Genomic DNA, 60,948 nt, shown 5'->3' with positions numbered 1-60,948 from the left:
TGACCTATGAATTTCAATTACAGAAAACCTTGGATGGCCCAGTTCCATGTCAACCCACCTCAATGGCCGTGGCGTAGACAGATGGGCCCTACCTCACTTTCATATCAGAGACAGAGACAGCAGGCATCACATCTAACCGTCTTGTGAAACTTGGACGCTAACAGAGGTAGGCACGTTCATCCATAACCTTCTACGGGGAACAGTCAAGGTTTGGTCCCATAAGCCAGAGAGCAGTCCCTAGTCTACAGTATATACTTAATTAAATGACTTGCAGATTTAGTCAAGAGCATGTCCAAATTCAAATCAGTAATAATTAAACCTCTGGAGTACTAAAAGTGAGAAAGGATTAGAGAAATTGCGGGAATTCATTGAGATTCATCATCCTTTTTAATCAAGAGGACTGTGAATAAGGGCAAGCGCCTGCTTCCCCTGCTCTTATTGGGTGTCAGGTCCAGGGGGGACTAATGACAGAGAGCCCTGTGTTGGGTTTGTGAGTGCTCCCCTGAGGGTATGTATGAGACGGGGATTGTTCGTCTGACAGGGCTCTGGGCAGTGGAAGCGGAGAGCGTGACAGACGCTCCAGGAGACCAGATCCCAGCTCTATTTTTACCGTCCCTTTTATTACTGCCACAATGAAAATGCCATGCGTAGAGATCCCTGAAATATTGCAACAGGAGAGAGGCGCTCCCGAGGCACTTTCTGGTCGAGATGCAGGCTTGGCCTCCGTGTTAAAGTGCTCGAGCCCTGCGTCGCAGCTTTTATGAGACGGCTGTATTAATACCTCAAGGGCAATCACACATTTTTATACACTTTCACCATTGTATCTCAGAGTTTTTATAGAAATCCTAAGCTATTATGGAGACAGTGCTGTATGTTCAAACAGACCTTGCCACCATGACTCACAAAGTTGTTCCAAAAGAGAAATGGAATTGCAACTTTGATGGCAAGGACCATTTGGGAAATTACAAAAGGTAAAATACATCGTAAAATGTGTGCGCTCAAATTTCATATTGAGCCTCACCTACGATGTTACACTCAAGGCAATTTACACAGAATACGTTTTATGTAACCTTTTTATGTCTGACTACCAATAACAGCTGGCAGTCATGCCTACAGCCTTGCCAAAGTCAAAACCATTTGTATGAGATTCTACTGAGCAATGATCTCACTGGGAGACAGTCGTGACTCATTGTACAGGCGTACCTGTCCTCCACCCCTGGAGGAACAAGGAAGTCAGACGTAGTAATTCCAGGGAAAATCCAGAAGCAGTTATGCCACAGATGAGGTAACGTAAATGTTGCACTTGGCACAAGGTGAGTCACTCCCACAGCCTGTCTGGGGAGAAAAGTACACTCAGCTGTTCAGGCTCAGCTGTGGCACTTGCCCTCTCCTCTAAGCTCATGCTGAGGCAAACACCAATGACCAACATCAGGGAGGAAAAGGTGACAGATACAGCAACTAAGATCCCAGGTGTAAGGAAGAATTCAACTCCTCTGACAGACTCCATCAGTTTCATTCACAAGGGTTTGCAGTTGATAAACATCTCATATTATGAAAAAAAAATCAGCATAACTCTGAACTTCTACATGACCAAATGAATTGTGTCAAACCCACATTAATCAGGCATGACAATGAGTAACAGGAGACTGCTGGAGATGCCTTAGGACAACCCGCTTCCCTTTCTCACCTCATGGTCATGATGACCACACAAGTGCTGTAGACCCAGACAAGGGCTCCTTTATCCGACATGTGAGCTGTGACCCCTGTGAACTTGGACTGAAGCAGAGCTATTCACTATTACTGAGAACGGACAAAACAGAACACTGGAATGCTCCCATTAAGGGGGCGTCCTCAGTCCATAGCACAGCGACACTGTTAAGCCCTCAAAATACCACGGCCACCCCCTTCCCTTTTCCTTAACCTCCCTCCATGCCCCCTACCAAGGCCAGAAAAGAAGCCTTCTCTTGTCATTTCTGGCAGTATTTCAAACACTGATAAGATCAGAAGATTCTTAGACATCTTGGGTAAGATTACACTATTTAGAAGTTCTTTAAGCCCGATAAAATAATGCAGTTTATTCACTGAAAACATTTTTACATGATATGCCCCCCCTCCTCCTGTTTGATATGAAAGCTTGTATTTTTGGAAAGACTTCAGACACTACACACTGAAGAGAAGATAATCTACTGGCATACAAAGGAAGGTGGAATAACAGGCTTTGGTATACCAATGACATACAGTTAAATGCAAAATTGTTGGGACACCATTTTGTTTTGGCTCTGTACTCTGTAAATTGGAATTGAAATAAAGCAATGAATATATGCAGACTGTCAGCTTTAATTTACATCCATATCAGGTGATCCATGTTTTAGGAATTACATTTATACATACTGACCCATTTTAGGGGAGCAATTGAAGACAATTGACTTCTCAGCTGTTTCTTGGCCAACTGTATGTTTTTGCATCATTAATTCATGCACAAGAAAGCTAACAAATAAAAGATCTAGTGTTGGAATATATATTTGGAGTCTGCTGCTGTTGTCTCACAACGCAAGGACCAAATAATTCAGGTATAGCAGGCCATCATTAAGCTGAAAAATCTGAATAGATTGACCAGAGGCATAGCAAAAACATTAAGTGTTTCAAAATCAACATTTTGGTATATTGCTAGGAAGCAATAATACGCTGGTGAGCAATAGCAAACAACCTGCTAGACCAGGGAAGACCACTGTAGTGGATGACCGAAGAATGCTTTCAACTGTGAAGAAAAAAAACCCCTTTTAAACTGTCAGACAGATCAAGAACTCTCTCCTGGATGTATGCATAAATGTGTCAAAGACTATCATAGAGAGAAGTCTACACTTGCATAACTTCAGAGGGTTCAGCGCAACCCACTAGCCTCAAGAACAGAACAGCCAGGTTAGTGTTTGCTAAACAGTACCCCCCCCCCCCCCCCCCCCACTCATCTGAGAAACATGGCAGCGGAAGTGTTATGGCTTGGGCATGTATGGCTGCCTCTGGAACTGGCTCAGTTGTATTTATTGATGATGTGACTGCTGATGACATTGTACAGTAACATCTAATCAGATCCAACCAAATGCCTCAACACTCATTGGAGAGTGCACCAGGACAGCGACTCCAAACATACTGCTAACGCAACAAAGGAGTTTTTTAGGGCCAAAAAGTGGAATGTTTTGGACTCTTCTGAACCAACTGTGTCTCATTTGACAAAGACAAGACTGAAGGCAAAATTCCCCAGAAACAAGCAGGACCTGAAGACAGCTGCATTACAGGCCTGGCAGAGCATCACTAGGGAAGATGCCCAGCGTCTGGTGATGCATATGGGTCATAGACTTCAGGCAGCCATCACATACAAAGGATTTGCAACCAACCACTAAATATAATGACTTCTGCTCTCATAAAATGGGAACAATCTGCACCTTAACTTAACATTCATTGTTGTATTTCAAATGCAATGTGCTGGAGTACAGAGCCAAAACAAAAACTATTACTGTCCCAAAACATTTGCTTTTAACTGTACATTATATTCCTGATGCAAACCAACCCTTTATTTTTATATTAGCTGATTACATACCTTGATTTATAGGCACTAAGAATTCCTTGTAGCAATGCAGTTTGAATTGATTGTCCAGAAAGATCACAAATATACTGCATACGACTCACAGACATCGACTTGCTGCAGAATGAGATCGCCCTCTAGCGACATTAATGTTGTATTACATCTTGTTTTGTTCCTAAGGACCTGACTGGTCTTCACAGATCATTGATGTGATGAAGAAGTACTAAGAATCTGATCAATTTGTGAAAAAATGTATTTGAATGAGCAACTGTAATGAAGCTTCTGCTGAAGTTATTTAATAAGATACAACAGCAAAGGCTGGAAAAGAGACAAAAGTCAATAGTGTACATTTAGACATGCTGCATTGCTCTTTAAAGAACAGTTATGAATATAGATAGCCTACTTAATTTCACAGATCCCAGTGAAAGAACTTTTATGCAAGTCCTTAATGGTAGGTCAATGCCTTACAGCACAGTTGTAATACAATGTCCGTCATCACAAAGGGAAAGAGAAATCATATCATGGAATGAACCAACAATTTACTATTTTGTGCTGTTAACTTGATAATCCTTTATGCTCAATTTCTGAGGTATTAGTCTTAGAAAGACCACTCATCAAAAGCCTGCAGGAAGAGATTTAATTTTTGACAGGATCCTTTTTCACATCAGTATGAACAGTTTTGGTACTTTATTGGTACTTTCTTATGTCTGTCAGAACCCTTCCACTTCCCATGAACTCAGATGATTTGTGTTTTTTCTGTAATGTATGAGACTGTGTCAATGCTACGTCTTACAGCTATAGGTTTCCAAATGGAAATGAAGATTTTGTTTGAATGTGGAACTTAAGACTACGTATTTCCTTTAAAAGACAACTTGTTTGAAGATGAAGGCCTCTTCCCAATGAATCAGTTTAATGATTGAAATGCTTTAATGTCACATAGGAACATGTCTTTTAGCATTGTTACAATTTCAGTCCAATTAAAATGAATTAAAAGCAGGTGTGTGATGAACAGGAGGCAATTTTGCAAGAAGCAGAGTTGAGGGCTTCTGTGAAAAACATGCAGTTTCTCTTTCTATTATTTGTAATTGTCTTCTTTTTTTTGGTAGTACTCCTACATACCTCTCAATGTTCTGTAAGGCAAACGAATGGGCATTGGGCAGCTTTGTCACAAAAGCCCACCCTGGTATTTATATTCTGAATAAGACTGACTTACACAGTATATGGGCACAATCCCACTTAACATATAATAGTAAACAAAAAGAGGATGCTTGCCAATTATTTTCTTACACTAAATTATCCATCTTTTCACAAGTGGCAAATTGGATAGCTATTTTAATCCAAATTAGTTTCAAAAATAATTTGTGTGTCCTTTATATAACAGCAAGGAGTCTGGAATTTAAGCAGGGACATTGTCAAAGAAGTAAAAAGGCAAATTTGTGTTGAACGCTTTATTGAGAGATATGCAAACATCAAGATGTATATCATTCCCATTTGATAAAAAAAAGATTCTATAAAATACAATGCATGAAAGGTTCATTTCTGCACTCAAGCCTCTTTATGTACCTTTAATATGGCCCTACCATTTGTATTTGTTGAGGTTTGTGGCTTGTTCTCTTTACAAATCACATTTACATTCAAATCTGCAAGTACAATTCTCTTTGTAACATCACAAGATACAAGTTCTGTAGTGCTGCTCCCTCCCTCCCAAAAACAAAAGGGTTGAAGGGCATCTCAGTACTTGCATTCCATCAACCTGATTTGTTTTATTCCCGTTTGTATTCACAGATAGAGAATGCATAATTTAATCTGACATAAAATGAAGAAAAATATGATTGTCTTCAAAAGATGAATAAGAGGAAAATGTAAAAAGGAAAATACAAAAACCCTCTGTGGTGGATGCATCTATGCATAAGGACTGCTTGATTGCAACAACACAAAGTTAACAGTGTAAACAGTGCATCCAATATTCATCATTCTCTATGCATTTCACACTCAAAAGACACCCACACTGTTAACATCCTGGCATATACACAAAACATCCAAACTCTGTTAAAAATGAAGCTCACACTCTGTACCTCAATCAGGTTTGCTGACCGAGACATACTTTCTTGTTCAAAAAAGTTGACAAATGCAAAATAATGCAGCACAAATACATTATACTTCACAGCCTGGATCATAATGTGAAGAAATGTGTCCCTTCTTCAAAATATGGCAGTTAATTTTAGGAAGTATGCATGGTTTTTAACCTACAATACTGAAATTATGACCTGCCTTTCATGCAATTTAAAACCATACATACAGCATATATACCACCACCATCAATATAAATTTTCATCACACTAACCTACAGACTTGACTGTCAATTACCTAGGAAACCTCATAGGAGGCTTCCATGAACAGCTAACTTTCATAAATGCTGCCTAATTATATTTCAAACCTTTTTGTTGACTTAGCTACATTTGCAATCACCAGGGAAAGGGCAGGAAGGTCAGGCTTATAAAATTATAAACAGCACCTGGCCCTGACATTAATGAAGGCAGTGGGAGGGGAAATTACTAACATTATCCACGAGGTTAATATTGAAGAGACTTATTAGATCTGGGGTCGAGATGAAATCAAATCTTTGATTCAGGTACTACAACAGCGGCCAGCTTCTTTTTCCACCAAGGTGAATTTTCAATGATAATTCACAACATCCAAAGTTGCCCATCTTGGGTCAAGGGTTTCATCTCTTTACAAAGTCTCTCCACTGTGAGTGTCAGTTATAACTCTCTTGCTCACAGTTAGGAAATGGGAAATATTGCAACATTCAGTGCAGGAAACATTTATAAAAAATAAAATAAGCTCACACTGCATACCATCCAGCAGTCTCCCTCAGCTGATTCCTTCACAGCAAACACAAGGCATCTCCTGACATTTGCTCTGTCAGTAAGCTCTGTAAACAGGGCTGGCCATTACAGCAGGAATACCTGGCTCTGGAGTGCAAACAAAATTACATTTTTGCACCTGCACTGGAAATAAAATCCCTAACAGGTATAAAGTAAGTTCAGGACTCGACTCCCGACCCAAGTGTGTACTCTTCTATAATTCACCTGACATTTACTGTTGGGAGTGTCAAACAGCAGGCCATAAGTAAGAAAGACAAGGTTACAAGTTCCATTTTGGCACTTACTGCATCTCGGAACATAAAAATCAGTGGAAACATGCAAGGGTGCTCAAAAGGCATGACAGACTTTTGTACATTAATAATTCAACCAGTAACTGTAATTGATATACCTGATTTATACCTGCAGTCAGGTGTGGGCAATGGGTTTCAGTCTTCTGAATACAAAGGTCAAAACACAGCACATGCACCTGAGTGTCAAGTACAAACTGTCACTGTCAGTCATCAGTGCTTTAAAAGCCATCATTAGCTTGTGCACCTCCAAAGAAATATTATGTCAACACTGCTTTTCCATTCATTGTTTACCTCAGTAAACACACTTTAAAAAATGAGTCCCACACATTATGAGTGCTTAAGGCCTGCAGTTGCATGTTGTTGCGACGGAATTTTGAAGGAATAAAGGCTTATATTGAGTTTCTTGAACCTTGTATCTCGCAAAATGTAACCGGACACTACAGATCTTCAAGCTAACAAAGCGGCATGTAAAATTAGCATCGAACGCTATCACATTAAAGGAACCTGTATGATGAAACACAGTGCTTCTTGCAGCTCAATGTACAGTGTACAGGGAAAATGCTACATTCAGTGTTTTAGTGTCTATACACAGTGGAAAAACCATTACTGGTTATTATAAAATGCATTGTTTAAAGTGTATTCACCGGTAGAATGGAATTTTGTATTGAAGGACTGTGCACAGCACCTGTCTCAAAAGCAGTAAAACTGCACCGTAAATAAACACCTGCCATAGCATTGATCTCAAATAGGCAAACGCCCTGAAGCAAAGCTGACATTTGCTCTACACACACACACACACACACACACATCTTGACCACATGAACACACCCAAGCGTCTCTCTTTCAGCCACGACTTCAACCCCTTTCAACTAAAGCGCATTAAACCAGTTTAACCTGATCAGCAGCTTCCAGATACCAAGCAAGTCCTTCCATTCACATAAAAGCAGGCTTTTCTGTTCCTAAGAAAATGCCCACCTGCCCCAGCCAATTTCCCTGAAAACTTTCACAGTGAAAAGCTCGTGGTTCAGGGCATGTCAGATACCCATTCAGAATATTACCCAGAACCAAGCATGACCTTTCTTGTGTGTACACACACAGTATTTTTCAATTAAATATTTATTGTCTATTTCTCCAATTCCATGGAGACACCTTCCAAAATTATGTGTTCATCCAATAACAGGAGCGGTTCACTGTAAATTTATTAATTCAGCACACTTTATAGAGATATTCTAGAGTGCGGCAAAAAGAAAACTCACTCCGTGCATTTTTTCTAATTGCAGGATGAAAATCCAACAAAAGTGTAAACGAAACACAAAGATTCCATTCAAATTCTGACACAACAGTGTGCCTAAAAAATGTGCAGTCTAAATTCGAAAATAATCCACACAACAGCACTGTTCTCAAAAAGACTATTACCACAGGACACTGTAGTTTAATATTCTGCTCTAAGGTTGTTCTGTGTACTTGGGTTTATAAGGAAAAAAATCAACACAATCCTCACCACAAATTCACAAGATGTAAGATGTTGCATTCTCAAAGCTATGACTATTCGATTTATCAACAGCTCAGTAAAAGTTGAATTTGAAAATCACTTCCAAGTCACACAAACAAAACAAAAAACTGTAACCCTGAAACACCTCAACCAGGAGTTAAGCTGACTGACCCTTACCTTTGGAGATTATCTGGCATTGAGAGATTTTCAAAAGCACAAAAACGAAAATTGTATATTTTAATGTTCCATTATAGGTTATTAAAAACTTGCTGTCCTGCAATAAATACAGGACCTGCTACATCAAAGCTTAGTCACGCATATATATACTGCAGAGAACTCCTAAAGCCGGGGAAATAAAATACAAGGCCATTAACCAAGAGCAATCCTGATTCATTTCCCAACAGAAACTTTGAAGATTTTACTGATTTGAATGAGAGGATATATTAGGTTTTCACTTGCCAAATCGTGATCTGGATTTCCTACTGAATGTTCATCATTGAACTACAGTTGTTTTACTGAAAAAAGATGATTAATATCTGACATTGTCAATAATGCTCCCAGTCTCCTGCGTGTAACGCTTCCGAAAAGGAAAATGTTGCATTGCATATACGGTAATTATTTTGAGCTACTATCATATATAAAGTACACTTCCTCATACTCTCCAGAGGCTTGCATGGATAATTCCCTGGGGGGAAGGAAGCACAGAAACCCTCTTTATTTATTACTTAAAGAGGTATACCAGCCCCTCCCTGTACTCTGCCTGAAGGCATACTGGACTAGAAGAGATAAGAACATTTAATGACAGGAGCCTACTGTACACCACAGGCAGAAGAAATGATTCTTTATATTAAATTATTTGTTACAACAACCATTTGCTGCAATATAATTAAATTTACATTTTTAAAAATTACAATAAACCCAATATTCCACCTATCATCAGATTGAGAAAAACAATGTTCAGGACAGGGAAAAATCCTAATTTAAAGACAAGGTTCTCCCCATTTTCTGCATTTCTAGAACGTTTTTACTAGTCTTGAGTAGGATATTGGGCCAGCACTGAAATATGTTGCTTTGCCTGAGGATCATAAAATCCAAATATACGTATATGTGTAATAGTTGTGCAGTATTCTTCTCAGACCAGGCCAAATCCAAACATAACAGTAAAACAAAATTCAACTTCGGGTAACTGCTATTATAAAATAGTCATGATCTGTCATAATATGATTGGTATACCAATGACAATAAACTCAATATTCCACCTATCATAACCTGCCAAGTGTACTGTGGCAAAAGTCTAATGGACTCAAGAAGGATGACATCTGCAGTGACGTCTATTCAGGGTGTATGTTGGCAGCACCACTGACATCCCTGGTATCATTTCAGAGGCCAAAGCAATTCTATGCTCTGGACTTTGGAAAGCACTATAAAAACCTTCCACTCTTTCCACAGAAGTATCACTTGTGCTTTGAAACCATGTTACTCCAAAAAATATTTAAGGTCGTCTCAATGTCTTTTTCATACAATTTTCTCCAATTTTTGTCATCTCATACCACATAAAAACAATTCACATGTTGGTTGTAAGGTCATTACAATTTCCAAAGAAGTAGAACGTATGAAAGTTCTATGAAATCCTTCTTCAGCTTCGTGATCAAATTACTTACAATAAATAAAGAGGTGTAGTTCAGAATAAGGTAAAATGCACATCTGATAGTAGCACAGCTTCGAAGTTGACCATCTAGAAACAACATATCTGCAGTTGAAAGGTAAATCATAAGACGTCAATCAGAAACTGTGTGCTTTTATCAAATACATCAACAGCATTCCATCACAGATATGTGTAATTAAGGAAAAGAAAAACCAGTGTGCAACTATTTACTGATGCCAAAAACAATAGCATCAGCATTTCCACCGACAACAACTTGTGAGTGACAGACAGGAGCCGGGTGTCTCGAAATAGATTCTGAGAGGCATCTTGAAACACTGTCACAAGCAAGAGGCTAAGCTACATCAGGTCAGTCCCTTTAACATGTCTGCATCTGCAAGCTTCTGGATCTGTTAGACACCCAAAGGGATGGAACATCAAGCGCTCAGTTCCACTGAAGTCAGGACGATGTAGCCTACTTCTCACAGGGTCATCACATCCTCATGTTCATATTGTGCAGCCCACCTCTCTGGGCCTGATCTACACTACATCTGAGGAAAAACTAGACTACCAGCCTGATATCCCTTCATCAAACAACTCTCCATTGCGCTCTTGCCGTACCTTGTACATACCTGCCTGCAACCGGAATCCCTTCTGTATTTTGTCAGTCATTAACGTTAAGGTGGTACAGCCCAGACACAAATCAGGCGTGCAGAACAAGAGACATATTACAATTCTCCACAAGTCTAAAAAGGTTCAAATGCTTTTAATGACAGCCACCAACATGCTTGAATCTAGAAAAAAAAAAGAAACTCTGAAAATATGAGCTAGAGTACCAAAGTCACATCACCATTTGTAAAACAAGTCACGATCAGATCTTGGTACACATGGAATACTTTTGAATTATTCAACAAAATGACAGCGCACAATAGGCCGGAAAACGCTTCCAATTGCTTGCATACCAACTACTGAAAAGACAAGTGTGCAGAGGGAGTCCAGCACCACAGCCATATGAATATTAATTTCCTATACAGCCTGAAGGTGTTTGCTTTTACAAGCCACCCACAAAAATGAGACAGAGGATCATGAGAATCCCACCCAAGTAAAAGGGGTTTCCTGCTATAAAACTTTGCGAGAAACAGATCCGAACTGAAAAAAATATGGATTTAAAGATTCTCCCCATTTTCAGCATTTCTAGAAAGCTTTTTTTTTGTTTGTTTTACTATTGGTGGGCAGGATATTGGGTCATACAAGGCCAGCATTGAAATATGCTGCATTTTCTGAGGATCATAAAATCCCCATATACATGGGTAACAGTTGTGCAGTATCCTAGCCAGGCCAAACCCAAACATAGCTGTAAAAAATACAAGGAAGAGTCGACTTCTGGTAATTGCTGTTATAAAATAGCTTCTGTTACATAATTCTATATTACAATAATGCAATATGATTGACAGGTACCACAGAATAATGAAAGGTGAATTAGCTGAAATCAAACTTGTGCTCTCAGTATTTCAGCAAGCAAGAAGTTACACATAAATGGTGCTCTGACATGGTACCTTTGGAATTCAAGTTTTCAGCTAATTATTTCATAGAAAATATGTAAAACGTACGGATGAGACAAAAGTCATTTCATGCATTTTTCTTTTTTAGAAAGTCCTCTCTAATCAAGATTCTAAAAATGACCCTGAACATGTGTAATTTAAGGAGATTAGAAAAGTGGTACTAGGGGAAAGATTGTATCAGTAATACTGAAGTTTTTAAGAATCTACACTGGGACACCAACACACCTGGAGCCACACCAGTGCCACTCCTACCAAAAAGTAAACTCAACTGAGAAGAATAGTTTTGTTGGATTTGTTACTCAATGGGTCAGCTCTGGTGAAGCAAAACATATACTCCAATTCTCCATAACGAGCACTGAGACTCTCATTATTTAGCAGCCACTAGTTTGCATTAGCGTCTATGCAGTCAGTGTGGACACACAATGATGTACATTTTCATAACAGTGATAAACTAATAAAAGGATAAGAAAGTTGGACTTTGGTACCAATTCCTGTCTCATAACAGAAAAAGAAACTTAATTATCCTTTTGATAAAAGGCACCTCCCCTTTGTAAATCTTCTCTCACTATGTGATTTTATAATGTTATGCTCTTCAGAGGGATACTGCCAGTAATATTAGTATTTTTGTATAATCTAATCAAACCCAAAAAATTTTGATATACATTCAAGGCCAATAAATAATAATAGGTATTGGAACTATATAACCTATAGCTCTGCTACACAAAAGGCAAACTACAGCACTCTTTAAGGAAAACCCTTCCATGGCACTGTGTAAAGCAGATATTTTCAATGTGCATACCATGGTAGGAGGTTAATTGCATGTGTCACACAACTAATTTGACAGTAATGTTGACTTCATTTTCTCATAATGGCTGATCAGTGCGAATTGGATGATTGAAAACTGAAGAACATTTGCAACATGGTCTGCATAAGAGAAGGTTTAGGTTGCTCAGAGGGCCTTGCCCGATTGTGTGTGCAGCTTTATTGTACTGTTTGGTACAAGTACCCCCTCTTGTAGGCACTCAATGGGTAAAAAGTGGCCACAACAAACTTCCCATCAAATGTTCGTCCCGTCAGCAATCTCTGGGCTTCTTTGGAGTCACCAGCATTTGCATACTCAACAAAAACCTGGAATAAAGATATTTACGCCACATTAGGATTATTGTACGTGATCTAATGAAACACATTCACATTCATCTTTCAAACAAGACCTATTAATCTTCTCTGAGAATGTTTATCTGTAGAAAAAGTAAATATGGAGCTACACTTTATTGGGAAACCAGTCTTACCTGGCCTTTGCCTGGATTTTCCTTTGGGATCAAAAGAGAAATAACGGCCCCATATTTCTGACATTCCTCCTTCATGTCCTCCACAATGTCTGTGAAAATGAGGGGGGAGTGTAATTACTGAGGCGTTCCTGGGCCTGTTTTACCGATTATCAATTCATCTGCTGGACTGCAATTTAAATGGTCAAGTAGGCTCCTGGTCAAAATAACCCACACTGCCTCCTGTGTCAACATCAGACCTTGGTCAAATACATATTTGTTTTGAATTCAAATACTTTTCTATGCTTTACTGATCTTGTCTGGTGTATTGGAATCAATGAAATACTCTCAAAAAGTGCAAACCCCACCTTCTGGTCATACTGGCAGGCTCAATTACACCAGGCAAGATCAATAGAGCACAGAAAAGTATTTGCATCCAAAACAAATACATATTTGACCCAGGTCTGGTCAACATCCACTTGACGCACTGCTGACACTGTGCTGACATAAAGCAACCCAAGATCACAAACACTTTCTTGCGAGATGAAAAACAAAAGACAGACCGGCTGGATAGAACAGCAGATTTTTAGCTATGCTCCTTTTCATGCATTATTCCATTAGCAGAGAGAAAACATTCACAGGGTCCCACCTTCATACTCCTCTTCATTGTAGAGGTGGCTGTCGTCAATGATATTAAGTAGTCTGAGGACAGGTGTGGGAAGCATGACCAAATCTTCAATATGAGGAGCTGGAAACAAAACAAAAGCCTTCAAGTGCAATACGTTACACAGCAAGATACATTATTGCTACAGTTGTGTCACAGCTAAGATGCTATTCATATTTTTTAGATGGTCTGCACCTAAGGCATTTTTTGCAGGATAGTCTGCTGGGATTTATATTTGTTTCGCGAGTATCCGCACACGTACCAAAAGGAATACTGAAGAAGGGGCTAGATAGGGCCTTCTCTGCTGTGCTTCTGTGTTTGGGGTCATTGTGAAGCATGCTGAAAAAACAACGTTCAAACAATAAAGGAACACAACTTAATAAAGTAATAAAGTTGCATGCGACAAACATCTTACATGGTTCACAAAGTAACCGCATCATTTCAAAACACGCCTGGTCATGAAAAAAGAAAGTAATCTTCAAAGTGAAAACTAACGATTTTTAAATATTTGCATGGTTTTCAACAGTTAGAGATTCTTACCTTTTAATAAGGTCTCTAAGGTGATAGACTGGGATGGCAGGACAAACCACAATTTTACTGGCGAAGATGTGGTCTATTATTGTAGAATTATTATCCTATAAAAACAAAAAAAATCTTAGCATAAACCTGACACTTGAAAAACAGTTATGTGTTTATGTGGAGAATTCTGTCTTTGGTAATTTAAAGAAAAATCTCTGCACAATTTACACCACGTGCCAATTAGTAGGTTTCTCAGACATTGCATTAGCGTAGAAATGTTCAATACTGAACTACTGAATCAATTCTTTGGCAGCCTATTTTGGAAGCCCGGGCACCCTCGTCACAGGCCTCCAAAATCTTTTTAATACTAAAGCAGCTGAATAAGGACGGTGCTATACCCATTTAAAACATCCTTCATCACACACAAAAACAGTCAGCACCAATCAAACACAAACACTAAAATTTAAATTCTATTTCAAGAACTCCAGAAAATGAACTATCGCTTTAGAGCTGAAATGTGCACTTGATAAAACAGTGCCACTGCTGATGCAGTCCTTCAGCAATGGCTCCACACTCCTACGGTGTGCACTAACCTTCCATTCCTGAGATCGGACAGTGTCTTTCAGCTTGATTCCTGAGAACATCTCCAATAAGATGATTCCGAGACTCCACAGGTCGATGGCGGATGTGCAGCCGGCATCTCCTTCCAGCCCGGCCTGGGCCAGCGAGTTCTGCACGTCCGCCTCTGGGGCCCGGTAGCCATCCGTCTGTATGTACTTCACATCCTGCAAACAATAACCCGGCGAGCAGTGAGAGGGCCTGCAGCCTAAATCTGATACCGCACTCACATTACAGAGCTGAGACCGGCTCAGATGATGAAATCCCCACATTGCAGATCTGAATATTTATGAAGGCCCTGCAGGCCCACAAAGCTCTTACCACCTATGGAATGGAACTCAGAGCCTTCTAAAGTGGCAGAAATATGTACTGATGTGGTAGAATGGGTGAAATGCTTCAACTCAAACTGTGCAATATGAGGAGTATTAAATATAGGACTACAAAAACAAGGGAGGACAGAATGTAAGATATGCATATAAGCCACTGAATGCGATTTATCAAAGTTGGAAACGAATGCTGTATACTTGATGTTACCCGTAATTAAATGCCTGGACAAAGCAGGTGTAAAACTCATTTAAGCACCTTCACACAGAACTGCCATTGGTGTTGGGAGGAAAAACTGTTACTGTCTTAGCATGCAACAGTGACAGGAAAGAGTGTTATCAAACACCTGTGGCAATTTTTGACATCCCTGAGGAAACAATAATAACATATCAGCTACCAGATCTTAAAGAAGGCTGATTACTGAATACTCTGAATACAAAGGCTTCTATTTCTTCTTCAGAAACTTCATACTTCCTTGTACGTCTCATGTTAAATGAGTTTCCTCAGAAAAAAAAGTCCCTTATAGTAGTACAACTCTTCAAATGAAGTTGTGGCCTGCATTTCAGTTCATTTACTCCAATTGGTGAAGAACATGCAATCGGGAAAACTGCTGCCATTTACTGCTTAGAAATCTGCCTCTTCGAGGGAAACCTCAAGTCAATTTACAGTCTGATGTAGTTGACAACTTGGAAAAGCCAGTCCTTTTAAATATGTAATTTCAAGGTTAGCTAAAAAGTTTTGACGAAAAGCATTGTGGGTTTGACATCGAAATGAATGTTCTTTCAACATCTGGTTAGTCATCTGGATTACTCTTAACATCCCTGGGGAGTAAGTCACTGTAGCCAGTTTAGGCTTTTGCTCTTTGAAACACACTCTCACTCTGCATGTTCAATTTCACTGTCCATTGTTTTTACCGACACAAACACCATTCTGGGAACATGTGGATAACAAAGGCAGAACTCTCTGGAAACAGAGTTCACTTCTTCCTCATGCCACAGAATCAGCTGCAAATGCTTAAAGAACCTCTTTTTCAGAACCTGGCAACGACTCCGAACCTGTTCCGAGTAGCTGTAGTGTGAAGTGAGTAAAAGACCATAGCAATTCAGACAACAGAATTAAAGTGATGAGAAGGGGCTTATAATAATAATTTGTGCTTTAACACTAGTGAAAGCTAAAGCACTGAAATTATAGTCAAGTACTCCTTAGCTGAACACGGCCCACATCTGACTAACTAAGCAAGCAACTGACCTGATTTCCCTCTTTGTAGCTGAGGCCGAAGTCGATGAGTTTGAAGCACTCATCATCAGCACTCCACAAGATGTTTCGGGGTTTGAGGTCGGCGTGAACGTAGCCCTCTCGGTGCAGGAAGGACAGGGCCTCCAGGACGTCCCGTGCACAGTGCTGGATGACCCACATCGAGTGGCCCTGGCTACTAGCCCTCACCAGCAGCTCCGACACGCTAATGTCCAGCAGCTCCAGCAGAAGGCAGCGGGTTGACACGCCTTGACAGTTGTGATTGGTAAAGACTCCATACAACGTAACTATGAAAAAGAGGCAGTCCCAGCAGTTTCAAAAGCAATTAATACCCTCATAAAACATGAACTGTTTATACAGAGGATTTTGACAAAGGTTTGTAATAGTCCTATGCTACCATTCAAATGCTTAGCCATTCAGTATCTTCAGCTTAACCTGATGCTAATACTGACAGAATAAATAATAAAGTCAAATACTCAAGGGACTGTGCAAAAACAAAATTAGCGTTTTGTACAATGGTGTAATTTGAAGTAGCCATTTTGTTTTACAAATGTGTAGCTGGGGAACTGATGTAGGCCTACTGTACCTCTTCGGTTGATTTCTCTTATAAAATGTTGAAGAAATCTTAAATATCATAACTTATTCTGAACCATTGTATCGAGCAAACAAAATTCTATCATGACAGTCTCAGGAGATTATTATATTACTTGTCATATAACAAAAACAATGAACCCCATGACAAATAGTATGACAAACAGTAAAGGCTTATGGGTAGGACTGCAGTGGACAGTGACAGTTACATGTACCACTAGATATCAATATTTCCATCAGATATGGGTGTAAGACATTTTTTACTAGTACCCTTTGTCTCTCTCATCAGGAGCAGGATTAACTGGGGTCTTGGGGTCAATTTTAAATAGCTAGATTTTTCATCATATCGCATTACATTCCATTACAGGCATTTAGCAGACACTCTTATCCAGAGCAACTTACACAACGTTTTACATGGCATTCACATTTCATCCATTTATACAGTTGGATATATACTAAAGCAATGCAGGTCAAGTACCTTGCTCAAGGGTACAACAGTAGTGCCCTAGTTGGGAATCAAACCTGTGACTTTTAGGTTACAAGACCAGTCCCTCATTATACTACACTGCTGCAAGAACCAGTCTCCTCACATAATTTAGCTATGTACACACTCGGTATTAGATACACCTGCTCGTTAACACAATTAGCCTGCTCCTCCAAACAGTGAATTATGTGGTTGCAGCTCAATATATAAAGCATGCAGACATGGTGAAGAGGTTTGGTTGTTATTTGACCAAACATTACAATGGGCAAGACATGCCATCTAAGTTATCACTGTTGGTGCCAGACATAGTGGTAATAACACTCAGAAATAGCTGCCCTCCTGGGGTTTTCATATCCAATTTCTAGTTTACAGAGAATGGTGTGATAAACAAAAACATCCAATGAGCAGCAGTTCTGTGAATGAAAACATCTTGTTAATGAGAAAGGTCAGAGGACAATGGGCAGAATTGTTCAAGCTTAAAAAAAGGCCACAAATGCTCAAGTAACAGCTGTGTACAACAGTGATGTGCAGAAGAATTTCTATGAATGCATAACGCATGGAACCTTGAAGCAGATTACTGCAGGCTACAGCAACAGAAGACCACACCGGGTTCCACTCCTGTCAGCTAAGAACAGGAAGATGAGACTACAGTTGCCATGTGATCACCAGACCTGGATGATTTAAGATTAGAAAAATGTCCGCTGGACTAAATAATCTTGATTTCTGCTGCAACATGTCGATGGTAGGGTCACAATTTTGCATGTGGATACATACTGACTTGCCTCAATAGTACAGGCTGGAGGTGCTGGTAGTATACTGGTGTGGCAAACATTTTCTTGCCACACAAGGTGCTGGTTTCCAGCACCTTGTTGAATCCATGCACGAAGAAATCAGGCTGTTCTGGAGGCAAAAGGAGGTCCTATCCGGTACTAAATTGGTGAACTTCATAACGTGGCCAGTGAGTGCACTAAGACAGCAAAGTTAGTTATTGACTCTTGGTTGTGGTGACTAGCTGGCTACTTTGCTAATGTAAGCTACTTATCGTCACACTGATATCAAGTTAGCTCGTGAACCAGTAATAATAACAGATACCTTAGTAGCATTCTTGTTTCATCCGTTAAGAATGAAGACGGCTATCAGTAATAGAGGTCAGTAAAAATATGGTCCCGTTAAATGACGTCAGCTAGCTATAACTTAGCAAGGATGCTTACCGATATTCTTGTGCCCTTGAATGTCTTCAAGAACGGATCTCTCTTTGTGATACCCGTAATCTCCACCCTGCGAGTCCACCTGAAATTCCTTCACCGCGGCTGTACTAGCCCGTCCAGAACTGACACGATAAACGGAGGCCGAGACACCTTGACCAAGCCGTGCCTGCACATTCCATATCTCTCCGAATATTTCAAATAGCACAGGTTTCATTGACTGGTCTACATTCGCCGAGGCTGCCATTGCTATACTGACATCTGAGAACAGTAGTGAATTGCTCGTCTCAGAACTGCACTGCAGCAAGCCACTAAGCATAACGACTGTGGTCACTTACGACCACCTAAAATAGCCAGTTTTAGCCAGTTACCTAGTTAACGCGCAACCTCCCATTTCAGGAAAACAATGGCAAAATGTAGTAGTTCCGCAATGCAGTAATACATGGTATATCTAATTTCGAACTAACTAGTTAGTAACTAGCTTGCAGTCAGCTATAGCTCGCTGACCTGCTAACTAGCGTTGATAGCTAGCACAGTTACAGCTTCAGCCTGTCTTTACTTTAGATCAACTCATCATCACAGCCAGAATTAGCTAGCCATCTAGCTACACTGGTAGTTATTTGTATCACTTTAAAACAGCCGATAATCGAACACAGTTACATTACTCTATCTGAGTCCAGTAACTTTGGCTGTTCTGATCTTTTCTTCTGATCAATCTTTGAATTCATTCACCTAGTCGTATCAACAAAAACAACTGGTAAAAACAAACTTGAGAAGTTGTTTAGGCGGCCATTTTCTCTGAAATCATACCATCGAGTTGTATACCCCAGGCAGTTTTTTTTTGAGCTGTGTTGGAGGACTGTCTCTCTTGCAAAGAGACCATGGTAGCCTACACGAGACTATAGACCGTCGTATGAGGAGGCAGGTATCACCGAAAAAGTATGTTTTAGGCATTTAGGGAACATTTGACTATCCATCAATCACTATTTTTGATAGATACAAGGGAGGCAGGAATCATAGCTTTCTAGTCCTCGTTGTTAAAAGTTTAAGTCTAATCTTGTTAAAAATATGCGCAAGAAGAAGAGTGCGCAAAATACGTATGGCAACTAGCTAATCAACATCCAAAAAACAGCCGTTTTCGTTATCCACTGGAATTCACTGTATGTACAGCTGCAATAGTTGAGTGCAGATGACGTAAGTACAGCCAACTCATTTAATTTTATGTTTACCTAACCTTTATTTACAAGAATACCCCTATTGAGATCGAAATCTCTTTTGCAAGGGGGACCTAAACCACAAAGTTAGTCTACCCAACAAGACAGTTTACAGTCCAGGTATGTCAAATGGGGAATGAGGCAGTAGTATAACAGTCATACAATTAAATATTTCGTTGTTTTATGATATAGTATAGATTAGGTATATAACTATAATATGCAAACCAAATATTTTCATTACATTCTTATTATATTATGCCCTGATTGGTTCCTCTGAAAAAGTTGTATTTGAAAGATTGCAGACTAATGCAGTAATTCTCAGGGGAAAGGGGCTGGGCTCCAAGACTCACTCCACGTTGTTTCCAGGAAACCTCAATACATGATGAGACAAGGAAGTGAATATTTCACTGTCGTATAAAGTTACTTTATAGTGTAGAGTGAATGCTGTTTGGTTTTATTCAGTCTGGTTTAAAACTTAAATTTAGCTGGTTGCCAGCTTTAGCTAGGCATATGGCTACCAGTATAACCTGATAAGTTCACTGTTAATACTGTGTTGGACGTGTTTCCCGCAATGTCCAATACATCATATACATGTACTCCATAATGTAGTCCTATCTCGAATAATTTTCTATATTTGCATATGTGATGCGGCTTTAAAAAAAAGGCGTCTCCCTTCATCCGGAGCGCCACGTAAAAGTGACTGACGCTGGAGGTTGATCTGGGGGCGGGGCGCCTGGGTTAAGACTAGAAAGTCTAGTCGGGGACGGATTAGTCCGAAGGCACGCGATTCAAGGTATGTGTAGTTATAATGTTTTTTTTTAACATTTACGTTAGTGTAGCAATATATGTATTTGCATTTAAACAGCACAACACACATTTCTTGTATTCATTGGTAACACGTTGCCGCAGACCCAAGCCGATCACATTGCTTTCTGGCTAACATTAGGTTAGCTTGCTGAGGTGACAAGGGATGTAACGTTGGCTAACCTGGCTATTTAGCAATGCAGCCTCCAGCTGGGTAGGTTGCTTATATATTGCTGTGGGGGGCAGAAACAGCTCGTTATAAAGCTTGCTAATTGTGTGAAAGGCGATACGATGTGTTTGAATCAATGTTGCTAACGTTAGCAAGCGTCCCTTCACTTTCTATAGTCAAACAGCAGGCTAGCTAGACGTCCCTGTCCCGGCGGGGATGGTTTGGCTCTATGTGTATGAATGGGGAATATGCACTATGACTTCTGTCTGACGCGTAGCCACATAACGCCTTTCGGGGTAATATCATGCTATATGGCAAACTGATTTGCTGCTTTGTTTGAAATGAGAATACAACGATTATTCCAGTGGCAGGTACCTAATGTCATTTCTGCTGCTGTTAGCCAGCTAGTTCAGCGCTCCCGCAGTGCTGATCATCGGAGCACAGTTTGGTGACATGGTGACAGCTACTATATAATAGCTATATAATCAGTGTATTATTAAATTGTTAAAATACAAAAACAGTTAGGCTAAATACTTTTGGCTGTCCAGCAACAGTTGTGAATGCTATGTGCACGCAGGTGTGTCTGGAATGTTTCAAGTATTCGTGTCTTGTTGCGAAATGTCAACCAATGTTATCTGGCGACCTGACTGATTTATTGGCTACCGGTTGTTTAAATCAATAACTTTGCACAGTTTTCGTTTTTTACAGATAAGATCCAACAGACAGGCTACCTGGAGGAAATGTTTTTATTTGTTGCGCTGGTTTACTATTCTCCAAGCAACCTACATTAATTTGCTGGTTTTAAACAATGCGTCCCTTACAAAGTGGATGCTGTCATAAAGGTTTTATTAATTCAGAGTTGTAATAGTTTATTGGCATAGGCCACCTAGGCACTGGTGCTCATCAGAAACAAAATCAGCAGTTCCCTTGTGTTTTTGCAGGTGCTGGTAAAAATACAGTTTGTTACGGGACCATGGACACTGGCAGATTGCTGGAGAGGTTGACCAAGGCTGGTCAGTCTCATCTCTTGCAGTTCTGGGATGAGCTGAGTCCAGAGCAGCAAGCTGAAATGAGCATGGAACTGGAAAGCATGGACTTTACGGAGATCAATGGCTTTTTTAAGAGTGCCATGGAGCTGTCCGGTCACGGCAATCAGGAGGCGGTGGACAGCAGGATGGAACCAGTGCCCAGAGAAGTGCTGGGCAGTGTCACCCGTGACCGAGAGCTGCTGAGGGATTGGGAGGAAGAAGGTTAGTTGTCTTTCAAGTAGCCTCATGAAAACTCCTTCTCTTCAAGACTTTTTTCAAATTTGAAAAAGCGTTAACATATTTGCCTGGAGAGGAACAACCTTTATTGAATTTTATTGTAAATAGTATAGCAGTATAGATGAGTGAATTGTACCTCCTTTTTTAAAAAAAGTGTGTGGAACAGTGTTTTCTCTAACAAAAAGAAATAAACATAGAAAAACATATCATATTTCAGGGTTGGTTTCAACAGTCCCCACGTATAAGTAATTGATTTCAGCAACTGTCAGAGTCTAGTGGCAGGGGGGTAAAAAGAACAAATCTTATGGGTAATAAAGAGGCTGAGGTGGCCCCTCTGACGCAGTAAAACAGAGGTTTGCCTGTGACAAAGACTTGACCTGCAGGATCTTGGGGTTTAAACGCTCTGCGTGCTGCAGGGTTCAGAAGCAGTGGCCCTTGGCGGGGGGCGAAAGGGCCAGGGTTTTAGCATCTGGTTCTGTTTAAGGATGACGCAAGCATGGTGATTTCAGTGATTCATTAGGGCCTCAAATACTTTGTCACTCCCTGGCCCTGGGACTGCTCTAGCAATCCCTCCCCCCCCCCTCCCCCAACATGGACTCAGTACATTTCAGTTTAGTGGATACACCCAATTCGTTTATACTAAGCCAACATAGTGATTCACCACCAACAGTTATAGTATGAACTGCTGCCATACATAGTTTTCAAGTGTTCAATTGACTCGAAGCTAGAACTGGACTATGGATCATTGGGTTATTATTCACTTGCATGCATTTTACCTGTATCAGTGTTGTCTGTCTCAGAGTGTCTTTTGAGCTGTAATAAAAAGCATAACCTGGTGTTGGGCCTGTAAAAGAAACTATAGGAAGCCCACTGGTGTAGTGTTTTTTTTTTTTTCATTTTGAAATGTTGAAATATTTAAATGTTCTCTGTTGTATACCTGTTCAGCACTTGAGTCTTATTCCAAAATAAATGTCAGTATGTTAGTTACTTGATATAAATCGCCAGAACAGAAATCTTAATGGATCTCAATGGCAGTTGTGAACAGTTATGTTGGAAGTGTATGGTGGCCTATTTTTCTGTGTAACCTGAAAAATAACTTTAATCTAGACCAGCTATTGCGCATATTCACTGGATGTTTCTCTCTAAAGTGAAGCAGGTATCAGTGTCTCTTCTTTAAACCTTGTTGTAATCACAAACTGAACAGTGTGCACCAGGTATATTAAAAATGCTTTGAATTGTTTGAAATTACATTTTTGGCTAACAGCATCTTTTCGAACGCATGTCATTTCAATGAGGTTATACCAAAGATGTCCAAAAAAATTGAAATGAAAATGCTAATGACCATCCCATTTGAGTGGAAGAAAATTTTGCTCACAATCCAAAACTGGGGTTGTGGTAATGAAATTATGCAAAAGCTTCACTGCCTCAGTTCAGGAAAATCAATGAGTGCTGTGTTCTAGGGGCTGATTAAAGGGAGCGTTCACCACACCGCAGTAGTGGCTACATGGTACTTCAGTAAACATGGAAGAGCTTATGCAACTGTAGCCATAGTGTGAACTGGCCATTTAAATCTGAAAAATTAGTTTGTCCTTTTTGATAAATAAATAGTAACATGTAAATGCACGGACATTTAGGATGTTAAAGTGTTTCATAAATTGTTGTCATTAAAATTCTTAAATAGTAAATGATTAACATTCCTCCTGTGCAAAGTTCTCATTCTGATAGTCCTCAGTTTTATCATGTCATCATTGTGAGACGCCTTTCCAGAGAAAATGAGATTCTGTTAACACATTGAAAACAAGCTGTTGCTTAGAAACTGTATGGTGTTTTCACAGGTGATGAAAATGAGATTCTATTAATACATTGAAACAAGCTGTTGCTTAGAAGCTCCATGTTGTTTTCACAGGTGATTTAAAGTACTGTTAATCCCCACATGTAATCCCCCCATGTTAAACATTCTACTGTATGCAGAATGTTATCTGCACCAAAGTGGTTAATGAACTTGATAAGACATTCAGTTTTTGTAAATTATGCGAGAGACCTGAATATTTCATGAGCTTTTGGATGGCTGACATTTAGAATCTAAATTTTCTCATGTAAAGTCAATTGAATTAATGCATTGTTACAACGCTAATGGCTGAAATAGGGTTGATGGTGAATATATCCACTTTATGAACATGTGCACGTTTTGTTCAAAACCTGTTTTCCACAGGACCGACTGCATTCTGCCCAGCTCCTCTCTGATTGGGGCACAGTTTCTCTCTCCGTGAAGCGGTTCTTCACTCGATTCCTTATTTCTTCCTTCAGGGCTCCTTCGTATCTCGCAGAACAAGGTGGCTGTTCTTCTTCTGGCTGGTGGCCAGGGGACCAGGCTGGGAGTTTCGTACCCCAAGGGAATGTACGATGTCGGCCTGCCATCCCACAAGGCGCTCTTTCAGATCCAGGCGGAGCGAATCGTGAAGCTGGAGCAGCTCGCTGCTGAGCAGCACAAGACGGAGTGCTGCATACCCTGGTGAGATGCCTGCTCTCTGAAAGGCCATACACTGCAGCCACTGCCTGTAAATCTCACCCTCCGCTCAAAATTATGGTACTCACAGCAACGACTTACCTTTTGTAAATTTATATCAATTAGGCGTAGACTTTTGACATTTCAGATCTGCGTATACTTAATTAGAAATGTTTTGGAGGACGGTGGTGTGGCTCGTCCTATTAAAATACTGTTTTTCAGTTTAGTGACGTGCCCCTAAGTGCAGCTGTGTTAACTGGCTTGCAGCCACACAGGGCAGCCTACAGTCTGCTGTAGCACCACCCAGAGGTGGAGGGTTTTAGTTGGGATTTCCCCGTCTCATTGTGCAAGAGCAACTCTTCAATTAGTCACAAACCTTCGGGCTGCTTGCAACAACTGACTGCACTGCACGGCTAAGCCAGTAGATGGCAGAGTGGGGGGCGAAAAATGTAGCTGGCAGACCACACTTTTGGAAAGAGTACGTGTTTGTCTGAATTACAAAGATAATAGAAGGTTTTGCAACAACGGGATGGGCCAGCTAGAGAGAGAATTTGGGTTTGTTAACCCCTTCAACCGGAATGTGTAGTTAAGAATCTTACTATGAGTAGTGAAGAGGCCAGTCTTAGAACCTTACCCCTTAGCCCATTTTCATAGAACTCATGTCATTGTGTCATTGCAGCTTTTAAAATGATGCAGATAAAGACTTCCCATTTATTGACTGAAGAAAATGGTCACTGTATAAATACATTGAGTGATGCTCATGCCGCCACGGTACAGCATCTGTATATAGAAGAGTGAAACACTGCTGTGGTTAATGCATATAAATTCAGGCTGGTGGCAGACCAGTGGCAGCTCATGTGATTTACATAAGAGGTAGAAATCCTCCCTCTGGACTGATAATTTACCTCACCCTCAACCTCCTAAAGATCATTAATCAAGCAAAATGCTAAAAAAACTCTGAGAGGAATGATGCCTCTCTGTTTCCAGCTTAGGAGCTGACCGCTGGGCAGTCAGAGAAAAGCTGCAGGGAATATTATCTGATAGCCAAACCATCAAGCCACAGATACTACGCTCCATGCTGTGTAGACATGGTAATTTTGAAAGCTGTGTGCAAAAGATTAAACTGTGAAATGCAGAACAGTGCTGCACTTTATTGAAAACACATTGTGTTCATGGAATGTCCATTAGGTACATAATGACCAGCGGCCGAACAATGGAGTCCACCAAAGATTACTTTTCCCAGCACAATTACTTCGGCCTGAGAAAGGAAAATGTCATATTCTTCCAACAAGGCATGCTGCCAGCCATGGACTACAATGGGAAGATTATCTTGGAGAGCAAAGGCAAACTTTCCATGGCACCAGGTATTTCCCCTGAGCTCTTTAGCATGTTGCTGTCTCGTGATCGACATTGATGTTTTTGTTATACTTTTGTGGGACCTAATAACACATTTCTGTTTTCAGATGGAAATGGGGGCCTGTACAGAGCACTGGGGACCCAAAAGATTGTGCAAGACATGGAGCGGAGAGGGATTGCGTACGTTCATGTCTACTGTGTCGACAACATCCTGGTGAAAGTTGCAGACCCCACCTTCATTGGCTTTTGCGTACAGAAAGGAGGGGACTGTGGAGCCAAGGTCAGTCACAGGCTGCAACCGCCCCCAAATTTTATGCATGAACTGTTGGATGTGCTTCCTACACCTAAACACTTGAGGGCGGTAGAGGCATTTAAAAAGTTTTGAAAGCACCACGAAGGATCCTTTTTTGCATAAACCTCAAAAATATTTTTTTGAACTGTGGAAGCCTTCTTGTTGCACCTCTATTTCATTCCCTGCTGTAAAGATAATTAGTAAAGTGCTTTCTCCTCCGTTTCCTCCTCCTTTCCCCCCTCATTCTTTTCCTCTTCCTTGTTCTCACAGAAATTTGAAACAAATGCTGTTTAGCACATTACTAGCGCTGAAACCACACAGTGCCCAGTAGTGAAGTATCTCGTTACGTGTGATTGTGCTTTTATGCTGACGTCCCGGTGAACTTGTATTTACCGTGTACACAGAAGGGTATGGACTTACATACCACAAAATGTGACTGGTATTTCTATGTATATGTATACCTGTTGCACTGTGTTGCTGTGTTTATTTTTATGTACAAACATTTGATGTGCTATATCTTTATGCAGTTCATTTTGTTTTTCATTTTTTAAAAAAAATACATTTGACAAATGTGTCTAAAGCAGGGTAGGATTTTGTCCTGTCTGCAGTGTTGTGACTGTAGGTCTCACTCCATGTAGCACAACTTACAAACGCGGCTATCACAGTGAGTGAGAGGGAAAATATTTAATTTGGTGGAAGTAGGATACACACGGGAAGATGGGGTTCACATCAGACTATATATGTAGAAATTGCTTTGCCTGAAACACACAGACCCACATACAGAGGACTCCCATGTTTTCACCCATTTCGTATTCGTGATAAATTCTGTTTATCATGAATGTCCCTGCGGAGGTTAGGTCGGGGGGAAGGGGGGGGGAAGAGAGGAGGGAGTGCAGCGTGGGTTTCATGACCCCAGTCGTTCTGGCAGCTGCAGTAATTCAGCACTGTGGGTGGGAGATGAACATGCCCAGCCCTGCCTCCTCTGCGGCTGTGCCAGGTTATATCGAGTTCGGGGTGAGGGGAAAGAGGGATAATGAATCTTCATCCACTCTGCGGGAGAAATTTCACTGATGGACGGTCCCTTCCAGGGTCTCTCCCATGAAGCTAAGAGCAATCAGAAGTGGAAATTGTCACATTCATTCTTCTTCTGTCACTTCATGACTCATTTTGCCCTTGAATACATGTTACACTGTTATAGTACTTTCATGTAATTGGAACAGGGATGTGAAGTTTCTCTCTGAAGGTACTTACTGTACTTATTAAGAAAATATCCTGATGCTACTTTTTTTTTAGCTCCAAGTGTACACAAAGTGGGGTATTGTGCAGTCAAACGGTCATGTGATTAGTCTCGGATGAATTTTTAAATTTCCTGTGGCTTAGAATCCGTGGCAATGGTCCGTACACACATAAATGCTGTACATGTTGGTAGCCAGCCTTCATATGTACTCGCATCACACGTCTTGTTGAGGAAGCATATTAGCAGTAAATTACTCCGAATGCATATTTGGGCATTGTACTGCCCAAATCACTCAGAAATCCACAAAGAGCAAAATAAGAAGCAAATGGATTCTCCATGATACTTGTAAATCTGTATGAAAAATGCTGAAGAGGATTGGGTGAAGGTTTGGAGCCATCAGCCCAGGGGAATGTAGAAAGCATGCAGTTCATGTGGCATCTTGCCTGACGCCTTGCTCTCAGTAACAGTCTGTCATGGAGAGTTAAGTTTGTCCTTTGTAACTGGCAGATGAGTAGAAAAGTGGTTATTCCCTGATGCCTGCAGTCAGTATGCGTTTAATTGACTGAGATGATGAGGACCTACTTAGTCCTAGCATGCCTGTCTGTGCCTTCAAGCAGTTCTCGTGTTGTTAACAGGTCGTGGAGAAGACCAACCCCACAGAGGCGGTGGGTGTGGTCTGTAAGGTTGACGGACGCTACCAGGTGGTGGAGTACAGCGAGATCACCCTGGCGACTGCTGAGAAACGCAGCGCGGATGGCCGTCTGATGTTCAACGCAGGAAACGTGGCCAACCATTTCTTCACACTGTCCTTCCTCAAAGACGTTGTCAAGTAAGCTGGAGTTGGGCGTGGAACGGGAGGCAGCACCGATCACGCTTCTTCTGCCAGATTGGTTACATTTAAATCTTAATGTCTCAACTTGGATTAATTAGGGAGCAATACTGAATCCCAATAAACCTGGACTGCGTCTTTAAATAAAAAGTGTAAAACCTATTTTAGTTGTGTAAGTATTACAATTAGGTTGTGTCAATTATATATAATCCTAGCAATAGAGATCCAAGTCAGGATCTCCAGTGAAGAACAGGAAGGAAGCCTGTCCCTTTATCCTTGTCGTCATGGTGAAACAGGGTGGACATGTTTTACATTTTATTCTTTCCGTCTGGCCGTTCTCTCCCTTCGCAGCACTTATGAGCCTCAGTTGCAGCACCATGTTGCACAGAAGAAAATCCCATATGTGAACATGCAAGGGCAGCTAATCAAACCGGACAAACCAAACGGGATCAAAATGGAAAAATTTGTCTTCGACATCTTTCAGTTTGCCAAGTGAGTGCAGTAATTTTCCGTACTGGTTTAACATATGTGGTGCTGGCAGCCTGCACTTCCCCTTTAACCCAAAAGGAGCCGTCGTGACCAAGCTGCGGGCAGCCTGGGCCTCCAGCCTAGATCCAGACATTAGTGAGGGTGATCCCGGCTGTGGTAGTAAGGCCACCATTTTACAGCTCTGTTAAGCTGGGAAGGTCCTCAGTTCAGCTTTGATGGGCCAAAGACCTGACACTTTTCAAGCATATTCTTGCATGCTGTTGATTGCAGGACATTTTTTGCGATGGGACACATAGAAATGATTGTTGGAACTGAAATTTAGTAAAGCAATTCCGCAAAGTGAAATGCTTACATGATGAATATATTTGTGGACACAATATTTAAACCACAATGCTGTTATGCTTCTACTTGCATTAGTTTTATCATTGCGGTTATATAAAACATAGAATCTGGAGTTAAGTTAAAGGAATTGATCGTAATGAATTGCTTTGGATTGGGTTGCTTGACTGGATTCTTACAAAATTTAAACAGTTGGTTGCGGTTCTGATATTCTTTCTATAAATAAATAAGTTGGAATAAATAATACGTTGGAATTGATTGTATTTTCAAAAGTAGTCAGTTACAACACAGGCATTTGTGCCAGAGTGGCGCCCTTGATTGTTCTGGATTGATTGACAGCCTGTCTTTTTGTCGTGCTCTCCCTGTCAGAAACTTTGTTGTGTATGAGGTGCTGAGGGAGGACGAGTTCTCGCCGCTGAAGAATGCCGACAGCCAGGACGGGAAGGACAACCCCACCACCGCCCGCCACGCCCTCATGTCCCTGCACCACCGCTGGGTCCTGAATGCCGGCGGGCACTTCATCGACGAGAATGGCACCAGGGTACCAGCCATCCCCAGGTGAGCCCCCTGTACTCGCTGTCCTCGCACCCTATCAGACATTCTTCACACTCTCTGTAGGCACTCTGTGTGTACTTTACACCAGCAATGGATGCACTGCACACAACTAATGCATATCCAAAACAAGCGCTGCACATGGCAAATGCATATCCCCAACAAACAGTCTGAACACGATCAATGCATATCCCACACAAACACTCTGGACACAATAAATGTACTCTGCATACATATTTTCTCTATGCACACGCTCCAAACATACTAGACGCACTTTGCACATATGACGTGCACACCACATGTACCCTCCATACACACTACACACACATGCAGCATGCACAGTGACAGTGGATGGTTGGTATAGTACAGCATCAGTGGATGGTTGGTATCGTACAGCATCAGTGGATGGTTGGTATTGTACAGCATCAGTGGATGGTGTATATAGTACAGCATCAGTGGATGGTTGGTATCGTACAGCATCAGTGGATGGTGTATATAGTACAGCATCAGTGGATGGTTGGTATAGTACAGCATCAGTGGATGGTGTATATAGTACAGCCTCAGTGGATAGTTGGTATAGTACAGCATCAGTGGTAATCAACCTGTATACTGTAGCTCATATGTCTGCTCCTCTATATAGCTATATAGCTTAGGTATTGAGTGCTGATTTAAAAATTTAATGATTATTCAGTTTTTGGACAAGATTATTTCTTTAATTTGATATTGGCGTGCTGGTAATATTCAGTGATGGTAATATAACGCAACATTCCCAGGATATTCATACAGTGATGTGAAAAAGAAAGTACACACTTTTTAAATGTTATGGTTTTTCATATTAGGGCATAACTAACCCTCATCTAGTGCTCACCAAGTCCTAACAGTAGATAAATCTAATTTCATCTGACTCATAACACACACAAAATTTCACTTTATTTATTCAAGCAAATATAATTCTACATACTTTCTTGTTCACAACACTATGTAGTAATAATGCTTAATTTGGTCCTCATAAAATTGTACTTGAATGCATTAAAGTATGTTGAATTCAGGTTCACAAAATAATCTGTAAACTGTTAACTTTCACCAATATCCACAGCTCACCTCTGCACTCTGTATTAGTAATCAGGATTGGGATGTAAAGAGGAGCCATCTTCACATACTGTCATCATGTTGTTTGAACAAAACCCTGTCGAATGGCTTCCGTCATATTATACTCAACATCATGCATTGTCATTAACCACGTTTGTCCCTGTGCAATATTTCTAGAATTGGACCTGCAGGGAGTGTCACGCCCGATGTCAACCAGAAGTAAATATTTTCGGTGTCGTATTTAGTGCATGGTGGCGGGGCTTTGGCTTCTCTTCACAGTCGGTCATTCTCGCACCTACTAGTAGAATGCAAGTCAAAGGCCAGTGTGCAAGGTTATATTTGCACATAGCGAGTATAAATCTTTTCACTGGCTGGGTTTCACTGGTAGTTACTAACCGATGGAATGGTGTGCATGCTGGGAAACAGCTACTAGGCATGCTTTTCAATCTGCGGTATCTTTGCTCTCATGAGTGTAAAATTGGCAGTCTTCCTATTAGCGTGTTAGAGGGGTTTCTTCTCTTTTTTCTGTCTTTTTATTTTTTTTAGGGGTCGGAATTCTTAAGAAATGAATGAATTCTCCATATCGAACTTTGCATTTGAACAATGGAAAATGCGTCTAATTTTCTGTCAGCTGGATGACATGATTTTAAATTATATGGGTAATGAAAGTAAACCCATGAAGTTCATTGGTTTTTATGGAATTCACTCTTTAAAGTAGCAGTGTCACTGAAAGTCTTTTCATCATTACATCAGTTTCTTTCCTCCTTCCTTTCAGGTTATTTCCACAGATTTCAGTTGCAGGTGTATGCATGCTTCTTTGCTAAAATCTCATTGCCATTTTCGTTTCCCAGAGATCAGTTCTCTCAGATTACTTTCCAGGGCACAGTGCTCTCAGCAAAATACAATGTGAAAGTCATTGAATAATTGTTCATATTCCATTCATTTTAGCCTGAAGGATGGAACGGATCTGCCCATCAAATGTGAGATCTCCCCTCTGGTCTCATATGGGGGAGAGGTAAGCTTTGGAGGTGGGGGGTGGGGGTGGAATTGTGAAAATGATTACATGCATATGTATGTGTATATGTGTCTATATGTGTACACACACACAAACCAAATATATAAGTCGAAAGATTTCCATTTTTTTGAAGATTGATTGTCAGTTTCTTACACTTGCGACACGTTGCCAAGCAGCATGTCATAAACAGCATACCCCCCCAAGTAAACAAAATCGCTTTGTGTTTCAGGTATAGGCTGATTCCTTGTGTATTGCTGTATGACCAATTTGTAACTGCATTTAATATTCACAGACCTTTTGTTTTGAGGGTAATTAAGATGTGAGCCAATCTGGCATTCTGTTGATGAATACCTCGTACCTGTGTTTTAGGGCCTGGAGAAACTGGTGCGGGACCGTGAGTTTCGTCCGAACCTTGTGATCAACCTGGATGGCGTTCATGAGCTGGTGAAAAATGGAATTTGAACCTCAAGAGTGTGACCAAAGACTGGAAGAAACCTTCCCATCTCCATCTCTACCTTCCACCCTGGGAATAAACTGTGATGTTGTTGTGCAATAAAACTAAGGAAGGAATGCTCTCTGGTGGAAAGATTGAAGCAGTTTGAAGATCAAACTATTTATTTTGCTAAAACATATTTTTATATCAATGTAGTATAGATGAAAGTAGCTACTCCTTCATTTTGGCAAGTAATTTGTACATAGACATGTGGCATAGGTACGATGGTTTTATTCAAATTAAATTCTAATTATTAATGTATTTAATCAAGACACATTGGAAAGTTTTTTGAAACACCGGTGCAATCTTGAACATTGTTAATTGTCTGTCATTTGCTTTCTTTCGTTTATTTTTCGCCTTTTTCTCCCACTTAATTTGTAAAACTCTCCGTTTGGAACAACCATGAGATGATTTTCATTAAACGGGCAGATGACGTCCCTGAGCGAGCTTGTTTGGTGGGTGTGTTTTTTGCATTAGAGACTGGGCCGCGTCGATTCAGAGTTTCCAGCGCAGGCTTTATGAGGGAGTTTAGAGTGGCCTGCTGAGGCCTGCTTAGCTGCCACAGCTCCGTCGATCCTCAGCACCAGCCCCTCCATCGTGTCAAATCCGCATCTCTCAGTGTTCTCCACTGGCTAATATTAAAGTATTGTATATTAGTATTTTACTAAAAAAATATAGTATTTTTTTCTATAAGTATTTTATACCAACAAAACAATAAATTGGATCAGTATACATTGTCTCTTTTTTTTTAAGCTTGAACACATTTGTCATGAGTGCTATAACATGAATAAATATTGCAGAGAGCCATTTTCTAAATATGGTGTAAATATTGGCCAAAGTCTGCCAGCTTGATACAGTTTGTACAAGTCTGAAGCTGTGAAAAGATGTGAGCCTTCAGCTAAACACTATACTATCATCCTATGAGGCACGTACTATATTGTCAAGTAATCTGGCTCTGTCATTTGCGTGCAGTTTAGACCAGAATGGCTATTTTTAAATGGATAGTTTCATCAAAGGTAATTTCTTCAATAAATAGCTACAATATTACATGGATCTTCCTGCTGATCACTACTGGCTATCCCTGTCACATATACAAGGGGGTAAATGGTAAATGACAATAATACAGCAATTTTTCTTTCTGTAAAGCAAAAAGCTGTTTTCACCAAGGCATTTTTGAAGTTTGTGAAAAAATCTAAATGAATAGAATGACTTGCTGGTATTGATGTGGCCTCATTCATCTGGGTAGCCAACTCTATAATTATCCAGCAAAGAGTGTGCACTCGGAGGCTAGTGGGGCCTGTCATATTCCTCTGTGGCCCTCCACCCAAGTCAACTGTAATTTCTTGTGTCTTAAAATGTGCTGAAGCAGTTGCAGGAATATTAGTATATTCCCCAGATTTTCTGACTATTCAGACCAAATCATACATTTATGCTAGAACAAGAGCTTTAACTGGACATGCCAATAGCATCGGACATAGAGTGAAAGCTGAAAAGTCCATAATATTTTAAGAATGAACATTACTTGAAATGTAAATGTTGTGAATGGCTTCCTGCACTCTTGAAAGGTTAAGTATTTTCAAGTTCTCATCTGAAAACGTCATAAGGTAATCTTGCATAATGAGAGGGATTGAAACTTGAGTCTAGGACAAGGAGGTCCCTTTGAACAGTGAATGGCCTATTTCCCTTAAAGGTCGATGGATGAGAGTTTGAGTATGGTGTTGAACCAGGACAGATTTTTCATACAGGTAATGTTTCTGCGAAAAGTCAGGGGCCAGCAGTTAAACATGACATGGAATGCGAATACTTCCTGAGTTGTAATTAATTCGTTACCCAGCAGTTGTTATTGTAAAATATGTGTCTACTGAATAGAAGCACAAGTTTTATTCTGAATCTGAGAATGCCTCTTAATCTTCCAAAAAAAATGTTCAAATTTACTAACTACTGTCAGAAATGTAATAAACCTGGAATAATAATAATAAGATTAATAATAATAATAATATTAAATAATAATAATAATAGTAATAATAATAATAATAATAATAATAATAGCAGTAGTACAAATAGTAGTAGTAGTATGGTCGCTGTTATTAATCTCCATATTAGAGCAGTATTCTCTGTTATTTTTAACGGTTTGGTGGAGGCCTGCAGAATGGTGGGGGGGCGGGGGGGTGAAGTTGGGGCGTCTCTAATTCCAGCTTTAACAGTGACTCTGTGGAATGCTGCCAGAGGGGTCTAGGAATTCCTCTAGGTGGACTCCTGTATTATAACCTAAATTCCATATGAGAAGTGGGAAGTGCAGCATGTTTACTCAATGTTTGTCAGATAAACTTGTGGTGTGGTGGTATCTAAGAATTAAATAACAAGTGTGGAGATATTTCAGAATTTACAGTTCATATTATAATCTGCAACCATCTTTGCACACCACAGGTTAAAAGCACAATTGTTTCATGTGAATGACTTCTGCTGTGAATTAAAAGTCTTTTCAAAATCCCCCAGGCTGTTGAAAAAATAAAAATGCTCCACTGCCATGATTGGTCACTGGAGTCTGTCTTAATTGAAACCTTATGTATGGCCTGTGGAATTCTGGGACTTTGGCATGTTCCCAAGAATCCCCAGAATGTTCCTTTTTTCTGTGTTTTTTTCTGAAGGGGTGTCTTACCTCAGCCCTCTCGCTGCCTCAGAAAGAAGTCTTAGGGGAAAGGCTCGGATTCTAACTCGGATTCTAGCTCCCCGTCACTAAACCTGGATTACAGTCTTTGCTGAGCAAATGGTTTGAAAACAGCAACCCTTTAACAGTAAGTTTAATCTTTTTGCTTTCTTTATAACATTGTCTGCTCCTTGCACATCTTAACTTGCTTTATTAGTTTTTGGAAGAATTAAAAATACGAAATAACTTTTATTCAAGTAAGGTGAGAAACTTTGTTCCCATCTTCTGTGTTGGTTATGATAATCTGTTTCATGCTGGGTATGTTTTCTGGGTATGTGTACCAAGTCTTGTGGAAAGACATTTTTCTTTTTGTTTGCATGGCAGGCAAAATTAGAGGATAGCAGAGAGACCCGATGTCTGCTCTAGGTTGCAGATGAATCCATACTTTCAGAAGCATTTGTGCAAATCAGCTGCTTCAGGTCTCTTGTGTGGACTGTGTGGAAAAGATTTCTTTATTTTGGTCGATATCTGCACTATTATGAATACAGATTCAAGTTTTTTCCACATACGGTAGTGGTTGTAATAGAGGTTTGGCTTGAAAATAAAAAGATCTGATATTTGTTGTGTTTTATTCATTTTGATTTGATACACTAAGAGGCAAAAATCCCATAATTGCCCCAAAATGTTTTCGGTAGCTACTTTATTGAACTCTGCATTGGATTGGGGCATTATTTATATTTTGTAAAGTTTTCAAGCTCATAATAGAAAGAATGAAAATGTGAATTGAAATTGCACACTAGTGTATTATGTTTAAATATTATAGGGTACATTTGGTACTTGGTACTTACTTTGGTAATTAAAAGGTACTGTCATTTAAGGAAGTCAAAGGTTATCATTTCGTAAAATTTCAGTCTTCATTATGGAGTTCTTGAAGCTTAGTAAATACAAATGAAAGGAACCGTACATTAGTGTGTTTGTGTGATCACGCACCTTATTGCCTGTGTTGCATCTGGACTAGCATTCTTCTCTGTATTCAAGTAGCAATTCATTTAAATTGTGTTTTCGTTTAAGTTTTTTAACTTGCCTGATGTAAATACAAACTATATCAAAGCCATTACTACTTACCACATAGTATGTAGTATGCAAAGGTTTTACCCCAGGAATTTATTAATCAAAATGTAATAAGCAAATATAAATTCTTACTATCAATGTATTTGGCAAACAAGAATAGTAAGTCTTCAAGACTGTCAAAGACCGGCTTTTGGGAATTTAGAATAATTTAGTTTGTCAGTGAATATAATAAGTGAATCCGGAAGCACGTCGTTTCCTAATGTTGACTTCCTTGACTGAATGCCTGGATGTACACAGTGCTGTTCCTTGTTTTCTCTGCAACCTTCTCATTTCATTTAATCAGCCCCTCTCTGGCCCCTTCTCGCATATGTACATTTGCCAGAAAGACTTTAAATAGCCGTGATTTGTTGCAGATAAAAGTAACATTAACATTCTGGAAATGCTTTTTTAGGAATACTGCCTATTATATATATATATATATATATATATATATATATATATATATATAATGCATTTTTATAAAACAAACCTGTGTTGATTAGGAAGATAAATATTTGGATTTGGCTGGTCATGTACATTCTTAGTTGTTTTATTATATGTTTGCAATACAGAACAGCTTTAATGCATTTATTTGCCTTCATACAGTTTCATGTAAAGAAACTCCTTTCCCCCACCACCATTTTGTTTTGAGTTAAAAAATTAATGCCTCAAATTTCCTTTCATGTTATCTTTTTTCTTTGTTGCTGTTATTCTGAATTTGCAATCTTGTATTTGGCTGAGTGCAATTTATCTTGAATCAGTCATGGTTGCATTGTTAACGGTTTATGAGAGAAAAGTTGTTTCAGAAAAGGCAACATTGTATCACATGACCTCCATACCATTTTTTGTCGGACACAGTTCATGACCTTACTGCTGTGAATAGCCAGAGATGAACTCTCCATGGTGTCAACATGTGTTTTGAGTTATCCAAGGTATGTTCAGCAGATGCCCCTACACCCCCTCAAGGTACCCTCAGCTTTGACAAGTTGGTTCTTTCTTTTGTGGAGGTGTGGGCTTTATTTTGACAGCTTGAGTGACCTGTAATGTTCACGCAGCATGCCCCTCCTGTGTTCTCTTAACAAATCATGAAGCATGTCACTTGTGGTCAGGTGGAACCATATTTGCAATGCAATTTGGGGGGGTTTCTCTCCTGTTTTCCAATTATTGTTTCAAAAGTGTAGTGATAAAATATCAAATCCTTGTAGTCATATCAATAAAATACATTTTAAGACATCAGGCTTGAACAAACCCACTACTCTAACACTCAGCTCCCTGGCTATACTGTGAGTGGGAAATGATTAATACACTGATAGCACTGAGCCTGTGGAACTGTGCTGTGTCAATTAGCAATCCACCCTTCCAAGGTATCCATTCATTACAACGTGACTGACAGACATTCAAGAATGCATGTAGTAATTTCAAACTGCACTGAAATCATGTAATTTAGACAAAACAATTTGGATACTCTGGTCCCATTACTCTTCATTTAATGGCATTTCACAGTCATTTAGAACAATTGAACTAGCAGACAAAACCAGAAATACATCCCCTTTCTCAGAAACTGTCTGCATTATGTTACGAACAGTCACAAAACAAAATATTCCCTGAAAAGATTTCCTGTTCGTGTCTTGCTAACACACTTAAGCACCAGTCCATCCTCAACCAAAAAAACTCTTTCAATGAAATTATGAATGATCATATTTTAAATCATATCATAAATGTATGCAAATTCCTATATGCCTTTATATGTTTACATTTACTAGGATTTATCAGTTTATTCTGTTCATCTCTTTATCTCATTAACATTATGCTGTTTTTAAGACAAAAAAATCTCCAGCTGCTCTTGTGTTACTTCTCAAAATCTTGCTATAACTGTCGATGGTAGGCAGGCTGGATAAGATGTACATTTCCCCAAGCTATTGATTTGTTTGTGTGAGTGATTTGAGGTTTGATGTGGATGCGGGCAGAGGTGCAGTGATGAATGTCATAAAACCCTCAGTCAGCCTGCAGCTGCTATGGAGGACTGTGCTGTTCTTTTCATGCAAGGCAAAGGCAGAATTTCACCGCCCACCTCCTACAGTCCTCTTCCAACTGGCACCTAAAATGTGCAGAAAAACAATCCCAGCCATAACAATGAAATGGTCCATAATAACTGTATCCTCACCAAGTATTAAACATACTGTATTAAAAGGAAATCTATTCATGTCAAATGGAAAATGGAGGGCTACAAAAGAAATGTGACTTTTCTGTCGCTGGTGTAGAATGCCAGTAAATGCAGTTTTACAATTACAATTTAGTGAAGGGCATCAATGAGTACCTTGTAAATTTTAAGGGGTTACATGGGAATAGCAAGAGAAAGCCCAAACCAGTTTTCACTTTTCTTTCTTTGAGTAAGCCTACAGTGTGTTATAGGTTTATAGGTTTAAAGAGATCTATAGCATCACATTTAAATTATGATGTTGTATCTTTTGTGTCTTTTATATCCTTTTCTAAAGTTGCACATAACCTTATGCAAATAGCCTTCAAACACTCAACCAGGTGCCCGATCAGCCAGTGTGGGGAAGCTTCTGCACCATGAGGCTCTGTGATCCCAGTGGACTGAATCCCTTTCCTCTCTGGCTGATGCTAGGGTCAACTGTGCATAACCCTGGCCACAGTCAGCATTGGCATGGCCTCGATTCAGCGTTATGCTGGGGGGCTCATTCATGCATTAGAATAGTTCTTTAACAGGATGCACCCCAGCAGTCTCTAAGGCATCCATATATTTCATGGGGTTTTGGTTGCACCTTATTTAATATACAAGTGAGGCGGTGTGAGCTGCGTATCAGATTAATTAAAGGAAATGGAAAAGGTTTTTTTGCCAGAATTTTGTTTTCTAGAGGTTCTGGGGCTTAATTTAACTCTTAAAAACTGGGGTTTGCCCTTCTAGTATTAGATCCATTTAATGCAGGTGCAATGGTATAACCACAGTTTTCCTGAGAGTGCAGCATTGTTGAACAGCAGCTGCAATTAATTTAGAGGGAACACACCCTGTATAATTTCACCCAACAGATGGCTCAACTCCAATGCCAAAAGCTTAGATCTAGGGTTATCTCTGCCTCTGTAAATTGGATACTGAACAGAAAAGAATCCTAACAGTTAATATTTCATCAGTTTATGGATGTAAGTTAAGTCAGGGTTTAAATACTAACTGGTCTAAATGTCTTAATGCCATTTTAAGATACATAACAATTATGAATAATTTGTTTTCTTTTTACAAACATTTTAATTTATTAAAACAAGTTAGTTAATAACTAACTAACTAAGAAGCTAAATTACAAATTACAACAGGAATCTCAGTATTTTTCCAAGTATACAAGCCTGAAACCATTCCATTGTGAAGTCTTATAATCTGTTCAGTTCAGAGGACCATTCCACCTGCAAAAACTCTCTTCTTCTCCACAGAATGTTAATATTTTCCGCTGGTGAATATTATGGGTCAAAAATAGGTCGAAAGTGAGAAGTTACAATGAAAAGCACTTCATAAAACACAGACAGCATTAGACATATTTTCCTAATGGTATTCTTCACATCACAGAAATGGAAACAATTTGTTATTGCTATAAGATATTGAAGCTGTGCTGTGTGACTGAAAGAAATGCTTTTAATTACATGAAATATGATGATAATAAAACTCGGGAGGATATTTTTGCCTGCCCTGTTGGCCTTATTCTCAAACTGTGCATTGGCTGAGAAAATACATGCATAGTCACAGTTATTTCTGTCAAGCTCTGTTAAAGTGTTGTTTTTATAGACTGCGTGTGAGTGTGGGTGTGTGTGCAGTCATGTGCATGTATACATGCTTTTGTCTTTGTTTTTCCATCAAATCTGGATTTCACAGATTCTCAAGCAATGACACAAACTCCCTAGCTATCATCATTCTGAGAACCTGCACAATGTTCATGTGTCACAACATCACATCTGGTGGCTGAAATCTACTGTACACTTTCCATTATGAAACATTTCCCCGAAGTAAGACATTAAAATAATAATAAATGTGGAGCACCTTTTTTTTACTCATTCCAAATAAATTCTAATCTTTACTGGTCTGCAAACATTAATTGTGCTCCAAGATTTTATAGGCATCTATTTAAATCATGTCACCTGGATTCAATTAAGGCATGCTGTTTGATACATTCATTGCCACGAAACAACAATATCTGCAAAGCCATGTTAAGGCCTGACGAGGAAGAACCTGAAATGAAATAAATGTGCCACCACAGTGAATCAGTGCTCTACCATCAATATACCTCTTCACACTAGCAGTTGAATTTGGTCCAGAATGTGCCCAGCATTCTAGTGTGCTATGCTAATTATTCATCATCCAGGGAGTTCTTCCTCTTCCAATAGTCTTTATTATTGCATAGTCCTATGGCTCAAAGGATCATTAGTTAGATGTTTGATTTGATAGATTTATAGAAATCACAGACAGCTACAGATTACCTTACTAACATTAAGTAACAAAGGTGCTACTAGTTTTTATGTCTGTATCTAAAAGACCAGTTTTCATTAATTATAGTGTCGTTTGTGGAAATGACAGTATATTTAATGAAAACTGGTCTTTTAGATACAGACATCAAAACTAGTAGTAAATCAAAGATAAGTTAACTAAAAGGATGTTCAATGAAACACTACTAAACATTCTTTTAGTTAACTTATCTTTGATTTGTTGTATATGATTATCATCCATGGCTTGCAAGTTGATTGAAACAATGTGGTTCGTCATCACCAGAATAATCCAAATGTACATACAGGCATGCAGAACTAATGTTTTAAAGGCCAAAAGCTCTGTCATTTTAGGGTCAATAATTACAATCACTGTGGAAGCAAACAAGTCTCTGTCTTAGGCCACAAATTACTTGCAGATTTGGAGTTCATTTCAAGTTCTAGATCCTTGCTCTGTCTTGAATTCCCTGTAGGAAGAGTAGACATTATAGTGTTTCTGTTATATTTTCAGTCTCTAAATGGATGAGACCTAATAGATTCTGGTTGTTTAAATCAAGTATGATTTCAAGTATTCTTTTGTTTTCTACTCTCAGGCAAAATCTAGCTGGGTTTGAATAAGGTAAATCTCATTTTATTTACATTTCTGATTCTCTCCAAAAGTTCTGTACTGCCAGGTACCATTTCTATCTGTTTAGAAGGCTTTGAAAAGAAAGAATTTCCAAGGAAAGCTAGCGGTTTCAGCATATGTATAAAACATATTTATTTTAAAAAACAGGCCATGCTTTCAGATTTACATTCACAATCACAGAGCCTATAATTTGCACTTTGTGTTCTCAGTGATAAAGTTTTTATAGCATGTAATTCAATCTTTCGGTAGGTCAGGTACTGAAACAGACTCCTGAGAAAGCCACCTGTAAAACAATTAACCATCTAAAAAAACATCTTTAAAAACCATTAACCCTCATTCTGAAGAATCTCAGTTCTTCATTTAGGTTCTTGATCCTGGTTTGAGATGTCCACACCTAACTGACATTTCCCCCAATCCTCCTGTGTGCACCCGAGCTTGGGGAGCTACAGGGGGTATTGTATATATAAGCTTGGGGTGGAGGTTCACAGAAAAGAAAATATGTTCCATTCAATTCTACATTATTTGAATCCTGGATTGAGACTTAAATGTGTATTTAACTAATTTTATCTTTGCAGCCTTTCGCTTACATGGGAAGGTGGAATTATGTGGAATCAGGCAAACCTGTAGGCTAGAAAATGGAATTACAGCTCAATGAGTTTTTATTCAAGTGGATAATAATATTTTACCAGCAGTACTGGTTAAACTGATTCAACTCGCATTTTATGTCACAGTTTTATTATGTTCAAATTAATAATATGAAGATAAATTAAAATGGGATATAAATTAAAATGTCACCACATTGGTAACCTATTACCAATGATTTGTATAAATTGCATGTCTTTATTATTACATTAGAATGCAATTTGCACATTCACATTTCATTGAGAAATGCTTTGGCCGAGAGGAGCACCCGTACACTGAGGAGCTGTGTCATATTCACACAGTAGCATTTTCAAAACCAAACATAAACTAGGCCTAGCAGCCTTGTAACAATGCACCTGTTTGGTCAGTGAATTGGTATGTATTGCTCAATGGCATGTCTTTGACAATAGCTTTCCTGCTTCTGTTCTGTCCATTTTTCCCAGCTGCATTGCAGCATCCAGCATTTGGGAGTGAGAAGTATTTTACAGCTCCCATGACTAGCCCTGAATGATGGGGTTTTATAAAGGAAAAAGAAATGGAATGAGAACTCACAAACTCACATTTTCCATCTGTGCATGTGTGTGTCTGGACAAGCTAATTTAATTATATTTAGAGCAACTCAGCATGAACCATGCAATTCAGAGTTAAGCGACTGCATATCTCAAGTGAAGATGTGCATATCTCTAGAATTCCTGTATAGTTCGGAGTGTGTAACAACAATTAAGTTCCTCAAGCCCATAATAACGAATCAGGCCGATAATAATGAAAATAATGTAATTAAAAGTAATGATAATTACTCCATTGACTTGGTCTTCCTTCATAGGCCTATAATTAATCAGAATTTGTCAGTTAAAATGTTTGTTCAGGTGCTACAAAGGTTATAATTGGATTAAAGGCAACAACATCCATAGAAACTCTGGTTTGTACATTTCCACAATTATTATTATTATTATTATTATTATTATTATTATTGAAATAAGCAAGTAGGACAAGTACCGGATTCTGGAATAAGGATCAGAATCTCAGAATCTATGGAAACCTGTCACTATGAAATTTCAATTTGAGAGAATCAACACATGCTTGTGCTATAGCCCCTCATTTAGCCCCTGGGACCCAGATCATGTTTTTGTGTGCATTTTTAATTTCTTCTTGCCATTTCTAACTAGTTGCACCTGATTGCTATAGAAACTAACAATGGCTTTGAACATTAAGTCGTTTTTGAAAAAAATTTAGTTCTTGTATGAAGACAATGAGACTACGGTCACATAAAATTATATAATTAATACATGATATAACATAATTTCTCTTAATTATAATTAATGTAAAAATAGCCTTCTATTCAAAAACACAAGAAAGTTACCAATGTGTATCAAACTGTCTATTTCAATGTTAAAACATTGCATGGCTTACAAAAACTGATGTCTGATGCAGCAGTGAATTTTTGAATATTTCTCTAGATTTGAATCTCTACTGCACCACCATGGCTTGAATTGGGCTAAGCCTTCAGGGCTGGAGTCTTGATCCTACTGTCAGTGCCATATTTTGACAATACTTCGACATGGACTAATTTTACATATTAAATAATATACAATTGAATACACACACAGGTCAAATAGTGAGAGTGGAGCATGATTCAAAATGGTAGCTAATCGCTCTATTTGCACTCTATGTATGAACATTCGTGGTAATGAAGATTCATTGTGATTAATGGCATACTGGCTTGTGAAATTTTCATGTCAGACCAAACAACAAATATTTGTAATTATAAATAAACAGATTTCAACGTTGAGAGAGTGAGAGAGCAAGAGAGAGAGAGAGAGAGAGAGAGAGAGAGAGAGAGAGAGACAGAGAGAGATCCTCCTGGGTTTTTTGAACAAAGATTTTAGATGATAAAACCCTTTGATTACAGTGAGCTTTAAGGGAGATGTGTGCACACACACTCCCATGTATAACGGTTTTTGTGTCTAACCATATGTGTAGGTCGCAACAAAGACACACTGTTGAAAAAGTTATTCACAAAAAAGTTATTCTCACTACCATAAAAAATAAAAAAACAGCTGTTTTTTCGATAAACTGTCACCTTACAATTGTGTTCCATGGAATGCAGGATGGCTGTTCTGGACTACAATGCCAATGGATGTGTTTGATAAAATATGGTGTTGTACCTGGTGTTCATACCTGCTGATCATTGCATGATAACCTTCCTTCTTTTAAGATTTCATTATTGAGGTGTCCATGGTGTGGTGCCTGATAAAACCTTCTCATAGTCTAATTTCTTATGCAATTCATATCTAAAAGGATATTTTTAAATGTACATTGGCCTCGCAAATGTTCAGACAGGCCTCTTTGTGACTTAGTTTCAGACCTCAAGGTAAAACCTTCAAACATTCCATCCTTCACTTTAGCTGATGATTGATTATTTTTCTTTGCAACCATTTTGAAAGCACGGAAAAGTGTATGTGGCACAATGACTGTTTGCTTTACTAGAAATGTCATTCATTCGACAAATTTTCCATTTAAAATTTCTACTGACCATTATCAACAGATGGTACAATCCACGTGTCTGTGTATATTAGATGTATTGTAATATATACAAAATGTTCCTATATATGTGTTTTCCCTCCTGGATTGAGAACTGAATTTGCACTGAAGCTTCCGCAGTAAAACTAGACACACTTGTACATGTCTTGAATGCTTTTTTAAAGTATAAATTCTTGAATAGGAATATAATTTGACAGTGCAGGACATGCAGTAGTACAGGAAGTAAAAAAATGTGAAACAAAATCATGTGAGACTCTATTTCAGGTAAAACAACAGATGGATTAGATTATTTTACGAACGCGCTTCTGACCGACTGGATGGTTCTTATTTTCCGTGTTGCTGTAAACTCATTTACCTCTTCTGTTAAGTTGAAACACAGATGCCCACACAATGTAGCAGACTACTGGTAGACAGTTGAACATGACAAGCTACACTATAAATAGGGCAACTGGCACAACTCGCTCTGAAGGGAATCGTCTTAAGCTTATTAGCTATGGTACTGTATGGACAGAGTTATGCGACTATTCAATCTCAGTTCATCATCTGGGCTACACACTTCCTCCTTAAAATGAATACTCATCAGAATTTCAAATTTTGCTGAATTTACAAAATATGATGAATGATTAGCAAAATAATATGTATAACATTAAAGGGGAATTACACTTCTGCTATTCATGACTGATATTGTCCTACTAATGAATGTGTCGCCCTTCATTTTTCGATTATTTAATTATGTGAATATTTTACGCTGTTTTGTTGTTCTCTTTTACAAATGCAGGAAGTAGACCCAGGCAGTTTAGTGTTGAACTCGAGGATGCATCATTGCGCGACTTCTGATCTGGGCGTACCTGCGTAATAACATTAGGTTGGTCGTAGAAATAGTGTTGTATGACTACTAGCTAGTGAAACCAAAAATGTCTGAGGATGAAGGAGATTTTGTTTTTGATCATGGGATTGTTGTGCCCTATCGATTCGAGCCGGAATACACAGAAGAAGAGCTGGCTAATTTTCAGGCTGATCGTGTGAGAGCGAGAGCAAGTCAGGAGCAGGCCGAGATTAAGGAATCACAGGCTATTCCCAGGACAAAGAGCAACTGGTGGTAGACATCCTATGTATCACAGACAGACGCGATAGCGTTAGCCAGCCCGCATAGTACAGCTCGAGCGGTCCGACCAACGATGGGAAAACGGTGGGCACAGCTCTAGGCTTCAGACGGTCGCCTTGGTAGTCGGTGTCTTCAAAGTAGTCGCTGCATACCCTTAGTCCTCGTTTGCGAACTTCTTCAGCTGTTATGTTGGGTTGTCTGATTACATCCAGCCATGTCTGGCACAAAGTTGCATCGCGTGGAAAACTATGAAAATGTGCTTTCAAGGCAAGTTTAACGGGAGCATTATAACAACCGGGTACAATGCACCTCATTATTACATCGCATCAAACAAAAGCTAGCAGACGTTAGTTTGTTCGATTTCAATGCAAAATTAACGGAATGTTTTGCTTCGCTTCTTCTCTATTTTGCCGCAAAACTAAATCGAAGAAGAAAAAAAACCGCAAACTGTACTACTCTGTGGACTTGCGCTAAAAAATAGGTCTTTGTTTCTAACGTTAGACATTTAAAATGAAATAACTAATAGAAAAATGAAGGGCGACACATTAATTAGAAGGACAGTGTCAGTCATGAGAAGCAGAAGTGCTATACAGTGTAATTCCCCTTTAAATGAAAATGAAATAAAACTATTATAACGTGTACTGCAGTTTTTTGTTTTTTTTAATTCAGAATAATGAATAACTATACAGGCAAAATGAAGCTTTGACAACAAGCTTTGCAGAGATGTGGGTGGAATGTGCAAAAACACAGAGCCCCAAATGTTAACCGACAGAATCAAGATGTTAATTTGAAAATGTTTTTCTTGAGCAAGCGCTCTCTTAGCAATCTCATAAGAGACTAAATGGAGCACAACCGACCCCAGTCTCCCCTACCCCCTACCCACAGGGTGAAATGTAAAATAACTCACAGTACTTTTGGTCAAATTGCTAGTGGATGGTATGTCCCAGAAATGTCATTATGGTATCTTAGTCAAGGATTGTAGGTTGTTTGTATTAAAAAATTATTAACCTACCTCTAGCAATATTTTCCGAATTGGTCCAAATACGAAAACTGTAATTTCCATGATCTCCCCTACACCATATATTGTTACATTCTGTGCATATTGGCAAAGTCAGCAAACAGTTAATACCCGACATATGGTGCTGGTTATGTGCCTTGAGTATTCTTAAGCAAATTTAAAATATTTAATTCCTTTGTACTCATATATTAACATGAAATAAATCACATTTTGCATTATTTCACAGAAGCATATTATAGAACACCAACTGTTTTCATTTGCATGACCTCTGTCCACAACTGTCTGACATGCCAGAGTAGGTTTAGCTAGTTCAGCTGTGAACAAGGTGGATGAACTGCTACAGGGTTTGATTACTCTTTTTGATTGCCATACAGTTCTAGAATGACTATAATGGTGAACAAAATGTATACGTAAGTAAACTGTCTCCGTAATCATGCAAGCAGTTTGATTATGAATATTTCTCAACCATCTGCTTCCTGTCCTGGGCACCTTGATTATTACATTTCATTATACTGTATGTGAACTAAATAATGTGTTTACCATTCATGATTGAGTACCAGAGAATTACAGTATCATTTTCTGTCATTCAAATTCTTATTCTGAGTGGCACTTAAATGATCATAAATATACATGATAAAATGACATCCTACTTGTTCTCTGCCTTGCTTCTCTTGCTATCAACATCTTGCTGTCAGCACTTATCGATCAGACATTGAAAAAGGGTCTGTTCCAGTCTTAACTATCTACAGAGCATCTGGAAATGAACGGTATGGTTAGTGAGACTGGTTTCCTGCATTCTAGCATGTTTTAGCTGCCAGAACTATGTTATAGATCAAACTGGCATGAATTGCTGCCTCCTATTTGAGTCCTACCGGATATAATTTTACAGACCATTTCACAGACCAGCTGACCATTGGTTTTATTGGCACAGTGTGTCCGCAGCAGGCTAATAAACCAGACTTATTTCACATCCGAGTGATAACCTGTAAGGCTGATGGTAAAGTAAGGTTATAAACCCGACGTGAGAGACTCGTTCTCACACATGTGGTGAGTCTGCAGCCAAAGAAAGTGCACTTAGCTCTGCCTAAGTTCATACAGTTTTTCCAAGGGGAACAGGGTAAACACATAGACCTTGTAATTTGACACCAAGTTTATAGAGGCTCTCAGAAGTTTGTTTGACTCGAAGGCACAAAATAAATTGTATCTCTAGAATGCTTTCTTATTACACCAGTCTTTTGCATACATGTTTTATGCAAAACCATGTATGCAGGCTCATTGCCCTGTATGTTGCCTTTATGTGTTGGCAGAATAGCCTAAATTATTTCTTTCCATGAACTGTTTGGAATGTGTTTTCCAGTCCCTGGCAGGAACAGATGTATACATCTTCAGAAAACAACTGAAGGCCTCAATAGAAACTTTTCTGAATGTTGTAGACCAAGACTGTCTAGAAAATTGCATGCTGATTAATTACAGCCTAGTGAGATGGAAGAATTTGAAAACCTCTGTCATATAATACAGAGAGATGTTGAAAGGCAGAATCCAAAATAATTTCTCACACACATCTGGCACTAAGGAAAAATTGTACATTCAGTGGTTGCTGCTGTTAAGATGAAGCTGGCAAACGTACATTGCTGGTTACACGTAACTGCTGGTTAGCTATGAATTTCACTGTCGGTGGACCACTGATGTTACTATAGCAAAAGCAGTTTTATGGAACAGTAACTCCTCTTGTGTTTTAGGAAATGGAAAGCTTATGAAAAAAGGATATTGACCCAGAAGGCCTCCTGACTTTCTAAATTTAACTTTGCACATGGCATCTATTTTTTGTCATCACTGTGTTCTAGTACCCCTGTATACTATTGTTGCAGTGAGACTCAAATAATTATCAGACTAATTAGATGCAGCAATCAATCAAAATGTTTAATTTCCTGCTGAAGGTCTGAATTATCTGTCTGTCATTCTGTTCATAGCATTACAGATCTGCATACAAAAGCTCAGTTGTACATTGTCAGTTCTTGCATCCAAAGGCATTGCTCTTGGGGTTTCAACATCAGGCTTGATATGGTGCTAGACACTATCTAGTTGAAGGGAAATCAAGCAATAGATGCACTTTTAGTGGTAGGAAAATGGCGAGCATTGTTGCTGAATGGCCTGTTCTATTCACCATGTTGTGTTATGTTATGTTATGTTATGTTATGTTATGTTATGTTATGTTATGTTATGTTATGTTATGTTATGTTATGTTATGTTATGTTTTGTTATGTTATTAGTATGGAGCATATAGGGGAGAGGTGAACTAGTCTGGGCAGCGTGTGGACCAATAGGGACAATGAGGGCGAGCGTTGTTGCTGAATGGCCTGTTCTATTCATCCTGTTATGTTATGTTATGTTATGTTATGTTATGTTATGTTATGTTATGTTATGTTATGTTATGTTATGTTATGTTATTAGTATGGAGCATATAGGGGAGATTTGAACTAGTCTGGGCAGCGTGTGGACTAATAGGGACAATGAGGGTTCAGGAGTTCAGCTCATTTAGTTAATTGAGCTGAAATTCTGTTTCAGTACATACCGTTGACAGATTTGTATGTATCGAGTTTAAAAATTAATTGTCCAATTTGGAACAACAATACATCCCAGTGAAATATTACTGCAGTCTAATCAAGCACTTGTACAAGTCATGGTATGCTATGTCAGGAAGTTTGTTCGCCTGACAGTTCTGTATTAGCTGAAGCATAGTTGAGGGCAAATTATGTGGATCCTGCACTCCAACAATAGAATTCCAACACATTGTGCATTGAATCATCATATTATTCATTGAATAAATTCTCTGCTTTCTTGGAAAGCTCTGCATACAAACTCAGACTGCTCATTTTTCTAAAACATCTGACAGTAGTGTTTCTGTCCACACAGTTTAATATATCGTGCTCTGAGTTTTGTCATCTTGAAGTCACATGTGACTGCATGCTCTTAATACTGGGGTTTCAGAGCTAGATGCCAGACATGGAGTTAAATAATAATTTTCAGGAGCTTAGAATTATTAAACCTAATTATACATGGAAATAATTGCTTGTATGAAGCAGTCATTGGGCAATTGCCAATTTGTGGTTGATAATTAGACATTCCTTTCCTGTTAGCTCACATTACAATTTTTCATGCAACGTTTTCTAAACTGCGAGCTGCATAATTTAGCAATTGGTAGCATAGCCCCTTATTTTTTTTAATGTAATTCCTATGATTTCATTATAAAACATTTAAATTGCAGGTTAAAAGTAGATTGAAGTTTTAAGAAAATAGCAGCAATATATGCACAACTAGGAAACAAATGGTCTAATACATAAATTATTGTTGTATGCACATGAGGTATGGATCATAATATCTTCAGGATTCATATTGTTTTAGAAATCCTCAGGACTAATCAATGGATGATTCCTAAAATTGTAATTCCCAGAATATTTGGAAGCTTCTTATACAGTTCTGTAGTGACCTATTCTGTTAAAAAATATATTTTCTTTACTATTTATAAACTAACATTATTATATATATATATATATATATATATATATATATATATATATATATATATATAGTATCTTACAACTTCAAAATTTCCATCATTAGATGTATATACATTGTCTTACAGTTGTGTCTAATTTTATTGAATATATTTCAGTAACATTGCAAGAAATTACAACTTATTTTTATAATAAATCTATGGGAGGATTCATATGATCCTTATGATGTAAATCATTCATTTTCCACATTGCACAAACTACAAACAAGATCTACTTTAAATATCTCTTTGAAACTTCATAATTTTAGTTGTTCCTTTCTGTTATTAGTATGTTGGTAATGTAGGCTTATCTGTAACAGTTCAGTATCTGAGAACAAATAAACTGCTTTTTTATTAATATGAATATAAGCATCTGAGCATTTAATCAATAATAAATAAATATGCAGTGATTTGTCAATATGCTCCCCTAAAAGAAGTGATACAGCTAGTGCTATATATACTATGGTTGTCCTCTGCAAGTTCCCAGACTCTGTGTTAAAGAATTGTTTACTTTTAAAGAATTCTATACTGTATATGCCAGTCTGTGTTTTGTAATGTAAGTACAAAACGTAACCACACTTTTGCAAACACTCTTAGTGTAAGCGTAGAGTACTGTTAACTGGAGCCATGAGCTTCTTGTGTTCTTTTCCTGAGATGAAATGTCATCCAGTTTACAGGTTATGCGGTTTACAGTACCATAGATGTTGAATAAACAGAGTCCCCCAGAGAGACTGCAGTGTAAATGGATGGAGAGAGTGATGACTTTGGCCTGCTGGTAATGGAGGTCAAAGAAGTTCGACAGGGAAGGCAGCCAGGGCTTCCTGTCTGGAGACAAAGTCTCATTGCAAGTTAACTCTGTTTGGTTCTGCCCATGCCATCCTAGTATTTATGAGACTTGGAACTCAGTAGAGGCTGGGTTTCCTGGTGCCGGGATGTAACCAAATCTAGAGCAACTCTCCAACTACGTTGTCCTCATTCTTTGATCCATTCTAAACTGTGTAAAATGTAAGATAATCTTTAAGAATTTCTAAACTTCTGCTTTCATCTTGTCTGAATTTGTTTTTTGTTGCATTGATTATATGTTTTGAGAGGGCTTTTAAAATCCATCTCGTTGTGTCGTAAATGTGTTTTTAGCCATCAGTTTTGTTTTGTAGATCATAATTCTGTTTTTAGTGTCGGGTCTGTGCACTTTGTGGTTTTTAACAAATCCCAGCCTTTATTAAATCCAGATTTTGAAATCTTTGAAATCTTGACATGTTGATCTATAAGCCACTCCTACAAAGAGTCATGTGGGGAATGTTTTGTTTGGCTTTGGATAAAGACAAGAAACCCTCCTTTGCACTTTAAACTATTCAGGAAAGCTCTGCAGTAAATGGTGTTTTTACCCAGCGGTCCGCGTGTATTGAAGGATGACCAGAGTACTCTGAGACAATAAGAATATCACTACAGATCTTGGCCCAGCTCATATGGGGGTCTGGATTTAGATATTTAAATTCTATTTTTCCTTAAACACGAAACACATTTGTATTTACAGTGCCAGTTATTATGCTGTTCTTCAGAAAAATGTGTTAATAAATTACAGCTGCTTAGGGAACAATAACATCCTGTGCATATGAATTTTTTTACCATTGTAAATAAACTGGTTGGATAATTAACTGCGTAATTCTTCATTGTGTAATTTTTTCTGGCTGGCAAGTAGACCCTGGAAAACTGCTGATTAAAAAATAATGGTTTCTCACTGGTATAGTTCATCCTAAAAATATGTAATTTTCATTTGTTTTCATGCACAGTAATATGTCCAGAGTTAATTCAACTCTAATAAAGTTGAATTAACACTGAACATGTTACTGTGTACCTCAAGAAATGGCATTTGATCTGACAATGACAGCTGTCCACAGTGTATTTTTTAAGATTTGATTTGCTTGATTTGAGCATTTGATTCGGCAAACATAATTTGCAAAAATGAGTCAATCTGAGGCTGTGTGCAGTTACAACCAAGTCTGTAATCATAAAACCTCTTTTTTTAAAAACTTGCTTTAAACCTGAAGTGGCTTCTTTGTGTTGTTTGTTTGCAATATTTACTCTCTTTTCCCCTAAGAGTAATGTTTAAAATTAATATTTATGAATTTATGCATTATTTATTTATGATAAATTTATATATGAAAAACATTTCTTTAACTGGGGGGATTCTTAGCCAATGAAGCACCAGTGCATAAGATTGGAGTTAATAGCATTGTAACAGCACAGACTTTATATTAGTTATGAACAAAAAACCCCATTAGCGAGGAACCTATTAACAAGACTTCCAATAGTAGTTTATCGGACAGCCTGTCATCCATCCGTACACTCAACTGTAAGAGGACATGCTTTTATATCCACCGAAAAGACAGCTTGTGATGCATGTCAGTGTGCAAGCAAAAGGGAATGGACCTGCACGATAAAATGGCATTCTTTCAATCACTTTTTCAGTCTGACATGGTTCCTAAGCTTTACAAAATGGAGGTGTGATGGACATGACATAACATAGCCTACAACAAGGAACGTCATTAGCTTACAAGTGTCCACTCGATAATGTGTCATTTTAATTTTTCCATTTGATAAATCATGCAAAAACAATGAGCTCTTACACTGTTTTTATTATATCAAAAGTCATCACAATGTCCTCCACAAAATGTTAGGCCCAGGTCGTAGTGTTTTGTGTAAAATCAGGAAATGTTTAACTCCAAACTCCATTAGCCTCAAATGGTGCTCCCTCAGTCCTAGTGTGGGTGCAAAAAAGGCTGACACCACCAATCACACCATAGTCAGCGAGATGTAAAAAACAAAATCATACCGTAATCTCTGTGTGCATGTTTGTATTCGTGTGAGAGTTATCAATATTATTTTACAGTTTCCTTTATTGATAAATATATATTAAGGCATTACAAAAGGCAGTCATAATTTGTCAGAACTAATACATTACGATTACAATTCTTTGGCTCTTTTGTCTGTAGCAATATTATGTATAAGTTACAAAATGCATAACCACTGCAAAATGTTTGGGCCTCGGTGACAAATGGCCATGTCAGACTTTTTCATATTACTGTAGGCGGGTCCATGGGCAGTCTTGCCGCAATATTATTGGCTATGAGAGTGGACAGTCTGTGGTCTGTAGGTGGTATGTTGGCCCAGGGACCAGCCCCATTCTCTCTCCAGCTGAGGTAATGTCTGACTGTCAGCAGAACTGCATGGTGCAGAAACCTTTGTTGATTTTTTGTTAAAAGACACTTATCCATGTAATCCCATTTCTTGCTTTACCCCTCTGACAACAAAAACATAACTAAATCTTCCCAAAGTTTTTAGTTTATATGCTCTGCTTACGGCACATGTGTAATTAATGGAAAGTCCACCTCCCAAATGCAATTATTGCTTCTTTCTTGACCACATGAAGCCATTTTTTATTTTTCAGAAAATAGGTGATGTTGGCCACATCGCCTATGTTCCATACACAGTGAATTGAAAATCTACTGTAAGATGGTTTGCATTGATACTATGCTTGAAATGATTATCCCGATATTTCATGCAAACAAGACAAATAATATTATTGTATCCTTTTTATTGAAAGCATGCCTATAAGTTTTCGTCAATGTGTATAGTGTGGTCCATATTCAAATGGTTACTTTTTCCCTAACAGAAAAAGGCATTTTTACAATGCAGTTTGAGAATTTGTTCAAAGACTTGTGAAAACACCATTTAATCGTTGCTGTTGCTGCGCCACCCATTTTAGCTTTCAGAGGCTGCAGAAGGTTGGAGTTATGTAACATTCTGATGGCTTCTCATTCCTTGCTTTGGCCACAGGAGTGAAGATTCTCTCCTTTTTGGATGAAGCACCTTCTGAAAATGCTCCTCCCTCTGCTGCTCTTCCTGTCTGGAGCAGTAAAGGCACAAGTCAACCCCGGTAAGAGATTTTGTTTACCTAAAGTTCAGCCTTCCAGTCTTTCTCTCCTTAACTGAGGCCTTGTCCCCTTGCAGCCATGAGGGCTGTTTGAAGTTCATCCACTGTAAAAAAATAAAATAAAATTTTAATAAAGGGTTTCATTGTTTTAAAAAAGGGATATTTAAGCAGATCAAGTTGCCCTGGTCAAACTGTTCAAGAAATGCATTCACTAACTCACTATGCATTCACTCACTAAGGGGCATTATGACCCAGTAAGAACTGCGCTGAATATAAAAGTTAAAGTGATTATCCAGACTCTATCATGTGCCAGTAGCATTCTGCCCTGGGTCACTGTGACACTTCAGAAATCCTGATGAAGGGTGAATGGAGATTCCAGTATTGAATATTGAAGTTTACTGCTGTAATGCTTCTTATCCAGTTGTTGTCAAAGGAAAGAGGGAGTTAAATGTATGTGTTATGTGCTGTGGAGCTGCTTTCATTAAATACAACTTTATAACTGAATAAAATAGAAATAGGAAGGAGCAAGGCCAAGCAATAAGCACAGGAATGCTCATTTTTAAGAGTCATTTTACAGCTGCGGTATGGCTTTTTATTACATTTAATGGTATGGTATGGCATCCAGATTAGCATTTCATTTTAATTAAAGCTTTGTTCTAGCAAACTACAAAGAAGCCCAAAAAATTCTGCTCTGCATGTCTGAAGCATTTTAATGTACACAAAGAATATCTTTGAACATCATTAACCATCCTTTCTGGGCTCAGGCAAGTAAATAACTATCCTTAATTCTTTTGATGGTTTCTACTCACATCAATCTGTAAGAGCAAATTTGTCCCCAGCTGAGAAGAGGATTGCAGTCATGTGACACCATACACCCTTACGTCAAGCTATAGCTACCATTCCAGCCTGGCATATGTAGCTAATTGTTTAATAGCATGATGTTTTGCTGGTTTACTAAGGAGTTAATGTAATTAATGCAGAAATCCAAGTAATTCCAATGGGTTCACAAACTGTTTCTTGCAGCTGTAGAAATTTCCAAAGAACTGTCATATGCATGAAAGGAATCTGTGGTCTCATTTGTCCCATTTTCATACATTCTCTTGGATTTATGTATTCTTTATTTTAGACACAGTTATTTTTAAGTTTAGAATCATAATAATAAATAATAGTTTCGGAAATTTTCAAAATTTTAATCATAACAAAAGACAGGTGATCTCTGGGTGGTTCCTCCAGCTAAATCAATTTTTGATTCAGTTACATGCACCACTGTCCAGATTTATCCTGACTGTGTCCCTCTCAACTATGGCTGGTAATCCTTCCCAGAGACATGCAACTGGTCCCATAATTAGTGTTGTCCATGAAGGGGGGGTTTCATATGCCTCATTGCACATAATTAATGTAATTCGCAGCGCAGCACAGAACTGAATGTCCAGATAATATGCATGATGTGGAGGTTAAATCCCGTCATTCTGTCCTCTCAGGCAAACGCTCAGGTTTCTTCTCATTGCATCACAGAACTGAGGTTGTTCCTCGGTTCCACAGTGAACTCATCCATCCCAGACTGCCTTACCGCTGGAGAATCCATTAAACCGGCTTTCTTTGGCCCCTCTGTTCTATCGGCAAAGGCATTCACAATCATTATTGTCATTTATTTTTCAGGATCATGTGAGGATCTGACCCTGGCCAAAGTTTATTATTACATGTAGTATGAGAGGGAGATTGTTTACAAAGGATTCAGCAATCCTACTGGAGTCTGTGGCTAATGCATACCAGACATTTTGACAGCAGGAAAGTACATTGAAATTAGCTGTGCTTTTAACCAGTTTCCGAGTTCTTCCGGACAGTTTTTACCCTCTCATAAGTCATAGAGAAGTGTATTTATGCATTTAAATATGGTCAAAGTTCACAAATTTCAGTATGCAGGAGTATCTTTGTGTGGCTTACAGTAGGGAAGATAATAGCAAGCTAGATAAAAGCATGATTATCACGCAGTATCCAAATTCCAATTGCTCAACATGCAAGAAAACATTTCCTTGAAAGAGCTATTGGAAGGTCCTTGATGTTCACTTTTACACGTTTACAGATGCAAAGCAAAGTCCTTTTGTAATGATATTCCCAAATATCAATTTGACAATTGTAAAAATCTTTCTGAACTAAAAAAATGTTTTTTTTCAACAGTAGGAAATATTCATTGCTGTATTAAACAGCAAACCAATGCACCAATCTGCCAAATCTGCCAAATTTCCCCAGCTCTAAATTCCAGAAGTGCTGTCATTATGCCAACTTTTTTTTATTTTTTTTTTTTTTATTTATTTTTTATTAATGGGCGAAAAGTGATTCAGAGTGAGGCTGGAAGAGGAAGAAGCCGAGGCGCTGGCCGAGGTGGGCACACGCTCACGTTACCCGTGCAAACAGATGGAGATGATGAACCCTCGTGTTTGTGATGTGCGGGGGTTGGAGCCAGCGGTTAGACAGCAAACACCACATGAACAAGCCTGCCTTTCACAGGCAGAGGCATGGAAAAATCAGAGGGTGAAAAAAAGGAGAAGAAAAAATCCGCCTTAGCTGAGAGCCGTTGCTAGGTTTTCTGTGCGCCTGCCAGCCAGAGCAAGCCCAAGAGACGAGAGAGAAAGACCTTCATTCTGACAGCGCTCCCTCACATAAGGCTGGTATTTTTCCACCTTTTCGAAACCTGATATTTTTAGATCCACAGTGGAGTGCAAGAATTGATATTGTTGTTATAATAAATGGTGCATACAGTATACTTTGCCCTGAAGGGGAAAAGCAGCATAAACAGGGAAACCAGCATAAACAAACCTTTGTGGAACAAAATGCATCTTCATTGAGTGTGACAGATTTATTTAGTTTTGTTCTTGGACAGTATGTGATGTTGTCCGTGGTGAGTTCCTTCCAGGAAAACAGTTTGTCCTCACAGTTGTGTTGTCCCTTTCTGCTATAGACTCTGGGCCTTTCGAGCAGACTCAGTGTGGCTCCACGGTTGTGTTCAGGGAGAGACTGAATCTTAAAAAAATCATATTAAACTGATTTAAGGCCTACCACTTTCAGTTTTCACTTTGGTTGCCATTTGGATTAAACAAAAATGACAAACGATTGTTGCTTGCTTTTTGTGACACAAGGTAGAGAAGTACTGTAACTGTGTATCTTGAGTTGGCAATTTCAAGCTTTTTAAAAGAAAGGAAATACGACTGGATTTATGCATGTTTAAATCTGTAAATTGATTTCCATCTGGGTTTATGACATCTTTCACGTGATGTGCCGGAGCAGTTGTGAGATACAGCGTCCTCTGAGGAGCTAGAGTTCTCCTGTGGCACTGCAGTGTGGAAAACAGTCACAGGCTTGCAGCAGAGTTCATTAACAGTGCAGTGCCCGTTGCACTGGGTGTGGGTGGGATTACAGTAACTTGAGAGGCACAGTTGCAGATTCCAAATAGGGACAAAGAAATGGGAAAACAAATTATCTTTTTTAGTTATGGTCTTTTGGACAGGTCCACTTGTGGAAATGAATATGAGAAAAACCCATGACATTGAACTGAAATGTGACATTCAAATCATTGAATGTCAAATTGGATTACTGAGAGTATGTTTATATCTTCATAATAGATTGCTGACAGTGCATTAATGTCCAGATGCTGTCCAGAGAAAGACACACATTTAATTATTTATTCAAGTCATACACTACAAGACTACATGGGGGATTTTTCTCTCTCTCTCTCTCTCTCTCTCTCTCTCTCTCTCTCTCTCTCTCTCTCTCTCTCTCTCTCTCTCTCTCTCTCTCTCTCTCTCTCTCTCTCTCTCTCTCTCCCTCTCTCTCTCTCTCTCTCCATACCACACACAAATACACATACCTCAAGGTTCATGACTCCCCAGTCCACACTCACAGCCATGAAATCACCACCCTAAAAACTGCCCAAATTCAACCACAACTATAGAGTATGACTGCCTGGTGAGCCAGAACTCACAGTTTTCCCTACACATTACATATGCTCCATAAAAGCAAAGTGTGCAGATTATAGGTTTAGAATCTGCACAGAAACCCAGCTATATTTCTGCCAGATAACTGCCCCTGATGTTTTATTTTGTCAATGAATTCATCTTCAGCTAATCACAGACAAGTTCCCAACATCTACTCATCTGTGACAGCAATTCTATACAAACATGGAAGCTGTTCCTAATCAAATCTTTTAATAAAAAATTGCATTTTTAAGCAAATGTATTCTTGGCTGGCTGGATCAGGAACATGAAATCTTTTCATTTAATTCTGATGATACCATTACTATAATACAAACACTATCACTCGGTTATGATAGTAGTGGTAAGAGTAGTACTGACTCCTATAGGCTGTGAGACTGGGTTAGTGTGCAAGTGGAGGGAGGTCAGCAGTATGGACTGGGAGGGTTTTTTACGCAGGGTTCAGTTAGTCTGGGAATATTTCAGATTGTAACTGCCCAGATGAACATTTTCTCCCCCATTTTGACTGATACTGTAGAAAATACATTTTGAGGCAAGAAAAGGGAAGACAAGAAAGGCGTTCACTTCCAATCCTGCTGGTCCTGGCACCATCACAAAGCTTTTCTGTTCAAATGAAGGAGTGGCATCAACTGAGGGAGCCCCACCGTGATTTTACAACACTAATAGTGCGTTGATCATTGATCAGCCCTGCACTGGTTCCACTGCTGCACTGATCCCACAGTTGTACTTGTTCCACCTTTTTCATCACTCTTTTACATTTTATTTGAATCCCATGATCATATTGGTTGACTCATCCATGTTGGAGAGCTCACACAAGTCTGCATTTAATCCCAAATGCAATCTACCTGCCTGTTCCCCCACTCTGCAGTCCACCAGCTGAGTTGTCATGGCGATATGCATTAGTGAAAGTAGACTGGAGTGGTGTATTTATTTCCCGAACAATGCATAACGACTTGTCCAAACTGTTTGGACATAGGACCAGGGGAAGAATCCAGTGTGTGGTACAGACTGCTATAATTATATTACACAGAAATTACATTGTGTTTTACAGTATACATGAATATTACTACTGCCATGGAAAATCCATATGTACCTAAATAAATGTTCTGCCTTGTGAAATCTTAACCAAAACCATCTTTTTAATCTCACACGCTGTTACGGTTGCTGGGTAAAATAATGCATCATTAAAATGTTAATAAGTACAAATTTAACTTTGATCATATCTCAGTTTATAGCTGCCATATAAAAATAAATGTAAGAATAAAGATCTAGCAGACCACACAAGAGCTTTCAGGAACAACATTTTATACCCAGCATGTATGGCTGGTACCACAAGTGTTGTTTGAATTGGCAGGATAGCTGAAACAATCTCATGGTACAATTTAATCAGAGTAACCACATTGTGAGGGAGGGTGGAAGTGAGAGAGGAAGTGGGGGAGAGAGAGAGAGGCGGGAAGAGAGAGGAAGAAAGAGATGCAGTACAGAGGGGGCCTGCCTTAAACCTTTACTTTAGAACAGCGTCCTACTCATCCTTTGCTTCAGCTTTGTCCTCTATGCCAGATACATAAATCACTGAGCAGCACTTTCATGGATATTACAGTTTTCAAAGAAGTGCAATAAATTACCTGTTTACATATGGCTCATTATACTGCACAAAACTGTCCTGTGAAAAAGGACATGTAAACATTATCTGCAGTTAAACAATCATCAAATAGCAGGTTATATGAATATCTAATTGGAACCTAATAGGTTTTTTTGGGGAAAACTTATTACAAAATGAATCATAGTTAAAAGTGCACTTTGACAATGAAAACATTCTCTTGATCTTCCTGTCCCCTGGTTTGTTATTGATGCAATTTTGCATGGTGAATTAATTGCATTCAATACTTGGCATATAGACATATATTTAGAAATTGAAAGGGTTTGATAGTGAGTTTCTAGAATGGCCTTGGCTGAATTTTAATTCAATCAAATCAATCAATCAAATTTTATTTGTATAGAATATTTTACAGCAGTTGTCACAATACGCTTTACAGACAACCCTGGCCTAAACCCCCACAGGAGCAAGCCTAAGGCAACAGTGGCAAGGAAAAACTCCCTGTGGCAGATGTGGTGACTGATGCATTCATTCTGACATGCCTGTTAATGTGATGGTGTTACAGGTGTGTGCCGGTACCCTCTTGGAATGTCTGGTGGGCAGATTCAAGATGAGGACATCTCTGCCTCAAGTCAGTGGTCTGAATCTACTGCAGCAAGATATGGCAGGTATGTGCAGGCATGCACACACACACGTGCGCACACACACACACCTGCACATAAGCACCCATCCACATACACACACACACACAATTAATTATTTATGGGAGACAGACACTACATTGCCAAAAGTATGTGGACACCTGACATCCAACATTTCATCCAAAATTGTGGGCATTAATATACCATTGATCCACCCTTTGCTGCTATAACAACCTCCGCTCCTCTGAGAAGGCTTTATACTAGATGTTGAAGTATTGCTGCTGGGATTTGTTTCCATTCAGCCAGAAGAGCATTAGTGAGGTTGGGCACAGATTTGGTGATTAGGCCTGCCTTGCAGTTGGGTTTCCAATTGATCCCAAAGGTGTTGGATGAGGTTGAGGTCAGGGCTCTGTGCAGGCCAGTCAAGTTCTTCCGCACCATTCTCAGGAAAACCATTTCTATTTAGACCTTGTTGTGCGCCCGGGGGCAGTGTCATGCTGAAACACTGTTGGGGAAGCACAGAATCATCTAGAATATGATTGTACAGTATGCTGTAGCATTATGATTTGCCTTCACCGGAACTAAGGAACCTAGCCCAAACCATGGAAAACAGCCCCAGATCAAGGGGTGTCCAGATGCTTTTGGCCATATAGTGTAAGTCACCACTAAGAGCTGATGTTCATGACAGATGCTTTAGACACTGTACAATTAAGGTAATATGTCATTTTCACGAACAGATTGAAAAATCTCTCATAACAGTCATTCTAGGATACATAAAACAGTCCGTTCAAATTGACACAGCTGAAACAGACCTTCTCTAAGATAGTTTCTCACTATCTTTGGGGAGCCTCCCAAAAATAAAAAATTAGCAGTTGGCATGTGTAGCCTAGAAGACTTATTTGATTGTTCAAGGTTTGATATTTAGAAATTTTGAAAGAAATACTTCCAGAGATATAGCGAAGATACTGCCACCTCCATTACAAACACAAACAACAACATAAGGTTTACTAGCAGCCAGCATGTGCTCAGAT

The 60,948-nt window shown here is 39.0% G+C and overlaps 3 protein-coding genes across 8 annotated transcripts in view; 2 read left to right on the top strand and 1 right to left on the bottom strand.

The window, feature by feature from the left end:
* Positions 1 to 5,013: 5,013 nt before the first annotated feature.
* Positions 5,014 to 18,842, bottom strand: uhmk1 (U2AF homology motif (UHM) kinase 1). Its single transcript, XM_035412333.1, has 8 exons — positions 18,385 to 18,842; positions 16,093 to 16,385; positions 14,496 to 14,687; positions 13,924 to 14,018; positions 13,646 to 13,722; positions 13,369 to 13,467; positions 12,744 to 12,832; positions 5,014 to 12,582 (listed from the first exon to the last, which is right to left on the bottom strand). The coding sequence occupies exons 1-8, from the start codon at positions 18,695 to 18,697 to the stop codon at positions 12,436 to 12,438; spliced, it is 1,305 nt and encodes a 434-aa protein (XP_035268224.1). The 5' UTR covers positions 18,698 to 18,842; the 3' UTR covers positions 5,014 to 12,435.
* A 489-nt stretch (positions 18,843 to 19,331) lies between these two features.
* Positions 19,332 to 32,474, top strand: uap1 (UDP-N-acetylglucosamine pyrophosphorylase 1). Of its 5 annotated transcripts, none has more exons than XM_035412328.1 (11): positions 19,332 to 19,572; positions 21,507 to 21,815; positions 24,138 to 24,342; positions 25,525 to 25,700; positions 25,800 to 25,972; positions 27,857 to 28,050; positions 28,402 to 28,542; positions 29,248 to 29,436; positions 30,697 to 30,738; positions 31,468 to 31,534; positions 31,904 to 31,996. In XM_035412328.1, the coding sequence occupies exons 2-11, from the start codon at positions 21,539 to 21,541 to the stop codon at positions 31,994 to 31,996; spliced, it is 1,557 nt and encodes a 518-aa protein (XP_035268219.1). In that variant the 5' UTR covers positions 19,332 to 19,572; positions 21,507 to 21,538. The 5 variants fall into 5 exon arrangements, with proteins under 5 accessions (XP_035268219.1, XP_035268218.1, XP_035268223.1 ...); XM_035412327.1 differs by lacking the exon at positions 19,332 to 19,572 and adding an exon at positions 20,257 to 20,385; XM_035412329.1 differs by lacking the exon at positions 19,332 to 19,572 and adding an exon at positions 20,589 to 20,610.
* Positions 32,475 to 34,682: 2,208 nt separating this feature from the next.
* LOC118224698 (discoidin domain-containing receptor 2-like) overlaps positions 34,683 to 60,948 on the top strand; it is a 38,396-nt gene continuing 12,130 nt past the window's right edge. For both annotated transcript variants that reach the window (XM_035412318.1, XM_035412317.1), the window contains exons 1-3: positions 34,683 to 34,822; positions 53,594 to 53,693; positions 59,842 to 59,944. In XM_035412318.1, the coding sequence (XP_035268209.1) occupies positions 53,618 to 53,693; positions 59,842 to 59,944 (179 nt within the window). In that variant the 5' untranslated portion in view covers positions 34,683 to 34,822; positions 53,594 to 53,617. The remainder of the gene's footprint in view (positions 34,823 to 53,593; positions 53,694 to 59,841; positions 59,945 to 60,948) is intronic.

Source organism: Anguilla anguilla, chromosome 4, assembly GCF_013347855.1.
Source record: "Anguilla anguilla isolate fAngAng1 chromosome 4, fAngAng1.pri, whole genome shotgun sequence".
In the NCBI taxonomy this organism is placed as follows: domain Eukaryota; kingdom Metazoa; phylum Chordata; class Actinopteri; order Anguilliformes; family Anguillidae; genus Anguilla; species Anguilla anguilla.
The sequence above is the reverse complement of the archived record's forward strand: the minus strand, read 5'-3'. Positions and strand labels throughout refer to the sequence as shown.

Excerpts from the sequence above, each read along its gene's own strand:
- uap1 (XM_035412326.1), top strand. The coding sequence starts at position 21,539 with ATGGACACTGGCAGATTGCTGGAGAGGTTGACCAAGGCTGGTCAGTCT. Across the intron at positions 25,973-27,856 it reads GAGGGGACTGTGGAGCCAAG|GTCGTGGAGAAGACCAACCC; the intron begins GTCAGTCACAGG and ends TGTTGTTAACAG. Across the intron at positions 31,535-31,903 it reads TGGTCTCATATGGGGGAGAG|GGCCTGGAGAAACTGGTGCG; the intron begins GTAAGCTTTGGA and ends CCTGTGTTTTAG.
- uhmk1 (XM_035412333.1), bottom strand. The coding sequence starts at position 18,697 with ATGCTTAGTGGCTTGCTGCAGTGCAGTTCTGAGACGAGCAATTCACTA. Across the intron at positions 14,019-14,495 it reads TCCGATCTCAGGAATGGAAG|GATAATAATTCTACAATAAT; the intron begins GTTAGTGCACAC and ends TTGTTTTTATAG. Across the intron at positions 12,583-12,743 it reads AAAATCCAGGCAAAGGCCAG|GTTTTTGTTGAGTATGCAAA; the intron begins GTAAGACTGGTT and ends TCTTTATTCCAG.